The sequence below is a fragment of the Macaca fascicularis genome, chromosome 3 (genome assembly GCF_037993035.2).
Source record: "Macaca fascicularis isolate 582-1 chromosome 3, T2T-MFA8v1.1".
NCBI classification, from domain to species: Eukaryota; Metazoa; Chordata; class Mammalia; order Primates; family Cercopithecidae; genus Macaca; species Macaca fascicularis.
This window is the reverse complement of record NC_088377.1, coordinates 54,626,738-54,698,826: the sequence shown is the minus strand read 5'-3', so window position 1 is coordinate 54,698,826 and position 72,089 is coordinate 54,626,738. Positions and strand designations below refer to the sequence as shown.

The following is a 72,089-nucleotide window of genomic DNA, read 5'->3' as shown; positions in this document are numbered from 1 at the left end:
CCTCTTGCCCCCCTCTGGTAGTCACCAGTGTCTACTGGTTCCATCTTTATGTCCTTGTGTACGCAATGTTTAGCTCCCACTTATAAGTGGCAACATGTGATATTTGGTTTTCTGTTTCTGCACTAATTTGCTTAGGATAATGGCCTTCAGCTGCATCCATGTTGCTGCAAAGGACATAATATAGCTACTTGTGGCAATAGCAAGCAGTTTCAAGGGGTGAATATACATAGATCAAAGAAGAAAGTAGGGCATGATTGCGGTCTCTTTTTTTTTTTTTTTGAGATGGAGTCTTGCTCTGTCGCCCAGGCTGGAGTGCAGTAGCGCGATCTTGGCTCACTGCAAGCTCGGCCTCCCAGGTTCAAGCAATTCTCCTGCCTCAGCCCCCCAAGTAGCTGGGATTATAGGCATGTGCCACCACACCAAGCTAATTTTTGTATTTTTAGTAGAGATGGGGTTTCACCATGTTGGCCAGGCTGGTCTCAAACTCCTGACCTTGCGATCCGCCTGCTTCAGCCTCCCAAAGTGCCGGGAATACAGGCATGAGCCACTGCACCTGGGCTGCTGTCTCATTTTAATGCCTTTCTGGGCCTAATAATTTGAAGGGTCTCACATTCCTCAAATGAAAGTTATTTTCTTTCCCCATCTTTCTGCTTACCCTTTATGCCCCCGGGTCTGGGCTGGGAGACACATCACAGAGAGATGCTGATTAATTTCAGAAAATAATGATTGGAATGAAGAGATGCTCTAGAAATTAAGCCACATGAAAAACATTTGAGGTCCTGACTGTTGTTCTTAGATTTTTTCGTTTCACTTTATTTTATTTTTTTGTACAGACAGGGTCTTGCTGTGTGATCCAGGCTGGTCTCCAACTCCTGGCCTCCAGTGATCCTCCCACCTTGACCTCACAAAGTGCTGGGATTACAGGCGTGAGACACCGTGCCAAGCTCCTTAAAAAATGTTTTAAGTTAAAAATAGTTAAAGGACCTGGGGTGAGAAATCTGAGAAATGGTCAAGCTGACTGAATGTAGAAGTCTTCTCTGGGTACCGTACCAACGCACTGCAAACTGGGGGGGTTAAAGCAACATTAGCTTATCCTCTCACAGTTCTGGAGTCCAGAGACCCAAAACTAAGGGGCCGATGGTATAGGCGTTAAAAAGAACTTATTTAGGCAGATAGTGAAGGTAAGGAAGTCCTTGGTAAGAGTTTCCTTTTAATAAAAAGGAGCCACCAAATAATTTTCTTTTAACAAAGAGCAGCCTGTGAAATCGAGCTGCAGACATAGCCAAGAAAGCCAGAAGCTTGCAGGGATGAATGCCGGCAGCCATGCTAATAGGAAAAGGCTACCTGGGACTAGGCATGTTCAACATGGCCACTCCATCTTCCCTTCTCTTTGCCAGCCATGTGTACAGTAAGGAGCAGGCAACATGGTACTGGCCAGGAAAAGACCCCATTTGCATAATAAGATTAGGGCGGGGCAGCCAGCTTCCTCATGCATTATGTAAATGTCACACCTGATCTAACCAATCTTTGGGCCCTATGTAAATCAGACCTGCCTCCTCAAGCCTGTCTATAAAATCTGGTGCATTCCACCGTGGGCCGGAAATCCCATTTGGGCACCCCTCCCTCTCACAAAAGAGAAAGCTGTTCTTTTTTCTTTTTCTTCTGCCTGTTAAACCTCCACTCTTAAACCCCCTTCTTGTGTCCACGTCTTTGCTTCCCTTGGCGTGAGATGATGAATCCCAGGTATTTATTCTAGACAACGATGTCAATTCATCAGCAGGGTCCTGTCCCTCCAAAGCTTCCAGAGAGATTGTCCTTCATCTCTCGTAGCTCTGGAAGCCCAGGTCTTCTTTGGTTTTTAGATAGATCCCTCCACTCTCTGCCTCCATCCTCACAGGGTGACTCCTCTGTGTCTCTCTTCACTTTTTCTTTCCTCTTCTATGAGGACACAAGTCACAGTGAACTGGGTACCCTCCCTACTCCGAGTATGACCTCATCTTAACTAATTACATCTACAACTCCATTTCCAAGTAAGGTCATATTCTGAGGTCCTGGAGGTTAGGACTTCATTATATCTTGAAGAGCCATCATTCCGCCTGTAACACCGAGTCATGTTAGGTTTCTTCAGATATCCTAAGGGATTTTTCATGAAAGAACAGCTAAGACTTCCTCTCTCTCATTCCAGAGAAAGAGCTAGGATCCAGGAGCGAGGAAGAAGGGGTCACTTTTGGCCAAGCCAGAAGGAGAAGCCAAGCGTAAGGATAGCTGTGCAGCCACTGAGTGGAATATTTTTTGTGTGTAGAACCTTTACTTACTGCATTTGTCCAGTTCGCATGGCTATAAAAGATTACCAGAGGCTGAGTAATTTATAGAAAAGAGGTTTATTTGGCTCATGGTTTTGCAGGCTATACTAGAAGCATGGCTTCAGCATCTGCTTCTGGTAAGAACCTCAGAAAGCTCCCTCTCCTGGTGGAAGGTGAAGGCAGCCAGTGTGTCACATGGCAAGAGAAGGCACGAGAGACGGGAGGGGTGCCATGCACTGAAATAACCAGCTCTCGCACAAACTAACAGAGTGGGAACTCACTTATTACTGCAGAAAGGACACCAAGCCATTCATGAGGGATCTGGCCCCATGACCCAAACATGTATCACCAGACCCTACCTTTAACATTGAAGGTCATATTTAAACATGAAACTTGGAGGGGACGAACATACAAACCGTATCACTTACCGTGGGCCAGCATGGCCTCTTTTTCATGGTTTATATGTTTGGGCCATTTTAATATTCACAACACCCTACGATGTACACATTATATTCTACTTTTTACTTATAAGTCACAGAGAGGTTAAGCAACTTACCCAAGATCACACAGCCAGTAAGTAATAGAATGGGGTTTTATACTCAGTGTACTTGCCTTCCAAATCTGTCTCCCAACCACCATGCTATACTGCCTCTCCCGAAGGCTTCATGCTATACCAGGGATGTTACAGGGTAGTACAGGCTGTTGCAGAAGTGGAAGACTGAAGATCCATTTAGTCATTCAAATAATATGTGGCAGGCACTGTGCTAGATCCCAGGAATACAATATTGATGAAGATATACATAGTTTCTGTACCAAGGCTTTCAACATATTTATTGAACAACTACATCGTGTCTGGCACCATCCTAAAGCTAAGCAAAGAAGAACTAGCTTGATTGTTCTAGATGGCCTTTCAATAGGTTTTGTTCAAAATATTTCAGTTTGCTGGGCATGTTGTCTCATGCCTGTAATCCCAGCACTTTGGGAGGCCGAGGGGGGTGGATCACCTGAAGTCAGGAATTCAAGACCAGCCTGGCCAACCTGGTGAGACCCTGTCTCTACTAAACATACAAAAATTAGCCAGGCGTGGTGGTCCACACCTGTAATCCCAGCTACTTGGGAGGCTGAGGCAGGAGAATTGCTTGAAACTGGGAGGCGGAGGTTGCAGTAAACCGAGATCGTGCCACTGCACTCCAGCCTGGGCAACAGAGTGAGACTCTGTCTCAAAAAAAAAAAAAAAAAAGAAAAAGAAAAGAGAAAGAAAGAAAAAATTTCAGTTTGTGTCCATGTATATTTATGTGCCTCATGAGACTGTGGGATTATAGGGCAGGCAGGCAAGGTAGAGGGAGAGAAAGGGAGGGACACAATGAAAGGAATTCACAGTAAAACAGTCACTTTTTTTTTTCAGGGCAAGAATTTAGTTGATTTTCACTTACTACAAACTATGATTAATAATAATGTTACTGCTATTTTGACAAACATAAAACATGAAGAAATTCTGGGTTAAATTTTATTTTGATCTGGGGAGACAGCTATAGCTATCTTTTGCCACGGGAGAAAACACGTCGGCTCCGCTGGAAGCTCACATTCTGTCCTCTCTAGAACTCTACGAGAGTCTCATCCTTATTAGAAGTAGATGAACTTGTTGTACAAAGAAAAAGGGGCTAGCAAGAGGGGCAGGAGAGAGAGAGGGAAAAATAAGGAAGATACGGAAGGTGGCCAGTGCCTTTCTGAAATCTGGTGAACCTGAACCTAAGGAATAACAATTAGAGAGAAAAAAAGTCCTCCACAGGGAGGTTGATATGCAGCTACAACTGCTGGCCTTGTTTTGCAAATAGCATCTGCCAGACACTTGAAATTTATACCACATTTAGGAAGGATGTCAAAAAAAAAAAAAGTATCTGCATCTTTTTTTACCTTTAGCCTAGTGAATTTACATTTCTCTCATACCACCGTTCTAAAGACAGGGACTTGGGTGGGCCAGGGTCCACCCTTTTAAGAGCTGGCATCACCACACCAGGATCCAGTCCTTACCAGCCTCTCCAGGCTCGGGGAAGACAGCTAGAAGGCAAGGGGTGCTACATTGGGAAGGGTGAGAAAAGCAATACTCTCTTTGTCACTGAAAAGAGATGAATTAGCATTAAATCCCCAGCAAAAGCCCTGCAAGTTTCCAGCTTCCCTCTGAGCCTGCTGTCCTACCTGAGTTCTCTGCCCATCCCTATGGGAGAGAACACAAAAGCTGAGATGAGGCTCTATCAAAGTTTGTGCTGCAGACAACACACTTGAAAGATGTGGCTACCTGTCATAGCTGTCTCCAGCACACCTCGATTATTCCGGAGCAAACAGCAATCCAGGATGAACAAATAAGCACAGTGCATTCAACGCGAATCTCCAAAATGAATAAATAAATCGAGAAAAAGAAAGGCACTTAATGAATAAAAGGACAATGAAGACTAGCTATATCAAGAAACAAGACATTTTCAGAAACATTTCTCTGGACTCTGTTAGAAATTACAGAGAACGGGCTGAGCACGGTGGCTCACGCCTGTAATCCCAGCACTTTGGGAGGCCGAGGCGGGCGGATCATGAGGTCAGGAGATCGAGACCATCCTGGCTAACACAGTGAAACCCTCTCTCTACTAAAAATACAAAAAATTAGCCAGGTGTGGTGGCGGGTGTCTGTAGTCCCAGCTATTCGGGAGGCTGAGGCAGGAGAATAGCGTGAACCCGGGAAGCGGAGTTTGCAGTGAGCCTAGATAGCGCCACTGCACTCCAGCCTGGGTGACAGAGGGAGACTCCATCTCAAAAAAAAAAAAAAAAAAAAAAAAAAAAAAAAAAAAAAAAAAGAAAGAAAGAAATTACAGAGAATATGTATTTTTTTTTTCTTTTTGTTGAGACAGAGTTTCACTCTTGTTGCCCAGGCTGGAGTGCAATGGCATGATCTCAGCTCACCGCAACCTCTGCCTCCCAGTGATTCTCCTGCCTCAGCCTCCTTAGTAGCTGGGATTACAGGCATGCACCATTACGTCCAGTTAATTTTGTATTTTTATTAGAGATGGGATTTCTCCATGTTGGTCAGGATGGTTTCGAACTCCCAGCCTCAGGTGATCTGCCCACCTCGGCCTCCCAAAGTGCTGGGATTACAGGTGTGAACCACTGCACCTGGCCCAGAAATTACAGAGAATATATATTTCCTAAGAAGGGAAATGGATATTCTTTTAGCACTGAGCTGGTGGGGTGGCTCTGCCATGTGTCAATTGGATAGGTACCAACATGAACTCAGTAGGAGCCTTTTAAACATGCTCCATGGCCCAGCCAATTCTTATTCCCTGAATTCCATCATTAGGGATATGTTTTCTAAACAGTAGATGCTGCCTCTGATAACAGTCAGCATTAGAAGAGGTTGCAACCATTTACTGACCACTTTTCACATGTCATCTCATATGCAACTCATATTTAACAGGAGGCAATATCATCTGCATTTTACAAAAGAAGAAGGGGAGTTGGCAGAGAAGCAACATGACTTGGCTATCTATCATCGAGTGTTTGCAGGTGGCAGAATCCAGATGTTTCAGTTATCTCTTGCTGTGTAACAAATAACCCCAAACCTTAGTGGCATAAAACAATGACAATCATTTTATCATGATCTCCTGGGGTTGATGGGTTCAGCTAGGTTCTCACCTAGGTCTCTCCTCCTGAAGGCTGGCTTACTAGCATGTCTGTTACCTGAGCTCAGGGAAGACTCAAAGAGTTGGTCTCCCCAGCCCGGCGTCTTCCACAGCAGTTCAGGGCTTAGAGCAAACACCCCTAGAAAATAGTGCAGAAGGTAATTGACCCTTCTCTCATTCAGCCTGATGTTGATAAATCAGCATCACTCTGCCATATTCTATTAATTCCTGTGATCACAAATGCCTGCTCAAGTTCAACACAAGGAGGGGAGACGGAAACCCCTCCTCTTGATAAGAAGCATGGAATAGAATTTGCAGACCTGGTTTCCAAACAACTACACCAAATGTTTTGATCCCAGATACCAGTGTGGTCTACTGGGTCATTTTCTCCAGGAGTTAGAGTTAGCTCTTATGGTCTTATGGAAAGGAAGTTCCTGTTTGATGCCATGACAGGTTTGTTTTTTTGTTTGTTTGTTTGGTTTTGTTTTGTTTTGTTTTTTTTGAGACAGAGTCTCTCTCTGTCACCCAGGCTGGAGTGCAGTGGTGTAATCTCAGCTCACTGCAACCTCTGCCTCCTGAGTTCAAGTGATTCTCCTGCCTCAGCCTCCCGAGTAGCTGGAATTATAGGAGTCCAGCACCGTGGCCAGCTAATTTTTGTGTTTTGGGTAGAGACAGGGTTTTGCCATGTTGGCCAGGCTGGTTTCGAACTCCTGACCTCAGGTGATCCACCTGCCTCAGCCTTTGAAAGTGCTGAAATTACAGGCATGAGTCACTGTGCCGGGACCAGGCTTTTATTTATTCCATTAGCAAAGCCCTTATGAGGGCTTATGTCTCCCTTTTGTGGGGACACAGTGATACAAGTTCAGGACAGAGTTGAACATAGAGAAAATGCAGCTGGAAGGTACTGTGGTTCAGGGTGGAGATAAAAAAGAGAGACAAAGCCCAGCCTGGCCAACGTGGTGAAACCCCGTCTTTACTGAAAATACAAAAAAATTAGCTGGGCGTGGTGGTGTGTGCCTGTAGCCCCCATGACTTGGGAGGCTGAGGTGGGAGAATTGCTGGAACCTGGGAGGCAGAGGATGCTGTGAGCCAAGATGGCCCCACTGCACTCCAATCTGGGTGACAGAGTGAGGCTCTGTCTCAAAAATAAAAAAAAAATTAAAAAAAGAAAGAGAGAGGAGAGTGACGAGAGAATAATGACAGGTGGAATGGTTGAGGCACAAGAAGAAATGATAAATGCCTTCTCCATTTCCTCCTTTATTTTTTCCATCTGTTCCAACATTCCCCAACACCCAAAGTGGCAGGAAAACTGGATTTCGCAGGTGTACAGGATTCCATCACACTACCGTGTCTCTGGCCACAGCTGAGCTTCAGCTGCATTTTTACAGTTGAACCAGCAGGAGAGTAAAGGTTTAAATTGATGCCTGCTTTACAAAGCATGAGTGAAATCGATGCTTCCAAGTTCATGTGTGTCTGTGAGACTAGGCTTTAAACACTTTGTTTATGTCCAGCAGTAAAATTTTCATCAAACCGTCTCTTCTTTTTAATTGAGCTAATAATTTCACTCTTATCCACTAGGTTGAGTCATACCAGCTGTAACCTGACCAAGTCTGTCTGAACAAATACCTGAATAGAACGTGGTGCAGTAGTCGTGGAAAAGGCACCAAAATTAGCATGAAAGGGTCTAGTTCCTGCTCTGTCGCCTACCTGCTGGGAGTCTCTGAGCCACTGACTCAACCTCTCTGAACCCGTCTTTGTTATACATAATATGGGGGGAAACCGTCCTGGCAGGTCAGTATATGAAATGGCTATGTTAGAACACAGACCCTAGGCTGGGTGCGGTGGCTCACGCCTGTAATCCCAGCACTTTGGGAGGCCGACGTGGGCGGATCACGAGGTCAGGAGATCGAGATCATCCTGGCTAACATGTGAAACCCCGTCTCTACTAAAAATACAAAAAATTACCGGGCATGGTGGCGGGAGCCTGTAGTCCCAGCTACTCAGGAGGCTGAGTCAGGAGAATGGCGTGAACCCGGGAGGCGGAGCTTGCAGTGAGCCGAGATGGCGCCACTGCACTCCAGCCTGGGCGACAGAGCGAGACTCCGTCTCAAAAAAAAAAAAAAAGAAAGAAAGAAAGAAAAGAAAACAGACCCTAGCCTAGGATCTGGTATTCATGGAATGATCCATAAATGTAGTTTGAATTTATTTTTAATTAATTTTGTTCTAAATCTGACGCATCAATCTTGCCATTTTCCTTGGTCACTTGATTGCTTGCTTCTCTTTCTTATCGGGAAGGTAATTATTCTTGTTGGACAATATTAGTAAAATACTTAAAAGGGCAAAGACGAAATTAATAGCCACTGCCACAGAGGAACAGCCTCACTCTAAATAGTCTGACATCTTTTTATAAAGCTTTATGCACGTAATTGTATGTGTGTCTGTACATATGAGTGTATGTGTCTTGGTCCATCTGTGCTGCTAAAATACCTTAGACTGGGTCATTTTCAGGTCATTTTCAATCAATAGAAATGTATTGCTCACAGCTGTGGAAGCTGAGAAGTCCTAGATCAAGACACCAGCAGGTTCAGTGTCTAGTGAGGGTCTGCTCTCTGCTTCATAGATGGCACCCTCTCCCTGGATTTTTTTTTTTTTTTTTTTTTTTTTTTTTTGAGACAGAGTCTTGCTCTGTCTCCCAGGCTGGAGTGCAATGGTGTAATCTTGGCTCACTGCAACCTCTGCCTCCCAGGTTCAAGCGATTCTCCTGTCTCAGCCTCCCAAGTAGCTGGGATTACAGGTGTGTGCCACCATATCTGGCTAATTTTTGTATTTTTAGTAGAGATGGGGTTTTGCCATGTTGGCCAGGCTGGTCTCGAACTGCTGACCTCAGGTGATACGCCCACCTCGGCCTCCCAAAATGCTGGGATTACTGGCTTGAGCCACCATGCCTGGCCTCTTCCTGGATTCTTACATAGCAGAAGGAATGAACAAAAAATCCTTTGGGCTTCTTTTATAAGGGCACTAACCCCATTCCTGATAGTAGAGCCCTTGTGATCTAATCATCTCCCAAAGACCCCAGCTCTTCATACCATTGCATTGGGATCTAATCATCTTCCAAAGACCCCACCTCTTAATACCATTGCATTGGGAATTCTATTTCATCATATGAATTTAAGGAGACACAGACATTCAGGCCATAGCAGCATGTATGTATGCATGTGCTGGTACATAGCTTTGCATGTATCTTCATTTGCCATTTTATATTGTTTCCATCATGCACGTATCATCAGCTTTCTGTAACTTTGAATAGAAAGTATTCCAAAAAATAAATATAGAGTAACAATACTACCATGACATATGACATACATTTAAACATTCAGTATAATAACTACTTGCATGGCACTTACATTATATTAAGTGTTATAAGTAATCTAGAGTGATTTACAGCAGGCATCACCAGGCCAGGCGCCACTGCTCATGCCTGTAATCCTAACACTTTAGGAGACCAAGGTGGATGGATCACTTCAGGTCAGGAGTTTGAGACCAGCCTGGCCAACATGATGAAACACATCTCCACTAAAAATATAAAAATTAGCCGGTTGTGGTGGTGTGTGCCTGTAATCCCAGTTACTCAGCAGTCTGAGGCAGGAGAATCACTTGAACCCTAGAGGTGGAGGTTGCAGTGAGCCAAGATTGCACCACTGCACTCCAGCCTGGGGGACAAGAGCGAAAAAACAAAACAAAAACAAACAAACAAACAAACAAAAACAGGAGAGTCACCAACCTTCATGTTGCTGACTGGTACTAGTCCACAGCCTATTAGGATATTAGGAACAGGGCCACACAGCAAGAAGTGAGCAACAAGTGAGCGAGCATTACCCTCTGAGCTCTGCCTCCTGTGACATCAGCAGTGGCACTGAATTTTCATGGGAGCGCAAATCCTACTGTGAACTGCGCATGAATGGAATCTGGGTTGTGCACTCCTCATGAGAATTAATACCTGATGATTTGAGGTGGAACAGTTTCATCCCGAACCCATGCCCCCCACCCACCAATGGAAAAATTGTCTTTTGTGAAATGGGTCCCTGGCGCCAAACATTGGGGACCACTGATTTAAAGTGTACAGGAGGGCGTATGTATGTTATATGCAAATACTATGTCACTTTATGTAAAGGACTTGAGCATCCATGGATTTAGATGTCCTCAAGGGATCCTGGAATCAATCCCTTACAGATACCTAATGATGACTGTATTGTTCACCAGGAACATTTTCCCAAGTCACTCCATGGTCATTAAAAGCTTGATTTTTTGATGGGCGCAGTGGCTCACACTTGTAATCCCAGCACTTTGGGAGGCCGAGGCGGGTGGATCACCTGAGGTCAGGAATTTGAGACCAGCCTGGCCAACATGATGAAACCTCAGCTCTACTAAAAATACAAAAAATTAGCCGGATGTGGTGGCAGGCGCCTGTAATCGCAGCTACTTGGGAGGCTGAGGCAGAAGAATCACTTGAACCTGGGAGGTGGAGGTTGCAGTGAACCGAGATCACGCCACTGCATTCCAGCCTGGGCAACAAGAGTGAACCTCTGTCTCAAAACAAATAAACAAACAAAACAAAACAAAACAAAAACAAGAAAATTAGATATTTAGAGGCTGGGTGATAATCCATTGTTTGAATATGTTCAATTTAGCCAACCGTTCTTCTACTGTTGAACATTTAGTTTACCTCTAATTTTCTCTACTGGCTTATAAGTAATAGAGAAATACGAATAGTCTTGTTCATACATCTTTGTCCACCTCTCTGATTATTTTCTTGAGACAGATTCCTCAGCATTAAGTCACTGTGTAAAGGGCATAAACAATTTAAAAGATCATCATACATATTGCCAGAAAGCTTTTCAGAATTGATATTAATTTATATTCTCATCAGCTGTTTGGAGAACTATACTCTCACCGTAAACTGCCCAACACTATTGTCTGTGTTTTATTTCTTCATATATTCGATAAGGAAAAATCATCTTTTGTGTTTCATTAATTTTTTATGTCTCTGTTTCCTCATTAGGTTGAACAATTTTAATTGTTTCTTATTTGTTATTTGTCTATTTATGTTCTTTTTACATTTCTCCATTGAGATGTTCTGTTTCTTATAAATTTAAATGCCATTTTAAAGTAATGATAATAGCCCTTTCCCCTTAATATTTTTGTTATTTTTAATGATTTTTGCACAGATATAAGTTTGAGATATTTATATAATACTGTTTTGGCTGGGCACAGTGGCTCACGCCTGTAATCCCAGCACTTTGGGAGGCTGAGGTAAGTGGATCTCCTGAGGTCAGGAGTTCGAGACCAGCCTGGCCAACATGGCGAAACCCTGTCTCTGCTAAAAATACAAAAATTAGCCAGCATGGTGGCAGGTGCCTGTAATCCCAGCTACTTAGGAAGCTGAGGCAGGAGAATTGCTTGAACCTGGGAGGTGGAGGTTGCCGTGAGCCGAGATTGCACCACTGCACTCCAGCCTGGGTGATGAGAGTGAAACCCCATTTCAAAAAAAAGAAAAATACTGTTTTGTATACAGAAGGCTACAGTCTGAGTGTTTGACCTATAGATTTATATGATTATAATAGTAAGTTTTTTCTCTCTATAGCAATCATTTAACTTATTCAAATTTATTGTGAACTTGCTTTTTTCTTTGACACTTTAATACATCTGGGATTTAGTGGGGAGCATATTATAAGGTAAAAACTTAAGAAAATTTTGTTTCCAAGGAGTTTAACAAATTTCTTTTTCTTTCATCATTATCTTATGTATAGAAAGAGTTTCCTGGCTGGGCACAGAGGCTCACACCTGGAGTCCCAGTACTTTGGGAGGCCGAGGCAGGCGGATCACCTGAGGCTAGGAGTTGGAGACCAGCCTGGCCAACATGGAGAAGCCCTGTCTCTACTAAAAATACAAAATTAGCCGGGCATGGTGGTGGGCGCCTGTAATCCCAGCTACTCAGAAGGCTGAGGCAGGAGAATCGCTTGAACTCGGGAGGTGGAGATTGCAGTGAGTCAGGATTGCGCCATTGCACTTCAGTCTGATAAACAAGAGTGAAACTCTGTCTCAGAAGGAAAGAAAGAAAGAAAGAAAGAAAGAAAGAAAGAAAGAAAGAAAGAAAGAAAGAAAGAAAGAAAGAAAGAAAGAAAGAAAGAAAGAAAGAAAGAAAGAAAGAAAGAAAGAACGAACGGAAGGAAGGAAGGAAGGAAGGAAGGAAGGAAGGAAGGAAGGAAGGAAGGAAGAAGGGAGGGAGGGAGGAAGAAGGGAGGGAGGGAGGGAGGGAGGGATTTAGGGAGGGAGGGAGGAAGGAAGGAAGGAAGGAAGGAAGGAAGGAAGGAAGGAAGGAAGGAAGGAAGGAAGGATTTCCTAAATTTCTATCATCAGTTGTTGAGTCATGACCTCCCTTCACCATTGATTGCGGTTGTTTCTTTATCATTCGTGCAGGTGCCTGATTCAATTCTATCTGCTCTATCTCCCTGATCTGTGTGCTGATTCATAACTCCATAATACATTTGCATTATGTGACTTGATGGTATGGTCTGTATGTGCCAGGGTGCATCAGATCACGCCAATCTTCTTATTTTAAACTTCATAATTTTTTTGAATCTCATAATTCTTCGTAATTCTTACCCCCATTTTTGTTTGTTTGTTTGTTTGTTTTTTTGTTTAGATAGTCTTGCTCTGTCTCCCAGGCTGGACTGCCGTGGCATGATCATAGCTCACTGCAGCCTCGACCTCCTTGGCTCAAGTGATCCTTCCATCTCTGCCTCCCAAGTAGCTAGGACTACAGGGGCATGCCACGACACTCAGCTATTTTTTTGTTTAGTGTTTGTAGAGATGAGGTCTCCCTGTGTTACCCAGGCTAGTCTCAGATTTCTGGGCTCAAGAGATCCTCCTGCTTCAAAGTGCTGAGATTACAGCCGGGAGCCATTGGGCCCAACCTAATTCTTACCTTTGTAAACTTTTCTCTTTTCTTTTTTTTTTTTTTTTTTTTTTCTTTTTTCCTTAGAGACAGGGTCTTGCTCTGTCACACAGGCTGGAGTGCAGTGGTGTCATCATAGCTTACTGCAGACTGAAACTTCACACTCCTGGGGTCAAGCAATCCTCCCACTTCAGCCTTCCAAGTAGCTGGGACTATGGGTGTGCACCATCATGCCCACTTAATTATTTTTTTGGGGGGGAGCACAGACAGAGTCTTGCTCTGTTGCCCATGCTGGAGTGCAGTGGTGCTATGCTATTATAGCTCAATGTAATCTCAAACTCTTGGAATCAAACAGTCCTCCCATACTGGTTTCCCAAAGCACTGGGATTACAGGCAAGAGCCAACACAACTGGCCCAAAACTTTTTACTTTATAATAGTTGTATGGTAGATACACAGGAAGTTACATATTTAGTAACTTTTATCCATCCAATAGTGACATTTTATATAATGTAGGACAATCTTAAACCAGAAAATTGGCGTTGGTATAATACTGCTAAGTAGAGAACCAACGTGATTCTGTTTCACCATTTTTACACGCATTCACTCGTGTGTGCTTGTGTGTTTGTGATGTTCTATGCAGTTTTATCCCAGGCACAGATTCATGAGACATAACCACACTCAAGACACAGAGCTGGCTGGGTGCGGTGGCTCACTCCTGTAATCCCAGCACTTTGGGAGACCAAGGCAGGTGGATCACCTGAGATCAGGAGTTCGAGACCAACCTGGCCAACATGGCAAAAACCTATCTATTAAAAATACAAAAATTACCCGTGTGTGATGGCAGGTGCCTGTAATCTCAGCTACTTGTAAGGTTGAGGCAGGAGAATGGCTTGAACCTGGGAGATGGACGTTGCAGTGAGCCGAGATCATGCCACTGCACGCTAGCCTGGGAGACAGAAGGTGACTCTGTCTCAAAAAAAAAAAAAAAAAAAGACACAGACCTGCTCCATCCCACAAAGGAGCTCTCTCCCCTGTCTTACCATTTATGTTTGTACCACCTCCACCAGAGTCCCCTGGCAACCACTAATCTTTTCTATACTTTTGACATTAAAAAAAATTCTATAAATTAAATCATAAATTAAATCATAGACTATATAACCATGTAAGACTGACTTTTTTTGTTTGTTTTTGTTTTTGTTTTTGAGACGGAGTCTGGCTCTGTCACCCAGGCTGGAGTGCAGTGGCCGGATCTCAGCTCACTGCAAGCTCCGCCTCCCGGGTTTACGCCATTCTCCTGCCTCAGCCTCCCGAGTAGCTGGGACTACAGGCGCCCGCCACCTTGCCCGGCTAGTTTTTTGTATTCTTTAGTAGAGACGGTGTTTCACCATGTTAGCCAGGATGGTCTCGATCTCCTGACCTCATGATCCGCCCGTCTCGGCCTCCCAAAGTGCTGGGATTACAGGCTTGAGCCACCGCGCCCGGCCTTTTTTCTGAGCATAATGCCCTTGAGATGCCTTCAGGTTTTTGTGTGTATTGGCAGCTGATTCCTTTTTAAAACTGAACAGTATTCCATTGTATCAGTTTGTTTAGCCACTCATTTATGAAACGACATTGTTTCCACTTTGGGACTGTTACAAACGAAGCTGCTATGAACATTCGTGTTCAAGTTTTTGTGTGAACGTTAAGTTTTTATTTATCTGGGATAAATGCCCAAGGGTGCAATTGCTGGGTAGTATGGTGAATGTATGTCTAGTTGTATTAAAAAACTGCCTGTAATCCCAGCCACTCTGGGAGGCCGAGGCGAGTAGATCACCTGAGGTCAGGAGTTCAAGGCCAACCTGACCAACATGGTGAAGTCCTGTCTCTACTAAAAATACAAAAAGTAGCTGGATGTGTGGTGGCGGGCGCCTGTAGTCCCAGCTGCTCAGGAGGCTGAGGCAGGAGAATTGCTTGAACCCGGCAGGTGGAGGTTGCAGTGAGCTGAGATCACGCCACTGCACTCCAACCTGGGCAATAGAGTGAGACTCCGTCTCAAAAAAACAAAAAACAGAGAACAAAAACAAAAACAAAAACCTGCCGAACAGCTTTTCATAGTGGCTATACCATTTTTTGTCGCCACCAGCAATGTATGAGAGATACAGTTCCTTTGCCTCCTCTCAGCATTTGCCATAATTATTTTTTATTTTAATTGTTCTGATAGCTGTGCCATAACATTGTGATTTTTGCTCACACCTGTAATCTCAGCACTTTGGGTGGCTGAAGCGGGTGGATGGCTGGAGTCCAGGAGTTTGAGACCAGCCTGGGCAACAGAGTGAGACTCTGTCTCTACATCATAATTTTTTAAAAATTAGCTAGCCATGGTGGCAGGTGCTGATAGTCCCAGCTACCAGGGACGTTGATGTGGGAGTATTGCTTGAGCCCAAGAGGTCAAGGCTGCATAAAGGAATGATCACTCCACTACAGTCCAGCCTGGATGACAAAGGGCGTTAGTCCATTTTCATGCTGCTAATAAAGGCATACCTGAGACTGGGCAATTTATAAAAGAAAGAGGTTTATTGGACTTACAGTTCCACATGGCTAGGGAGGCCTCACAGTCATGGCAGAAGGTGAAAGGCACACCTCGCTTGGTGGCAGACAAGAGAAGAGAACATGTGCAGGGAAACTCCCATTTTTAAAACCAGATCTTGTGTGATCTCAGATCTTGTGAGACTTAGTCTCTATCACGAGAACAGCATGGGAAAGACCCGCCCCCGTGAGTCAATCACCCCTGCCGGGTTCTTCCCAGCATGCATGGGTGTTATGGGAGTTACAATTCAAGATGAGATTTGGGTAGGAACACAGCTAAACCATATCACAGAGTGAGACCCTAAAAAGTAGTGTCTAAAAAGTAAAAACTGACATTGTAGTTTTAATTTGTATTTTCTTAATTACCAATGATATTGAATAATCTTATCTTTTAATTTTTTCCAGGTGAATGTGATCCAAAGATTTCCCCCAAAAACTTCCATTAATATTTTTATTGGATTATGTTAAAATATACCTTTAGTTGTGAATAATCTACAGTTTTAAGATACGAAGTCTTCTAACCAAAGAATCTCTCCATTTATTCATTAGTATTTTTCTCCATAAGGTTTTATATTTCCTTTCATATAGATCATGCATATTATAAATATTATTATATGTATTACTCTTTTTTGCTTTTTCTCTATTTTGTTTTGCTTCATTTTTTTAAAACTTTCCTAGGCAGAATTTTCTCACTACATCTTTGAACATATTGAAAGAACACAGTAAATATATTTATTTTAGTTCATTTGCCTTTCATTCAGACACTTAACTGAGCTCCATTATTAGTTCTAATAGCTTTATAATTTTCCTATGTGCACAAATATATGTAATGAAGTAAAATGATCTAATAGTTAATGTGTATTGAGCTCTTGAAATGTACCAGCTAAGCACTACACTTCACATGCATTAGTTCACTTGAATCCATTTATCATCTTAAAAAAATCTCATTGCCCAGATGTCCCTCTGTGCTTGAATTAATTGTGCCATGAATTGGTATCTGCTACTAATTGTAATTATAGGTTGTTCTATAAACATGGGGCAGTTAGATTTGAAACCCCCTTTGAATAATCATACCTTAGGTTACCCTTGTGAATGGGTGCAGGAAGGGAGGCAAAAAGGTATAAAGTCCCAGTTGAATAAAGAAGTAAAGGGAAAGCCAGGGTTTGGTTGGGCAAACATGAAGAACTGGGGATTTTACAGAAATAGCCTACACTTCCCCACCCCTCCTTCTATCCCCATCTTTGCAGACAGATCAAACTAATTACAGAAGAAGCAGGCAAAGTCCATCCCTGCCCTCCATCCCTTTCCTCCTCCCCTTCTCCAGGCACTGTTTCTGAGAAAAGGAATTTTTTTTTTTTTTTTTTTTTTTTTTGAGACAGGGTCTTGCTCTGTCACCCAGGCTTTAGTGCAGTGGCATGATCATAGCTCACTGTAGCCTGGACCTCCAGTGCTCAAGCCATCCTCCCACCTCAGCTTCCCAAATAGCTGGGACTATAGGAGCACACTACCATACCTGGCTAATTTTTTAAAAATTTTTGTGTAGAGACAGAGTCCCACTGTGTTGCCCAGGCTAGTCTCCAACTCCTGGACTCAAGTGATCCTCCTGCCTCGGCCTCCCAAACTGCTGGGATTAGAGTTTCTGATTTCTTGGGTTGAATGTATAGTTTGTTTATTTACCTCCTTACTTATAAGTGCTGGGATTAGAGTTTCTAATTTCTTGGGCTGAATGCGAAGTTTGTTTATTTACTTCCTTTCTTGTAAGTGCTGGGATTGGAGTTTCTGATTTCTTGGGTTGAATGTGCAGTTTGTTTATTTATTTTCTCTCTTGTTTAAAAATTTAAGTGTTCACAAGTGCACATTTATCTCTCGCTTCTACTTTAACAGCATTCCGTAAGAGTCGATAGACACTGTTTCATTGTCATTATTTTTTAAAATGGCCTATAATTATGGCTCTGATTTCCTCTTGGACTAAAAAACTTATTATAGTTTTTGTTTTAATTTCTAAGCAAGTGAGTATTTTAAGCATTTATAATCATTATTATTATTTGCTTTGTGATCAGAAAATCTGAAACGTACAATTTCTGCTTTTCCAAACTTATTACGTTTTCCTCAAGGCCTGGTATACAGCCAACTCTTTCATGAACGCTTAATCAGAAATTAATTCTCTGTAGATTGGAAAGGTTTATAATACTACAGTTACTTAGAGAGGTGACAGAAGTAGATAGATAGACAAAGATGTCAATGAATCCAATCTTAATTATTTTAGTATTTGAATACTATATTTAATCATTAAACCACGGAAATGCTTAAGGAGTTGTATCTTCTCTCACAGTGTTTTTCTGATAATTTTTTTTCTATTTCCTTCTTTTTATTTTTTTTGTTTTGGAGAGGGAGTTTCACTCTTGTTGCCCAGGCTGGAGTACAATACAATGGCATGATCTCAGCTCACTGCAACCTCTGCCTCCCGGGTTCAAGCAATTCTCTGCCTCAGCCTCCCGAGTAGCTAGGACTATGCCCACCACCACGTCCGGCTAATTTTTTGTCTCTTTTAGTAGAGACGGGGTTTCACCATGTTAGCCAGGATGGTCTCGATCTCCTGACCTCATGATTGGCCCCCCTCAGCCTCCCAAAGTGCTGGGATTACAGGCGTGAGCCACCGTGCCCGGCCCCACTGACTCTACTTTATGGCAAGTTGTATAATTATTTCATTAGATACTACAATATAATAATAATGGAAATAAAGTGCACAATAATTGTAATGTACTTGAATCATTCCAAAACCATTTCCCCACCTGTCCATGGAAAAATCATCTTCCATAAAACTGGTTCCTGGTACCAAAACGGCTGGGGAGTGCCGCTTTATATTATTTAATGTATTTGCCTTGAACTTGACTGTTTCTAAAGCCTTTTACCTTGAGTTCTGCTTTTTCAAATGAGTTTTCTCATTCTTGCTTTTGTTTGGTTTGCACTTTTCCCATAATGTCCAATATGTTTTTGCTCATTCTTCAAAAGATAGGATAGGGCTGGGAGCGGTGGCTCACGCCTGTAATCCCAACACTTTGGAGGCCGAGGCAGGTGGATCATGAGGTCAGGAGTTCGAGACCAGTCTGGCCAACATAGTGAAACCCTGTCTCTACTAAGATACAAAAAATTAGCCGGGTGTGGTGGTGTGCGCCTATAATCCCAGCTCAGGAGGCTGAGGCAGGAGAATGGCGTGAACCTGGGAGGCAGAGGTTGCAGTGAGCCCAGATCGTGCCACTGCACCCCAGCCTGGGTGACAGAATGAGACTCCATCTCAAAACAACAGCAACAACAACAACAACAACAAGATAGGATAGAAAAAATAGGTAGTGATGAAAATGAGTCTTGCATTCTCAGGCAGATAGTTAGAAAACTCCAACCTCATACCTTCCCTTGTATTCTGGCAAATCTACCTTTTGGCACAGATGTGACTAATACATCCTTTAATATTTTACAGAAAGCAAAAAGAGATATTCACACCGTTCCTTGACACCTAATCCAATGTGGCAGAGTTTATCTTTCTTTAGTTTTTGTGGGAGCAAATGATGCTGGGTTTCCACAATAGCCTCTTGCTTCTGGTTAAATACCAACTCGGTGGCTGTATGAGTCCGGGTTCTCTAGAGGGACGGAACTAATAAGATAGATGTATCTATAAAGGGAGTTTATTAAGGAGAGTTGACTCACACGATTACAAGGTAAAGTCCCACAGCAGGCTGTCTGAAAGTTGAGGAGCAAGGAAGTCATTAGTGGATCGGTCTAAGTCCTGAAACCTCAAAAGTGGGGAAGCCCACGGTGCAGCCTTCAGTCTGTGGCCAAAGGCCCGAGAGCCCCTGGCAAACCAGTGGTGTAAGTCCAAGAGTCCAAAAGCTAAACAACTTGGAGTCTGATGTTCAAGGGCAGGAAGCATCCAGCACAGGAGAAAGATAAAGGCTGGGAGATTCAGCAAGTCAAGTCCTTCCACGTTCTCCTGCTGCCTGCTTTATTCTAGCTGTGCTGGCAGCTGATTAGATGATTCCCACCCAGATTGAGGGTGGGTCTGCCTCTCCCAGTCCACTGACTCAAATGTTAATCTCATTTGGCAACACCCTCATAGACACACCCAGGAACAACACTTTGCATCCTTCAATCCAATCAAGTTGATCTTCAGTATGAACCATCACAGTGGCCCAAAGGAAAGAAGGTAGCATTAAGGTACCGCTAGATGGAGACGGGCTGCCTAATTCTGATTTATCTTTCAAGACCTTTCTCACCTTCTGATTGAGGTCACGCAGACCCTTGACCCAGCTGGACATCATACTTGACATAGAAGGAGAAATCAGATCAAGGCTTTCCACACTAGACTTGCAGTCCTTTTACTGGCATGCATTTACCATCCCACCAATCAAAGCTAAACAAACAGCAGGGTGGCAGTAATTTATACATGGGAAGAAGAACAATTTAGAATTTCTAGAAATGTAACTATGGCAACAAATTTAAAAAGTTAGCTACAATTTGTCATTCCTTAAAGTCATGCATATTACATTATCCTAATAATTTACGTAGTAATTACTTAATAAGCCCAAATGAGAGGAATGAGTAATTGTGTGAGCCTAAGGCTGGATTAATGTGTGGTTTAAGAGTGGATGGCCTTGTCTTTTCCATTCAACCTTGCTAACTTCTGTGCATTGCATATTCAGCAGAACGGACGACCTCTGCTTCAAAGACAAAAATCGTCTCTACAAAGACGGCCACAGGACTTTAGTGCTATATGCTTGTATTAGGCAGGGTTCCCTAGAGGGACAGAGCTAATAGGATAGATGTATATATAAAGGGGAGTTTATTAAGGAGTACTGACTCACACGATCACAAGGTCCCACAATAGGCTGTCTGCAAACTGAAGATCAAGGAAGCCAATCTGAGTACCAGGCTGAAGAACTTGAAGCCTGATGTTCGAGGGCAGGAAGCACCCAGCGCAGCAGAAAGACATAGGCTGGGAGGCTAAGCCAGTCTATTCTTTCCACATTCTTCTGCCTGCTTTTTATTCTGGCCATGTTAGCAGCTGATTAGAAGGTGCCCACCCAGATTGAGGGTATGTCTGCCTTTCCTGGTCTACTGACTCAATTATTTTTTTGAGACAGAGTCTTGCTCTGTTGCCCAGGCTGGAGTGCAGTGGCGCAATCTCAGTTCACTGCAACCTCCATCTCACCTCCTGGGTTCAAGCAATTCTCCTGCCTCAGCCTCCCAAGTAACTGGGACTACAGGTACGTGCCACTGCACCCAGCTAATTATTTGTATTTTCTTTTTTTAGTAGAGATGGAGTTTCACCATGTTAGCCAGGATGATCCCGATCTCCTGACCTCGTGATCCACCCACCTCAGCCTCCCAAAGTGCTGGGATTACAGGTGTGAGCCACCGTGTCTGGCCAAACTCAAATGTTATTCTTTTTTGGCAACACCCTCACAGACACACCTAGGAATAATACTCTGCATCCTTCAATCCAGTCAAGCAGGCAGACACTCAATATTCACCATTACAATGCTTAACTTTTGCATGTACATAGAGGAATTCACCAGATGACAAGTGGAATATTTTGGTTAAACAGTCGTATTTCAGGGTATCTTTGGTTCCAATCTTTAATGGAACTACATACTGGCCACTTTGTGATGACAGAATTATCCACTGCCTTAAAACAGTTGTTTGGGTATGGGGGGGCCAAGTTTATTGATTAAAAATGAGCATTCGAAAGACCAAATCTAGAGTCAAGTCATCGGTTGCCTGGAGAGGAGGTTCCCAGGGGAACCATTGTTGATTAGGACCTGGGGCAGCTAAGGGAATTTGGCCAATTCAAGCAATTTGGCAAAACTCACTTTTCGAACTTTTAAAGTCAGCACATAACATAATCTGGTCCTTCTGGCTTTTGGGAAAAGGGTGTTTCTCTTGGTCCTTCCGGGTTTACTGGCAGAGATGAGCATAAAACAAAAGCAAAGCAGTTAATTCCACGCCTTGTTCTACTCACACAGTGATCGGAACATTCCTCCCCAGCGAATTCCTTCCTCTGACGTTTTCTCACTCTTTTCACATTTGTTCCAAGTTCCCAGATCCCTGGGTGATTTTCTACTTCAATTCACCAATGTTGATTGCACACTTACCAGGCGCTGGCACTGTGGGAGGCATTAGGAAGCAATAGTGACCCAGGCCATCTCACCTTCCACCCTCTTGGGGTCTACAGTCTACATAAAGTTGGGGGGGTGTTGCTGATTCATGTGGATGCCATTTCCAGAGCATTCTACCCATGTCTGCTTCCCAAGACTTCATTCATTGCTGGAGCCACCACTATCCTGGCAGGTATCATTGTCCGCAGTGATAACAGAGATGCTTCTTTCTTGCTCAGAAAAAGTACTGCAGCCATAAAGTCCAGTCCCGTTGTTATTTCCAATTTCTGCTTATCCTTCTGTTCCTTGGGGCATGAGCAAAAAAGTCAGTCACCTGGAGTTTTGTTCACCTGTTAATCCCTGGGCCCATCCCTAAACCAGAGGATCAGAATTCATGGGGCGGTAAAAAAAATGTACCAGGTGATTCTTTGGCCGGATCTCAGCTCACTGCAAGCTCCACCTCCCGGGTTTATGCCATTCTCCTGCCTCAGCCTCTGGAGTAGCTGGGACTACAGGCGCCCGCCACCTCGCCCGGCTAGTTTTTTGTATTTTTTTTTAGTAGAGACGGGATTTCACCGCGTTAGCCAGGATGGTCTCGATCTCCTGACCTCGTGATCCGCCCGTCTCGGCCTCCCAAAGTGCTGAGATTACAGGCTTGAGCCACCGCGCCCGGCCCAGGTGATTCTTAAATACATTATACCAGGGTAGTAAAGGCCCTTGGATCTAGTCCCTAGGCAAGGTCAAGACTCTTGCAAGCCAGGAGCTTGTTACTGCCACACTGACCAGCTTGTCCTGACAAATACACCGTTACCAGGCAGTACACAGCAATGACCATATGCTTATTTAGAGGACCCTTCTCGCCCTCCACCTGCCTCCACTTCTCATTCATTCATCTTCCTCTATTTGAAAGAAGTAAACTCCCTTCTCCTGGCAACCACCTCACCTCTCTTTTCCTAATGGCAGCTTTGATTTCTCCTCTTCCAGACAAATCTCATTACCCTTAATAAACTAAAGTCTAGGCATCCCTTTTCTTCTCCTATATTTTCATTTGTTTGTTTTGCTATAATTATATTTCGTAAAACTGGTTTCAGAGATCAGGAAACTCCTTCTCCAAACAGACTTGCAGTCAACACCTTGGCAAAGTAAGCAACAATAAGCGTTTTTTAAAGGAGGATAAGTGAAATCTGTGTGTGTGTGTGTGTGTGTGTGTGTGTGAGAGAGAGAGAGAGAGAGAGAGAGAGAGACAGAGAGTCTCACTCTGTCACCCAGGCTGGAGTGCAGTGGCGTGATCTCAGCTTACTACAACCTCCACCTCCCGAGTTCAAGCGATTCTCCTGTGTCAGACTCCCGAGTAACTGGGATTACAGGCATGCGCCACCACACCCAGCTGATTTTTGTATTTTTAGTAGAGACAAGGTTTCACCATGTTGACCAGACCAAACTCCTGACCTCAAGTGATCTGCCCACCTCAGCCTCCCAAATTGCTGGGATTACAGGCATGAGCCACCGTGCCTGGCCTTAAATCTCATTTTTAAAGATACCTAGAAAAGTTTGCTTTTTGAAATAATCACATATTGGCTGGGTGCAGTTTTAGGTGTTCCTGCCTGCAACCCCAGCACTTTGAGAGGCTGAGCCAGGAGGGTTGCTTGAGGCAAAGAGTTCAAGACCAGCCTGGACATCATAGGAAAATCCCATCTCTACAAAAAAATAAAAATTAGCCTGGTGAAATAGTGCACAACTACAGTCCTAGCTACTTGCGAAGCTCAGGCGGGAGAATTGCTTGAGCCCAGGAGTTCAAGGCTGCAGTCGGCTATGATCACACCACTGTACTCTAGTCTGGGTGAAGGACTGGGATCCTGTCTCTATAAGAAAAAAAGGAAAAGACAAAATAATCACATTAAACCTTTTGTGAAATAAATAATCTCCTCTTTTTCTTGCTTATACAGACTGCTAATCTATCTCACACACACACACACACACACACACACACACACACACACATCCCTGTGCTGGTGTGTGTTTGTGTGTAAATCTGATTTTGTTTAATATGGAAGCATTTGCAAAGTGTCTAACAGAATGCCATGTGTGATTAGCTTTTATTTAAGGGGCTTTTTGTTGTTGTTTTTTTTTTTTCTTTTTTTCCTTCGACTGATGACGGTAAGAGGACACAGGAAATGATTAACAGGTTAGAAGCAGACTGTGAGGAAAGACTAAAGGAATTATGGATATTTGCCTGGAGCCAGAGGCTGATATGTAGTTAATTACAGTCTTCAAGTTAATGAAGCAATATTTTATGGGTGATCGTGAGCAACTGTATTTTTTATTCTAAGAACAAGAAGACCTTATGTTAGAACAAGACAGACTGGAAGATCATGGAATTACTGTCTACATTTTTTTTTTTTTTTTTTTGAAACTGAGTCTCACTCTATCACCCAGGCTGGAGTGCAGTGATGCCACCAGGACTGGCTAAATTTTTTAAATTTTTTTTTTTTTAAGAGATGGGGCCTTGCTCTTTCCCAGGCTGGTCTCAAACTCCTGAGCTCCAGCAATCTTCCTGCCTCGGCCTCCAAAATTGCTGGAATGACAGGTATAAGTCACCATACCCGGCCCTCTCTAGATTTTTAATAAGAGATAAACAACTGCATGGGATGGTTTATGATACGTGTCTGTAGTGGCAGCCTGGTACCCCACAGGAAACACTGAGTTATGTCACAACTTCTGTACCTCTTTTCCCATTATCCTTCTAATTGAATCTCCCTCCTTCTTATTTGTATAAACCTTCTCATCTTTTTAATTCTCTAGCTCATTATAAAGTTTTCCCTCTCTACTCCTGATTATTCTTCCACCTCTCGGCGTTCATCATCCATTGTATTGTTACAGTGCATTAGTCCATAAAGCTAACCTTTGTTGCAGTAACAAACAAACCTCCAAGTTCCAGTGGTTAAAATATAAGCGTTCATTTTTTTTATTCACACAAAGTTTACTGAGGTCTCATCAACTCTCCAAGGCAGCCCAGTGACTAAGCAGTGACTCAGGGTTTTCTTTTTGTGGCTCCACCAACTCAGGGTTCTATGATATGTGAGGTGTCTTCAAAAAGTTCACAGAAAATACATATTATGGAAAAACTAGGCACAGATTTTATTTTTGGTTTTTTTTTTTTTGCATCAAAATAAACTCATACTAACTTGTTATAACATATCTGAACAGGATCTAGTTTGAGGCACTAAAGATAAGAAATCAGTTTGAAAAGCGCCTCTATCAGAGCAACATTAGTTCTGTTAAAATCAAGGCAAGAGCAAATACAAAGTTTCTGGTGAAGCTTGGGTGGAAGAATGGTAAAATCATTGATGTTTTTTACAAAACGTTTATGGGGAAAATGCCCCAAAGAAATCATCAGTCTACAAATAGACACTCATTATAAGAAAAGATGAGATGATGAAAATGAAGCCTGCAATGGCAGATCATCCACATTGATTTTCAAAAAAAGATTAATCTTGTTTGTGCCTTCATTGAAAAGGAGCCACACATACCAGCAGAAACAATAGCTGATACCGTGAACATCTCAACTGGTTCAGTTACACAATTCTGATTGAAAAATTAAAGTTAAGCAAACTTTCCACTGGACGGGTGTCGAAGTAATTGCACCTAGATAAGCTGGAGACAAGGGCAGTGATTTCAATAGAAATTTCAAACAAGTGTGATCAAGATCCTGAAATATTTCTTCAAAGAATTGTAACAAGAGCTGAAACATGGCTTTACCAGTACAATCCTGAAGACAAAGCAAAATCAAAGCAATAGCTACCAAGAGGTGGAAGTGGTGAGAGTTTCTCCACCACAACAATGCTTCTGCTCACTCCTCTCATCAAACAAGGGCAATTTTGCAAAAGTCTCAATAGAAAATCATTAGGCGTAGGGCTAATATCCAGAATCTACAAAGAACTCAAACAAACTTAAAAAAAAAAACCATCAAAAAGTGGGCAAAGGATATGAACAGACACTTCTCAATAGAAGACATTTATGCAGCCAACAGACACATGAAAAAATGCTCACCATCACTAGCCATCAGAGAAATGCAAATCAAAACCACAATGAGATATCATCGCACACCAGTTAGAATGGCGATCATTAAACAGTCAGGAAACAACAGGTGCTGGAGAGGATGTGGAGAAATAAGAATACTTTTACACTGTTGGTGGGACTGTAAACTAGTTCAACCAACCATTGTGGAAGACAGTGTGATGATTCCTCAAGGATCTAGAACTAGAAATACCTTTTGACCCAGTCATCCCATTACTGGGTATATACCCAAAGGATTATAAATCATGCTGTTATAAAGACACATGCACACGTATGTTTATTGTGGCACTATTCACAATAGCAATATTTGGAACCAACCCAAAGGCCCATCAATTATAGACTGGATTAAGAAAATGTGGCACATATACACCATGGAATACTAGGCAGCCATAAAAAAAAGAATGAGTACATGTCCTTGTAGGGACATGGTGGAAGCTGGACACCATCATTCTTTGCAAACTATCACAAGGACAAAAAAACCAAACACTGCATGTTCTCACTCATAGGTGGGAATTGAACAGTGAGAACACTTGGACACAGGAAGGAAAACATCACACGCTGGGGCCTGTTGTGGGGTTGGGGGAGGGAGGAGGGATAACATTAGGAAATATACCTAATGTAAATGATGAGTTAATGGGTGCAGCACACCAACATGGCACATGGCACGTGTATACATATGTAACAAACCTGCTCATTGTGCACATGTACCCTAGAACTTAAAGTATAATTTTAAAAAAAATGAAAATCATTAGGCATCATGTAACTGTCCTGACTTGGCCCCTTCTGACTTCTTTTTGTTTCCCACTCTTAAAAAATTCTATGAAGGGCACCCATTTTTCTTCAGTTAATAATGTAAAAAAGATCACATTGACATGTTTAGTTCTCAAGACTCTTGGTTCTTTAGAGATGAACTAAAGTATTGGTCTCAACACTTACAAAAGTGTCTTGAACTTGATGGTGCTTATGTGGAAAAATGAAGTTTCTATTTTTACACTTTTAATTCCATTTAATTTAATTTTCATTTTTCCAGATTTTGAAGTCCTCTCATATGTGGCAGGGGAAGAGGCTCTTGGACAGTTCTGTGCCAACTCTTAAACACATTAGCCTGGAAGTGATGACATAACTCCCCCTCAAAGCCCATTTGCCAAAACCACTCTTATGCCAATCTATCTAACTGCAAGGAAATTAGGAAGATGTAGGGGATGGTGAGGGGTTGCCTAAGGGTATGAAGACAACTATAACTTTCTCTACCACGTGAAATCTCTCTACCGAAGGATCAGTCTCAAAGAGTGGATAACTGGCCTTATACTTTTTTTGATCTGGAAGCTTGATCTTGGTACGTGCCTATTGATCATATGACGGGATCTCTTGTTCCACTTATGAATTTCATTTAGATTTAAGGCGCCGATTACTGGAACTACAAGTGAGTGGAGGAGAGAGAAAAAAGGATACCAAGAGACTTCCAACATGTATGTCTAATTTCTTAGTATTTACCCTGTATCCGTCCTTGCTAATTATGACCTCAGATTCCCAGGAACTCTGGGTCTTAGTCTGTTTTTGTTACTCTTCCTCTTCAATTCATTTTAAACATAGGTCTTGTCTATAACCATCCTTGACTTAGAAGATAAGCCTATTTCCAGCCTAGAATCAAACCTAATCCTGTAACTGGTTTGGGGTTTTGCGACCTGATAATGCCAAGTAATGCTGTCCAACATTTGACATAAGTTTTATTGTGTTTATTGAACGATGACTTGAGAGTCACGCAGACCTGGGTTCAAACAACATCTGCCCAATGGAGATAAGAGACAAATGAAGATCATGTTAGCTTTGTGGATTATTGTGAGAAGGAAATGAAGTAATAAAGTACAAAGTGTCTATCTCAGTACCTGAAATATAGTAAGCGCTCAAGAAAGTTATCAATTCTTATTATTAGGTTATTAAAATCAGAAAGCTTGAAGTATTTAGGCAGAAGTATTCTAATATCTGCAATTTATATTGTACAAAATGATAAGCTAGATTGATGAACAAATAGATGGGTAGAGATGTGAAAATGCAAATACAGTAAAATGTTAACAGTTGAATCCAGATGGTGGGTATATGGATATTCACTGCACAATTATTTCAGCTTCTCTGTATGTCTAAGTATTTTCTTAAGAAAAACATTGAAGGGTATCAGTAGGTTTATACCTTTCACCTGCCCTCTCCAGACATACATAAGACTAAAGCTTAAAAACCTGCCTTGGACTGGATCCTACGAATTTAAAAAGCTTATAGAGCACCTCCCCACCCCCTTAACTTCCAGAATTGGCAAGAGGATACTGTGAAATTATTAGCATACAATACAAACTTCTCTTGTCTTATACATTATTTGCCAGGGAAAAATATGGATGAAATATTATCACAATGGGTCATGTACATTCTATGTGGCAACCACTCTTAGTCCATTTTCTGTTGCCTATAAGAGAATATCTGAAACTGAGTAATTTATATGAAAATAAATTTCGTTCTTATACTGATGGAGGCTGAGAAGACCAAGATTGAGCGTCTATATCTGGCGAGTGCCTTGTTGACAGTGGGGACTCTGCAGAGTCCCAAGGCATCACAGGGCACGTAGAGAGGGGGCTTAGTGTGCAAACATCCTAGCTCAGGTCTCCCTTCCTCCTCTTCTTATAAAGCCATCAGTTCCTCTCCCGTGATAACCCATTAATCTATTGACCCATTAAACCATTAATCCAATAATTGATTGATCTGTTCATAAGGGCAGAACCCTCATGATTTAATCATCTCTTAAAGGCCCCCCTTCCCTCAATACTGCCACACTGGGATTAAATGTCTCCACTTTACATGAGTTTTGGAAAGGAAAAATATTCAAACCATAGCGGATTATAATTTAATTTGGAATATAAAACAGACTATGTATTCCACAGAGACACCAGGAATTTTAGGGAAACAGAAGAAATTCTGGGTAAATAGAGGTTATGGAAGCACAGCCCAGCAAGTTATGCTTAGAAAATCTACCTCAAAGAGGCCAGGTGGGGTGCTCACGTCTGTAATCCCAGCACTTTGGGAGACCGAGGCAGGTGGATCATGAGGTCAGGAGATCAAGATCATCCTGGCTAACATGGTGAAACCCCATCTCTACTAAAAACATAAAAAATTAGCTGGGCTTAGTGGCACGCACCGGTAGTCCCAGCTATTCGGGAGGCCGAGGCAGGAGAATTGCTTGAATCCGGGAGGCGGAGGTTGCAGTGAGCCGAGGTCACACCACTGCACTCCGTCCTGGGCAAGAGAGTGAGACTCCATCTGAAAAGAAAAGAAAAGAAAAGAAAAGAGGCCGGGCGTGGTGGTTCACGCCTATAATCCCAGCACTTTGGGAGGCCAAGGCGGGCAGATCACGAGGTCAGGAGACCGAGACCATCCTGGCTAACACGGTGAAACCCCATTTCTACTAAAAATACAAAAAAATTAGCCGGGCTTGGTGGCGGGCACCTGTAGTCCCAGCTACTTGGGAGGCTGAGGCAGGAGAATGGTGTGATCCTGGGAGGCAGAGCTTGCAGTGAGCCGAGATCACGCCACTGCACTCCAGCCTGGGTGACAGAGCAAGACTCCATCTCAAAAAAAAAAAAAAAAAAGAAAGAAGAAAAGAAAAGAAAAGAAAAATCACCTCAAAGCTACAGCAACAACCGTCCCCTGGCTTCCTGAAACCTCTGGTAGCAACCATGCAAACCACAGAAATTGGCAAGATCTATTCTTACCAATCAAACCACAGAGTTGACAGACTCTCAAGGGGTACAAGTATGAAATCCGTGGACTCATAATGTTTAAAGTAACATTGCATAAAATCCATTCAATTCTTCTCGTTTTACAAGGGAAGAAAGAGAAGTCAGAAAGCTAATTAAGACATTGAAGGTGATAATGATTTTGATTTTAAACTCATCTCCACCCTCTTTTCTAGTAAAAGTGCTAAAAGTGTATCTTGGGGATGATTTACTCTACCCTCATTATCTCTCCATGAGCACTTCCCGCCATACACATACACAGCTTCTGTAAATGACCAAGATGTAGTCTAAGAGTCCTGATGTGGCTCCGCACACCCATTTCAAGCCAAGTCTTCTAGGCATCCCTCCAAGCCAACTGCCAGCCCCAAGTGCCTCCTACATGCAAGTTCTACAGCCACTATTTCACCCCTCCAAGTTCCTTGCCTACAGCCCTAGTAGAAGATGTAATGACTCCTGACCTGAACTTTCTCAATGTCCTCCTTACACTTTCCCAACCCTCAGTCTCTCCCCTCAATAGCTCTTATAGATCCTGCAGGCCAGTCTTTCTAGGTATGCAGTTGTGATCTCATCATGACTCTAATTGGATGGTTAGGGCTCGCCATGTCTCATTCTTTCACCTCTTAAGATAAAAGGCCACCCAGGAACGCCTCAGTCCTTGGAATGCATTGACTTCCACTTTCCCTGACATACCCAGGCAGTGTAAAATATCAGTTGGCTCTGGTTGAAACCCCTACTTTATGTTTATAGTCTAGAACATCCTACTCACATCCATACATATGGAAATTTTACCTTTTCTTCAACACCTAGAGCAAATATAAACTTGGCCATGAGGAGAATCTCTGATGCACAGGTAACCTGTGATATGGTTTGGCTGTGTCCCCACCCAAATCTCACCTTGAATTGTAGCTCCCATAATTCCCACATGTCGTGGGAGGGACCCAGTGGGACGTAATTGAATCATGGGGCAGATCGTTCCTGTGCTGTTCTCATGATAGTGAATAAGTCTGATGAGATCTGATGGTTCTATAAAGGGGAGTTCCCCTGCACATGCGCTCTCGCCCGCCACCATGTAAGAAGCACCTTTGCTCTTTGTTCGTCTTCTGCCATGATGGCGAGGCCTTCCCAGACATGTGGAACTGTGAGTCCATTAAGCTTCTTTCCTTTATAAATTACCCAGTCTCAGGTGTGTCTTTATTAGCAGTGTGAGAACAGATTAGTACAACCTCCCTTACCTTTGCCCTCCCATAAGGCAAGGTTTGACCTCAGACAAAAGACATACGGCATTTTCCATATTTTGTCTTAAGGCAAAATGTGTTTTTCTTAGGACAGAACGTTTGTTGTCGTTTTGCTTTGTTTTGCCACTTTGCGAGATTGGAATCTACCTGAAGCTCCAAGTGGGGACAACCTGGACTATTCCTGAGCCCTTATCCTGCACCAGGCACTTCCTCCTTGTCATCTGCTTAAGCCTCTCTCCAACCAGGCAAGTGCCATTATGAACTCTCCACTGCTGAGCAAGACAAGAGCAAGACAGGGTCTGACCCTTCATAGGGTCACAATAAATGTCTAAGGAATTAATTAATGTGTGCTCCTTTCCAAGGGCTTTGGGCTGTTTATTCAAATGTATCTTCTCAAAGTTTCCCCAAGAACTCAAAGATAAAAATGTGTGTTCGATTTTTAACTGGCATTCATTAATGATGCCTTATTATATATCCCTCCGATGGCCTTTCTTAACCCCGTTCTCTAATACATCTCTATGTTTTTGAAGTAGAAAGGTTCTTAAGAGAGGTCAACCTAGTAATGATGAAATGCTGACAGGGAAGCAATTGACACACAGTTGGTTAAAAAATACTGACCCCCTCTGACAGAGGGAAGTGAAAAGTCAAGTGGCAAATGATTGTTCTTCTTAAGCAGAAGAGACTATTCCTGAGGTTGGGTGCTCTTGTGCTGAGAAGAGAACACAATGAGAATTTACCACCCTCTTGATCTTAAGAAAACAGCTGGTGTAGAGAAAGGGGAAATTATCTCTAATTCACTCAACTGAACCACAAATATAGCTGTCATCTTTTTCAGAGTAAGAAGAGTACATGCTATTGGGAGATGAGGATGAAGGACCCAGATGGATACAGTCTGGATGGAAAGCTGATGTGACTTATTATTCTGCCCGTGAGAAGCCCTGCACAATTTTCATTCATGTTTACAGCACAAAATGGTACTGTGAGCTGCCACTGGAATGAAAAATACAGTGCAAATATAAATCCATTTTGGCAACACTTAACTTTTTTTCTGAGGGTATATAATTTTGGGGTCTGGATCGCTTAATAAAAAAAGAGATACACAGACGGTTTTTCATTCATTTAACAAATATTAACTGAGAACCCAGAAACCGTGCCCTAGGGATGTTGAAGTGAATGTGTTATATGAGCTGAGACCTGACTTACCAGTTGTATTGATCCAGAGGGAAGAGAGATCTGAGTTAGGGCCACTGCCTAAGCTTGAGGGGGCTTGCAGTGTCTGCGGGAACCTGCATTCTCGTCTTTTCTGAAAATCATTAAAATTCTATTTCAATCTTAAAATGTTGTTACGATGAGGTACCTATGAAGATGTCAGCAGTGTGGTTATCCTGAGTGGCTTCCACACTGTTTGAGCCAGAATGCACACCCTATTCATAACCAGTCTGAGCAAGTTGTAACCCCAGATGGTCCTGCTGTCTCGTATTAGGGTTGTAGACCTCTCAGACGAATGTTAAGGATGGGATCCAAGTACCAGCTCTCGTGTAGATAGAATTATTTAAAGTGGCCAGGGATACAAACTCCTGGGGCAAAAGAAATCCATTTGTTGGCCAGGTGCAGTGGCTCACACCTGTAATCCCAGCACTTTGGGAGGCCGAGGCGGGCAGATCACAAGGTCAAGAGACTGAGACCGTCCTGACCAACATGGTGAAACCTTGTCGTTACTAAATTACAAAAATTAGCTGGGCACAGTGGTGGGCACCTGTAGTCTCAGCTACTTGGTAGGCTGAGGCAGGAGAATCACTTGAACCCGGGTGGCAGAGGTTGCAGTGAGTGGAGATTGTGTCACTGTACTGCAGTCTGGCGACAGACCAAGACTCCATCTAAAAAAAAAAAAAAGAAAAAAAAAAAAAAAGAAAGAAAGAAATCCATTTCTCAGAGACACAAAATGGAAGAACTAAGTCTGGCCCCAAGTTCAAAGGGTGGAGTAGGGCAGATCATGCATAACAAAATGGAGAGAGTCAGAAGGTGCAATGATGCATGCCTGGAGCCCAGAATAAGCTGGAAATTGAGCAAGAAGGAGCCAAGGAAGTTTCTGAAAACAGAGATGGAGCATCATCAGTTTTAAGCCTGAACGCACAGCTGGATGGATTGGCTTTTGGATGATGTCATGGGGTAAAGGTGGACACAAGTACGTTTAGGCATCACCTTGAGTGGAAAAAAGAGAGCATGATAGCTGGAGAAAGAGCATCCAAGTGTTTCAATGGGAATGAGCTCTGATATCACCTTGAGATTGGAAAGCTTTTCACATCCTTCCAAGGGAATTACCGCTCCATTCTGGAATAAAAAAAAAATCAGTATTTAATATTGCTTTGGAGAATTTCTAGTTCTTCATGTAACAAATCCTTTGAAATTGCACTGAAGTTACACTTGAATGTACTGTATTTGCCTGCCATTTACTAATTCACATGGGTTGTTCTGCCTAATCTCTACATCACAGCAAAATCATTTTCATGCTCCATTTCCTGGACACCACAGCCTCTTATTTCGTAGATAATGATCCTTTTTTCCACTATGATTACAAATGACTGGAAAAAAAATACACAAGTCTCAACCAGCCCCATGTAATAACCTGCCTACTGCCACAATGTGAGTTGCTGAGGGCTTTTTGTTTACTATTTTACTCCATGTAAGATGGTTACATGTCAAAGATTTTTACAATGTTAGAGGCTTTTAGAAGATCAAGAGTGGATAAAGAGATGTGATATGACTTTAGACTTTTTGATTTTGGCCTGGTTTGTCATTTGTCTCCACTTGTTTCTTCCAAACAATCTGCTACATTTTTCCATAATTTTATTGTACCTAAAATTTTAAACTTCTTATTAAAGTACAACATTACAGCAGGATGTATTTTTTTTTTCAAAATTTGCCACAGCAATATATCTGGTCCCCAGTAATCTTTCAGAATTTTGCCATTCCCTAGCCAGAGATAGAGTAAATTTTTTCCTCACTTTGCAATTGAATGGGTGTTTGTGGCTGTCTTGATGAACAAAATTCAGGTCTAGTGACACTATACACTTCGGAGACAAGGTCATAAAAGAAAATATGGCTTCCACCTGACTATCCATGCTCATCTTTAAAACCCTGTCGCCATGTTGTGGGGAAGCCCAGACCACATGAGGAGGCCCCATGTAGGTGTTCCAGGCAAAAGCCCCAACTAAGGTTTCACCCAAAGCTAGCACCATTTCAATTCCATTTTAGCCAGCATCAGTTGGAAGACGTGGAAGTGAGAAAGCATCACATAATCCTAGTCCCCAGCCTTCCAGCTGCCCCAGCTGATGATGAAAGTAGTGAACACAAGTTATCCCTGCCAAGCTCTGCCCAAATTGCAGATTTATGAGAAAAGTTAATGTTGCTTTAAGCCACCAAGTTTTGCAGTGATTTCTTACCCATCACTGGGTGACTAGAACCAACACTCACACAGAAGATACATGTGATAATTATACAGGTTGATGAATTTGCACAAACTGAACACAGCCATGCAACCAGCACTCAGATCAAAAAATAGCTTCTCAGAAGCCTCATCACTCTTCCGGTCCCTCCCTCCAAAAGACAGCTACCATCCTAACATTTTTTGCCTAATTAATGTTTTTGCCTATCCTAATTAAATTTCTTTTTTGCCTATTTTAGTATTGACCAAAGCTGTCACATGGCTGTTGTGACCCCATTAGCAGCAACTTGCCCAGGACAATGAGGTAAGACCCCAGCCAAGGAATTCCTGCTTTTGGGAGCAATCAAAGATGATTGCTGTGTGCTATGAACTGAACCACATCCCCCTAGAATTCATGTTTGGAAGCCCTAACCCCCGGCGTGACCGTATTTGGAAATAGGACTTTACAGGAGGTAATTAAAAATAAATGAGGTCGCCGGGCGCGGTGGCTCAAGCCTGTAATCCCAGCACTTTGGGAGGCTGAGACGGGTGGATCACGAGGTCAGGAGATCGAGACCATCCTGGCTAACACAATGAAACCCCGTCTCCACTAAAAATACAAAAAAATTAGCCGGGCGTGGTGGCGGCGCCTGTAGTCCCAGCTACTCGGGAGGCTGAGGCAGGAGAATGGCGGGAACCCGGGAGGCGGAGCTTGCAGTGAGCCGAGATCGCGCCACTGCACTCCAGCCTGGGCGACAGAGCGAGACTCGGCCTCAAAAAAAAAAAAAAATAAAAAATAAAATAAATAAATAAATGAGGTCACAAGGGTGTGGCCCTAACCAAGAGGCATAGTCCCCTTCGAAGCAGAGGAGACGCCAGTAGAACAGGCACACAGAGGGAAGGCCACAGTCAGAAGGCAGCTGTTTACAAGCCAGCAAGAGAGCCCTCACTAGAAACTAAACCTGCTGGCACCTTGATCTGAGACTTTCCGCCTCCATAACTGATAAAATGAATGTCTGTCATTGCAGCCACCTAGTCTGTAATATTTTGCTAAGGCAGCCTGAGCAGTATTATACTGGATAATCAATGAAGCCTAACATCACTGTGGTAGAGAGCTTAGTTGAAAATGGGAAAACTGTTGGGCATGGTGGCTCATGCCTGTAATCTCCGGCCGAGGTGGGTGGATCACTTGAGGTCAGGTGTTCAAGACCAGCTTGGCCAACATGGCAAAATCCCGTCTCTACTAAAAATACACAAATGAGCCAGGAATGGTGCCAGGCACCTTTAATCCCAGCTACTCAGGATGCCGAGGCACGACAATCGCTTGAACCCGAGAAGCGGAGATTGCAGTGAGCCAAGATAATGCTACTGACTCCAACCTGGGTGACAGAGTGAGACTCTGTCCCCAAAAAAAATAAAAAATAGAAAAAAGAAAGAAAAGGAAGGAAGGAAGGAAAGAAGGAAGGAAGGAAGGAAGGAAGGAAGGAAGGAAGGAAGGAAGGAAGGAAGGAAGGAAGGAAGGGAGGGAGGGAGGGAGGGAGGGAGGGAGGGAGGGAGGGAGGGAGGGAGGGAGGGAGGGAGGAAGGGAGGGAGGGAGGAAGGAATGAGAGAAAGAAGGAAGGAAGGAAGGAAGAAAGGAAGGAAGGAAGGAAGGGAGAAAAAAAGAGAGAAAGAAAGAAAGACACCTGTAATCCCAGCTACTCAGGAGGCTGAGGCACGAGAATTGCTTGAACCCAGGAAGTGGAGGTTGCAGTGAACGGAGATCATTCCACCGACTCCAGCTTGGGTGACAGAGTGAGACTCCGTCTCAAAAAAAATAGAAAAAAAGAAAGAAAGAAGGAAGAAAGGAAGAAAGGAGGGAAGGGAAGGGAAGGGAAGGGAGGGAAGAAGGAAGGAAGGAAGGAAGGAAGGAAGGAAGGAAGGAAGGAAGGAAGGAAGGAAGGAAGGAAGGAAGGAAGGAAGGAAGGAAGGAAGGGAGGGAGGGAAGGAAATGGAAGAACTGAGGCTGAATCTCCCCAAACCTGAATGACAGAGAAGAAGGCATGTTTGGGAGTTGATGATCATTAGACACGTTTAGGACACCTGCTTAAGCTGTTGACACTCCAGGACTAATGCCTCTCACAGTCACTGATGGCAGAGAAAGCCTATGGACTTTTAACTATAGTAGTTGACTACTGCCCTGACCACAGTTGTTGGGAAGAGGGGTGGGGAGCTGATCTAATTTGTGCCGAATGAATTTAACTTCTCTTTCTGAAGAATCAGAGAACCTATACATAGCCCAAACAGCTGTAGACACCAGAGCTCCATGGTCACATAATCCTAGAAGTTATAGCTGACTTGACTGGAACATATGAATGATCACAAATAAGCCACACACACAAAAAGAAAAATCAAGGCAAAGATAACAGGATCGTGAGACAGATACTCTAAGAGATGCCCATATCATATTGTGAAACTCAGGGGGAGAGAGAGCAGAGGTATAAAGACAGAGACCTGGAGGTACTTCCTGCAAAGGGTACTGTGAGACTCCCCTCTCTTCTTCTAATCCATTTTTTAAAATTTTTTATTTTATTGCATTTTATTTTGAGACAGGGTCTCACTCTGTCACCCAGGCTGGAGTGCAGTGGCACCATAACAGCTCATTGCAGCCTTGACCTCCCAGGCTCAAGCAATCCTCCCACCTCAGCCTCCCAAGTAGCTGTGACAACCGGCATGCACCACCATGCCTAGCTAATTTTTGTACTTTTTCTAGAGATGGGGTTTCACTAGGCTGCCCAGGTTGATCTCGAACTCTTGAGCTCAAGTGATCCTCCCGCCTCAGACCCCCGAAGTGCTGGGATTACAAGCATGTGCCACCGCATCTGGCCAAATTTATTTCTGTATACTGAGCTATTTGGCTGTACTGGGTGGCCAGGCATGCAGAGCACTGGACCCGGTGCTGACAGAGGCAATCCAGACCCTAAGTGCTTTGAACCTAAAACAGTTAACACATCCTCTTGCCCATTCAGAACTGATTCTGAACGTTGACAGAGTTGAGGCTGAAAATTAAAGACACTAACTCTCTTTCCAGAATGGTCTGGTGCAAATCAGGACTATCATACAAGCACAGCATTTCTACCGATTTTCTTTTCTTTCTTTCTTTCTTTCTTTTTTTTTTTTTTTTTTTTGAGACAGAGTCTTGCTCTGTTGCCAAGACTGGAGTGCAGTGGCATGATCTCAGCTCACTGTAACCTCCACCTCCTGGGTTCAAATGATTCCCCTGCCTCAGCCTCCCAAGGAGGTGGGCTTACAGGCACATGCCACCCTGCCTGGCCAATTTTTGTATTTTTAGTAGAAATGGGGTTTCACTGTGTTAGCCAGGATGGTCTCAATCTCCTGACCTCATGATCTGCCCGCCTCGCCCTCCCAAAGTGCTGGGATTAGAGGCGTGAGCCACCATGTCCAGCCACTTTTACCAATTTTCTAAGCACCTCAGGATTAGTCAGAGGCTTTCAGTACTTTGTATATATCATATCACTTAGCATTGTGAAAACGCTGTAGTCTGTCCTCTTATTATTTATTTATTTATTATTTGAGATGGAATCTCACTTTGTTGCCCAGGCTGGAGCACAGTGGCACAGTCTCAGCTCACTGCAACCTCCACTCCTGGGTTCAAGCGATTCTCCTGCCTCAGCCTCTGGGGTAGCTGGGATTGCAGGTGCGCACCACCACACCTGGCTGATTTTGTGTTTTTAGTAGAGGCATGGTTTCACCACATTGGCCAGGCTGGTCTCGAACTCCTGACCTCAGGTGATCCACCTGCCTTGGCCTCCCAGAGTGCTGGGATTACAGGCATGAGCCACCATGCCCGGCCTGTCCTCTTATTATTTGTTGATGGATCTCTTTGCTCAGTTGATTGAGAACTTACTGAAATCATGCACTGTGGCCCAGTCAACTCCACAGTCTACTGGGTTTAAACCCAGGGACCACCATTTGAAATGTTCAATGTCTATAATTTTGTGAAATTTTTTTTTAAAAAAAGACCTGATTTCTCTTCTCGTGTTGTTACTAACTTGTTGTGTCACCTTAGGCAAATCAGTAAACTATTCTGGACTTCAGTTTGCTGATAAAGAAAATAAAGACATGGGGCTATACCCTCTTTTAGATTCCTTCAAGCTTTGCCTCAATGTAGTCTATTTATATTCTGGCAAAGCTGTGAACTACTTATAGAAGAAAAATCAAAACCTCAGTGGCAGTCACCTCAAGGTAGTATCTAAATTAGGCTGTGATCTGTCCATCTGTTTATTTTGGAGATCAGTCATGTTCCTGTTTCAGAGCACTGATCCCGCGTATCGCCTCTTTCCCCCGGAGGCTGCCTGGCGTCCCATTTCAATCTTGTCTTATGTAGCTGGCTGATGTTTGATCTTCAGTTCACATTTGTTCCTGCTCTTATCACTCTTGGGAGGCTGTTATTACCCTCTTCCAATGCCATCAAAGGTCTTTAATGCCTACCTTTCAACATATTGTGTGTCATCTTGTAGACGCCGCTGAATGTTAGCTTAGCATTGCCCAGGGACATCCCAGACCTGGTGAATGACAAATGAGAAATGAACTGAAATTTCTCTCTTTTAACTGGTCTCAAAATAGAATTTCCAAATCATCAGGTTGGCTGCCCTTTTGGTGAAGGGATTCCTGAATATAATTTCTTCACATCTCTGTCTCCGGAACGAAGGGCTTGTAGGTGCAATGGAACAAAACTGATCTGAGAGCCAGGCACCTCTCCAAGTCTCAGTTCTGCCACTAACTAGCTTAAGTCTGCATTACACTGTAAGACACTCTACACCATTTATTTCTAGATACTATATGCAGATGTTCTAAGCTTGCCTCACAGAGATTGTGCCTAAATTGTGCCTACACTTGCCCAAAGTGCCTAAACTAGGTAGGCTCATGTAGTATCACAGTTTGCTATATTAGACGCTCTGGATGGATAAATACAATAAGACCCATAGCTTCCAATTAGAGATTGCTTATCTCTAAACCAGTCTTAGAGGCAGCATTCCCAAAGCATGTTCCATAGAGCACAAGAGACACAAGTGGCTTCTTTAAAGCAGGGCTCCATGGTGTAGTGGACACTGCCATGTGCTACCCAGATCTTCAGCTCCTGGACAGAGTCACCCATTCCTTCAGTTGCTCCATCTCCAGAACTTGCCCTCAGCTGAAGAGAACTGCCTTATTCAAAGCCACGCTCCCTTCCCAAAACAGCCTGCATACAATGCATCCAATGGTCAACATGGGGTGGCTCTGGGGAGGTGGCAGTGGTCTCCAAAAAGACAGAAAGAAGGAGAGTGGCTAGGGCTGAAAACCTACCTATTGCATACTATGTTCACTATTTGGGTGATGGGCTTGATAGAAACCCAAACCTCAGCAATTTGCAGCATACTCATGTAACAAGCCTGCACGTGTTTGAACTTAAAATAAAAACAAGCAAACAAAAAATTGATTGTGTATTCATAAAGACATTTTTTAGAAAAGGAATACCAACCAGGCACGGTGGCTCACACCTTTAATCCCAGCATTTTGGGAGGCCAAGGCCGGTAGATCACCTGAGGTCAGGAGTTCGAGACCAGCCTGGCCAACATGGTGAAACATTGTCTTTACTAAAAACACAAAAACTAGCTGAGGAGTGGTGGTGTCCGCCTGTAATCCCAGCTACTAGGGAGGCTGAGGCAGAAGAATCGCTTGAACCTGGGAGATGGGGGTTGCAGTGAGCCAAGACCGTGTCACTGCACTCCAGTCTGGGCAACAGAGTGAGACTCTGTCTCAAAAAATAACAATAATAATAACAAAGAAAAAGAAGACACCATTTTCATCAGATTTTCAGAGTGATCCCCCAACACTGAGAACAACTATGTCATATAGAAATGAAAAATAAATTAGCCTATTAATTAATTGCTGAGGGGATCTTCCTTGCTCACATTCCAGCTCAAACCGTTTTTTTTTTTTTTTAACTTTGAAGAACACTAGCATCCTAATTCTATTTCTCTTCACCCCCCAATGTTTGGAAATATCTGACTTATGCTTCCTTTTCTTCATGTATCTCCCTCCCACCCTCAGGCACATCTATTTGCTCAGCGATGTGGGTTGTGCTTGTCAATAATGGCACTTACAGTTCAGAGTAATGATCTCCTCTCGCCTTTCCCATCTGTTATTTCCATATGCCTGACGTCTTCATAGTAGCTTTTCAGGGAATAAGAAGACGCTGCTTTACAAACCATCCTTCTCTCTCGAAATACTTAATGTCGACATTGTTTGGGCTGCTCTTTATGAAACTCCCGAAGCATCATGACTGAAGCCATCATTCTGACTCTTTGTAATAATCACAGCTCAATTTTCCAGCCGAGGTTGATTTCTGGCTGGCCTGTGGTCAGGACCATATATTCATAGGACTGCCTGTCATCTCCACCTTTAGACTCCAGCTATGGTTGGAACAGTTAATTTCCCTCATTTGTAATGTCACTTCCACCATCCCACCTAGTATATCATCCTCACATGAGCTCAGGACTGCCCTTCCAAGAGATCCCAAAGCATCCCCAGCTCCTCTAGACTAGGGAGGAGATAGTGGGTGGTGTCATGGGGACACCGGGCCTCTGTCCATTTGAAATCTTTTTTTGTTGTTGTTGTTGAGATAGAGTCTCATTCTGTCACCCAGACTGGAGTGCAGTGGCACAACCTCGGCTCACTGCAACCTCTGCCTCCCAGGTTCAAGCAATTCTCCTGTCTCAGCTTCCCATGTAGCTGGGATTACAGGCACCCGCCACCATGCCCGGCTAATTTTTATACTTTTAGTAGAGACGGGGTTTCACCATGTTGGTCAGGCTGGTCTCGAATTCCTGACCCCAAGTGATCCGCCCACCTCAGCCTACCAAAGCACTGAAACAGGCATGAGCCACTGCGCCCCAGGCCCCATTTGAAATCTAAGTCAGCACAGCCTGGAGACCTGCAGGCACCCACCAATGATGCAAACCCATGGAGGAAAGAAAGGAACTCTAGAGGGAGAGCAGCTGGGAACAAATGGGAAATTCACTTTGACTGTTGGCTTAGATTCGGGAGAGTTGAAAGGGCCGGGCTGGAATCTGGAGAGAGCAATATCACCAATCATTGTAGTAATCATAATATCTAACATTATCAAGCACTTTCTTTTTCTTTTTTTAGACGGAGTCTCGCTCTGGTGCTCTGTTGCCCAGGCTAGAGTGCAATGGCGCCATCTTGGCTCACTGCAACCTCCACCTCCCAGGTTCAAGCGATTCTCCTGCTTCAGCCTCCCAAGTAGCTGGGACTACAGGTGCCTGCCACTACACTCGGCTAATTTTTGTATTTTTAGTAGAGATGGGGTTTCACTATGTTAGTCAGGCTGATCTCAAACTCTTGACCTCAGGTGATCCGCCTGCCTCAGCCTCCCAAAGTGCTGGGATTACAGGTATGAGCCACCATGCCTGGCCATCAAGCATTTTCTATACATCAGATACTGTATTTAGTACCCTGCAGGCTGGGCAAGGTGGCTCACAACTGTAATCCCAGCACTTTGGGAGGCTGAGGTAGGAGGTTCGCTTGAGGTCAGGAATTTGAGACCAGCCTGGGCAGCAAAGCAAAACCCCATCTCTACAAAATGATTTTTTAAAAATTAGCCAGGTGTGGTGGTGCATGCCTCTGGTCTTAGGTACTCAGGAGTCTGAGGTGGGAGGATGGCTTGAGGCCAGGAGTTCAAGGCTGAAGTGAGCTATGATTACACCACAGCACTCCAGCCTGGGTGACAAAGTGAGACCTTATCTCAACAGCAACAAAATAAGTACTTTGCAAGCATGAAGTCATTTATTCCCCATGACAATCCTATAAGACAGATACTATCATTTCTTCATTTTTCAGATGAGTAAACTGAGACATAGAGATGAATTCAGATATGATTCTGCTTGTATGTATATCCAAGGGGCATTGACCTGGTGAGTGGAGGCTGACAGATGAGTTTTAAGGCATTAACAGTAATAAAAGTTGCTGGCCGGGTGCAGTGGCTCGTGCCTATAATCCCAGCACTTTGGGAGGCCGAGGAGGGCGGATTACCCGAGGTCAGGAGTTCGAGACCAGCCTGGCCAACATGGTGAAACCTCGTCTCTACTAAAAATATAAAAATTAGCCAGGCATGGTGATACGTGCCTGTAATCCCAGCTACTCAGGAGACTGAGGCAGGAGAATTACTTGAACCTGTGAGGCGGAGGCTGCAGTGAACTGAGATCACACCATTGCACTCCAGCCTGGGCAAAAAGAGTGAAACTCTATCTCAAATAATAATAACAATAATAATAATAATGATGATAAAAGTTGCAAAGGCTCGGATTAAAGATTGGAAACCAGAAGCCAGTCAGTGGTTGGGGGTAAAGAGTTAAAACTCTGGGCTGAATGGAGAGTCAAGAGGCAAGTCATGACTTTGGCTCCAAGAAGAGATACTGGAGCCCGGACTAAGGTCTGAGAGGGCACTAATGAGGATCAGGCCCAGCCGTGGGGATGGGAGTGACATGCTTGGCTAGGCGTGGAGAGAGTGCAACTCCGTGGGTCTGTGGGTACCCAGGCTCCAGCCCAGGCAGGATGTACATGGGTTTGGGAGACACAGGAAGTTGAAATCCCACAGAAGAGCTCAAAGCCACCCTACCTGCCCAAAAATTGCACAGGACAAACCAAGACTTTGGGATAGTGAGCCCTGCAGAACAGGTGAGAGCATGCTCCTTACTCACAGATGAGAACTAAGATATCTCAGGCTTCCCACCTGAGGGGTTAGAGCTGGCCAGAGCTGCAACGTGATCCGACCACTGCCTCTGCATTTGTACTGAGAGTCACAGAGAAGTAGAGAAGGGTGTTATGGACCACCGGTCTCTAACACTCAAGGGTGTTAGAGACCCCGGCAGGTCTCTCTGGTGCTTTGGAGAGAGCTGTGATCCGGCCTGTGATGATGAATATTGAGTGCCAACTTGATTGCATTGAAGGATGCCAAGTATTGTTCCTGGGTGTGTCTGTGAGGGATTGCCAAAGGAGAGTAACATTGGAGTCGGTGGACTGGGAGAGGCAGACCCTCCCTCAATGTGGGTAGGCACCATCTAAACAACTGCCATCACAGCTAGAATAAGGCAGACTCGCTGAGTCTTCCGGCCTTCACCTTTCTTCCATGCTGGATGCTTCCTGCTCTTGAACATCAGACTCCAAGTTCTTCAGCTTTGGAACTGTTGGACTTACACCAGTGATTTCCCAGGGGCTCTTGGGCTTTTCAGCCATAGACTGAAGGCTGCGCTGTCAGCTTCCCTACTTCTGAGGTTTTGGAATTTGGACTGATCCACCACTGTCTTCCTTGATCCTCCATTTGCAAACAACCTGTCATGGGACTTTACCTTGCGATCGTGTGAGTCAATTCTTCTTAGTAAATTCCCTTTCATATATACATATGTCCTATTAGTTCTCTCCCTTTAGAGAACCCTGACTAATACAGGGCCACTGCACTCCACTCTGGATGACAGAGCAAGATCCTGTCTCTAAAAAAAAACAAAAAATGCTTTGCAAAGGTCAGTTCCTCCAACCTGCTCATTGTGCATTTGGTCCCAGGCCTTGCCCTCTTCTGGTTGAACTCCAATTTTTTCAGCTGCTGAAGGTTTAAGATGGGCCCCATTCCGGGCATGTGCCACCATGCTTGACTATTTCATATATATATATATATTATTCTGTAAAGATGGGATCTTGCTATGCTGCCCAGCCTGGTCTCAAACTCGTGGCCTCAAATGATCCTCCCACCTTGGCCTCCCAAAGCACTGGGATGATAGGTGTGAGCCACTGTGCCCAGGCTCCAGGGTATAGGCCCTATTCCAGCACTTCTTTTTGTTGTTGTTTGTTTCGTTTTTTGCTTGTTTTTTGAGATGGATTCTTGCTCTGTTGCCCAGGCTGGAGTGCAATGGTGCAATCTCAGCTCACTGCAACCTCCACCTCCCAGATTCATGCAATTCTTGTGCCTCAGTCTCCCAAGGAGCTGGGATTACAGGCACACGCCACCACGTCCAGCTAATTTTTGTATGTTTAGTAGAGACAGGATTTCACCATGTTGGCCAGGCTGGTCTTGAACTGCTGACCGCAATCAAGTGATCCGCCTGCCTCAGCCTCTGAAAGTGCTGTGATTACAGGCATGAGCCATGTCCAGTCTATTCCAGCACTTCTTTAAGAGGAGACCCTTGAATACCGAGAAGTTCTTAAAGGCAAAGGAAATGGAGCTTTAGCAGTGAAATTTCAGGCAGAGAGTAGGGCACCTTTGTGAGAAAATGTACTGAGGGTATGGGCCTGCTTTCCTGGGTGGGGTATGCTTTGAATGTTCTAAGAAAGATAAGGTGTGCACTTACAGTTTTGCCGATATATAGTAGAATATTGGATCACTACAGAGGGAGAAGACTATAGTGGCAGTGCAGCATCGTAACTGCACAGAGCAGCTGTCACCTTTCACCACCTAGAAGGGAATCAGTAACAACAATTCACTATTCAGTCAGCACGCAAAAATTCTAGAGCCTCTGGATTGTCGGTCCCTATGTGTGTGTGTTTCTTTCTTTCCTTCCATCTTTCTTTCTCTTTCCATCTTTCTTTCTTTCCATCTTTCTTTCTTTCCTTCTTTCTTTCTTTCTTTCTCTTTTCTTTCTTTCTTTCTTTCTTTCTTTCTTTCTTTCTTTCTTTCTTTCTTTCTTTCTCTCTCTCTCTCTCTCTCTCTCTCTCTCTCCCTTCCTTCCTTCCTTCCTTCCTTCTCTTTCTTGCTTTCTTGCTTTTTTCATTCACTCTTTCTTTTTTTGTGAGTGTATGTGACAAGAGTCTTGTTCTGTAGCCCAGGCTAGAGTGCAGTGGCATGATCTCAGCTCACTGCAACCTTCGCCTCCTGGGTTCAAGCGATTCTCCTGCCTCAGCCTCCCACGTAGTTCGACTACAGGCATCCACCATCAAACTCAGCTAATTTTTGTATTTATTTATTTTTTTTAGTAGAGACAGGGTTTCACCATGTTGGCAAGGCTGGTCTCGAACTCCTGACCTCAGGTGATCAGCCCACCTCAGCCTCCCAAAGTAGCTGGGATTATAGGCGTGAGCCACCGCACCCAGCATTTTTTTTTTTTTTTTTTTTTTTTTTTTTTTTTTTTTTTTAAATGACAGAGTCTTGCTCTGTCATCCAGGGTATAGTGCGGTGGTGTAATCATAGCTCATTGCAGCCTCAAACTCTGGGGTTCAAATAGTCCTCCCATCTCAGCATTCTGAATAGTTGGGACTACAGGTGCATGTCACCATGCCCAGCTAGATTTTAAAAAACGTTTTGTAGAGATGGGATCTTGCTACGTCACCCGAGTTGGTCTCAAACTCCTGGGCTCAAGTGATCTTCCTACCTTGGCCTCTCAAGAGTGCTGGGACTACAGGTGTGTGCCACCACACCTCGCTAACTAAAAAAAAAGAAAGAAAAGAAAAAAGATTGTAGACATAGAGTCTTACTATGTCACCCAGTTTGGTCTCAAACTCCTGGACTCAAGCCATCTGCCTGCCTCCACCTCCCAAAGTGCTGGGATTACAGGCGTGAGCCACTGCACTCAGCCCATGCTACTTATGTCTCCTCTGATTCTCGTGGTGACTGACTGCAAAGCCGTTCAATCAAGAAGAGACTTTGGCTCATTTTCAGGACCAGCAGGGGAGGTGATGGAGGAGCTGAATTTCCCTCTGTGCCCATGTTTGGCAGTATCAAGAGATAAACACAGAGGTACCACGGCTCCCCACTTCATGCTTGGAAACTCCCTATCATGCAGGGTCACCCAATGTAGGCAAAGACCAGTCCAGCTTGCTCTCAGCACTCACTCAGGTATCATTCTTTTTTTTTTTATTACTATTTATTTATTTTGAGATGGAGTCTTGCATTGTCACCCAGGTTGGAGTGCAATGGCATGATCTCAGCTCACTGCAACTACCACCTCCTGGGTTCAAGCAATTCTGCCTCGGTCTCCTGAGTAGCTGGGATTACAGGTGCCCGCCACCATGTTCTGCTAATTTTTTGTATTTGTAGTAGACATGGGGGCTTCACTATGTTGGCCAGGCTGGTCTCGAACTCTTAACCTCTTGATCTGCCCGCCTTAGCCTCCCAAAGTGCTGGGATTACAGGTGTTAGCCACCATGCCTGGCCTCAGGAATTATTCTTATGACTCTGATGCCCTTTGGAAACCTGGGAATAGACAATGCATCATCCTCAGCCCAAATCAGAGAAGAAACATTCACAGATTTCTACAGATCATGTTTGTGGTAGTTTTAACATATGTCTGCAAAGTGTTTAATAGTCATCTCGGCCGAGCAGAGTGGCTCAAGCCTGTAATCCCAGCACTTTGAGAGGCCGAGGCAGGCAGATCACCTGAGGTCAGGAGTTCGAGATCAGCCTGGTCAACGTGGCAAAACCCTGTCTCTACTAAAAATACAAAAATTAGCTGGGTGTGGTGGCGGGTACCTGTAATCCCAGCTACTTGGGAGGCTGAGGCAGGAGAATCGCTTGAACCTGGGAAGCCGAGGTTATAGTGACCCGAGATCGTGCCATAGAGCTCCAGCCTGGGCAACAGGAGCGAAACTCTGTCTCAAAAAAAAAGTCATCTCATCAAAAGGGATACTCACAAATGGAATATCCCTCCCCTTGAATACAGGCTGTGTATGCCTAAAAAATAAAATGCAGCAGAGGTGACTCTATGCGGCTTCTTCCCAGGCTGGATTCCAAGAAACTATACAGTTTCTACCTGGCTTTTTCTCTTTTCAGGAAAAACGTATCTTTGAAGCCCAGCCACCATGTTTGGAGGAAGCCTGGGCCATAGGTAGAGGCCAGGGTCTAGGTGTTCAGCCAACAGCCCAGATAAGACCCAGGTAAGTTCTAACAGCCATCATCAGCTATTAGCTGGTAAGAGAGGGAACTTTTGGTTGATGCCAGTCCCCAAACTTTCAGTCGCCCTGGGGGATTCCAAGTAGAGAAGGAATAAGCTGTCCCTTCTAAGCCCTGCACACATAATAGATTTGTAAGCAAAATAAATGTTATTGTTTCAACCACTAAGTTTTGGGATGGTTGGTTACATAGCAATAGACAACGGGGGGAAAAATCTATTCCTATTTTGTACCCATGTCACCATACAAGCACCACCCTATAATAAAGAGAGCAATTAACAAGCAAAGCAGCACTTAGAGGCGGGGAAGCTTTGGATGTTTCTCTTCAAGCATCTCACCCTGCATTCTGATCTTGGGTTCCTTTGGCATCGTATAATCTACAACATGACTATTCAGCTCTAAACAATCATACCAGTTTAAAAGTATATGCGTTTGCCCCTTAATGAGTGGCATCTGTATTTAGAGTTGGACCCACTCTCTCTCTCCTATTGCAACATTCTCCAATAAAGTCATTCTTGTCTAAGTCTGTCTGATACAATTTTGCTTTGACACCATCCAGGGTTTTCAGCACCACACTGGTCAGAAAATTGTGTCTTCAATGTCAGTTACAGTTCCTTCAACACTTTGCCAGCACGAGAAAGTGCCTAGCTTTAGGTTTAGAAAGTGCACTGGTGTTCTGGCCTTAGATTCAGTATGGCATCACAGAACAGAGCCCAGGAGGCCCGCAGACAGGGGTCTGATGCTCTCCTCTTTCTGTTATTGCCTATGTGATTTTGAAGGGGTTACTTAACTTCTCTGAGTTTCTATTTTCTCACCTGTAAAATAGGGACAGTGACACCTCTATGGGGCTTTTATGAGGGTAACATGAATTAGTATTTGTAAACAGCTTAGAACAATGTCTTAGATATATTAGAGCTCTATCTTTAATTAGTCATTTCTTAGCACTGGTTATCTCCAAAAGTTGGGTGGGAGATTGGGGCAGATTGTACTCCTTTGCGTTGTTTGTTGTTCTGTTGAGTACGTAGCACTTTATAATTAGCAGGGAAGGAAGGACAGAAGGAGGGAGGGAGAGTGGGAGGGAGGGAGGGAAAAATGAAGAAAGGAAGGAAAAAATGAAGAAAGGAAGGAAAAATTGGAAGGAAGGAAGGATGAATGGAGGGAAGAAAGGGGAGAGGAAGAAAGAGGAAAGGAAGAATGGAGGGAGGAAGGAAGGGAGAGAGGGAGGAAGAGGAATAGGAAGGAAGGAAGGAAAGAAGGAAGGAAGGAAGGAAAAAGGAAGGATAGATGGAGGGAGGGAAGGGGGAGAGAAAGAAAGATGAAAGGAAAGATGGAGGGAGGAAGGGAGGAAGAGAGGGAGGAAGGGGAATAGGAAGGAAGGAAGGGAGGGAGAGAGGGAGGGAGGGAAAGAAGGGAAAGGAAAGGAAGGGAAGGAAGGCAATCTAAACCTCAGTCCTTGTACAGATGTCCTAAGCTTCTCTCCAGAAACACATCACTTACCACTTGCCCTTTTGACCACAGAGGAAGTCAGTTCTATCTGAATGGATGTTCCAGTCCTTAACTGAATTTGGTTAGTGTCTGAATGATGGTCCACGGCCTTACTGCCTCATAAATCAAAGCCAGGGAATAATTTTAACAGTGCATAAACAGGAAATATGAAAATTAATGCTTGCAGGAACCTTATTTAATTTTGCTGTGAACCGATTTCCGTGACATTTATGCTGTTTGTTTTGTGTAGTTGTGTGTGGGTTTTTCTCTCCCCCTTCTTTTTATTTTGTTTTCTGTTTTCTTTTTCCTATTGGCTTAGTTTCAGAGAGGCTAGTTATCTGCACATTCATCTCTAAAATGACCTTCCTTTCTTGAAATGCATGTCCTTCTGTTTGTAACAAAAGGTCACAAACTCGCCGGGCCCATCAAAGCCATTACTATGGCAATACACTACAGGATTGCGATTATTAACCTCTGGATAAACAGGCAGGCAGGGAAGATGGATGGAGAGGAATAAGGCTTGTGTTTATACACATTTATCTTTGGTAATTAGCCATCTGGGGGAAAACCACAAATACAGGCAACAGAAATTGATTTATCTTCAAATAATAAGTTTTGCTTTACAACAAGGTCTGAAAGTGCATCTTCTCAAGTGCTAATTTTGCATGTCACTTGCATGCTTTAAGGATGAAAGTAGTAATTACCAGGCCTTTCATATGCAAAAGTAAGGTGCTAAGAAGCTGTTAGCTTCATCCACAAGAATTAAAAAAAGAAAAAAAGGATGCTTTCCCAGAAGACTTCCCAGGTCCTAAAAGGCTTGTCACTAGAGGTCTGTATCTTCCTGGAGGTCCAGGGCCATTCATAAGAAATTAGCTGCAGACAAGTGTGGTGTGAAGTGGGAAGTCACTGATACCATAAAGCAGGTGCAGTCTGAATTGGAAAATCACTGATTCCATGAGGGTTCCTGTGGTCTTGGGCTTGACCTTTCTCCACTGATGCTAAGGGTCAAGGCCAGGAAATAAACCACCTAGACACTTGCGTGGCACAGCCACATCAAAACCAAGGGGCACAGGCGCAGTGGCTCATGCCTGTAATCCCAGTACTTTGGGAGGCCGAGGTGGGTGGATCACTTGGGGTCCGGAGTTCGAGACCTGCCTGACCAACATGGAGAAACCCCATCTCTACTAAAAACATAAAATTAGTCAGGCGTGGTGGTGCGTACCTGTAATCCCAGCTACTAGGGAGGCTGAGGTAGGAGAATCGCAGGAGAATCGCTTGAACCTGGGGGGCGGATGTTGCAGTGAGCCAAGATGGCGCCATTGCACTCCAGCATGGGCAACAGAGTGAGACTCCGTCTCAAAAAAGAAAAACAAAACAAACGAACAAACAAAGAAAAAAAAACAAGGGGCAGGCCTCTTAATAACCAACATGGGGACAGTGGGATGAAGGGGCTATGTGTCTCATTTCCAACACTGGCTCGATACCTAAGGGATCAGTAGCTACATTTGCTTGTTGGCCAAAGGCCTTTCTGTTCCAGGAGGAATCAGCCTGAACTAAGAGGGAATTGTCTGGGTAATTCCACTTCCCCTTTATAGTTAAGCCTCAGGGAAGCGCCTGCTTTTAATGAGCTGTGGTTCAAAACCATCCATCCAGGCTCACACATGGCACCCTCCGAATTTATTCAAAGACAAAGGAAAACAGAGTGAGACACTCTGGAGAGGCCCCGTCGACATCCATCTGCTGCAGCTGAGTTTCTCCCATTAAACCCTTCTCATAAATAGCGCCGGATCCTGCAGTCTCTTGCCAAATGTTTTTTTAACTGTTTTTATTAATAACAAATTGGAATTAGTTGCTGTCTGCAATATGCCCTGCGTGTTTCCACCTGTGAACCCTTTAGGCAGAGGGCGGCACTGCCCAACACCTAACACCTGGCCGCAAGCTAAATGTGCTGCAAGACCCTGTTTTAAACCTTCCACCCCTTGGAGGCCTTCAGTGACCACAGTGACGCTGCCCCAGGTGGTAGCACAGCCAACAGGTGAGGGGATGAGTGCTACACCTGCCTGCCAGGTGCAAACCCCATCACTGCCACTTATTGGGAGTATGACCTTGAGCAAGTTAATTAGCCACTCGGATCCTTATTTTGCTCATGTAAAATGGAGATGTTAACAATGCCTATCCCGGCCAGCCGCGGTGGCTCACGCCTGTAATCCCAGCACTTTGGGAGGCCAAGGCAGGCGGATCACGAGGTCAGGAGATCGAGACCATCCTAGCTAACACGGTGAAACCCCGTCTCTACTAAAAATACAAAAAATTAGCCGGGCATGGGGGTGGGCACCTGCAGTCCCAGCTACTTAGGAGGCTGAGGCAGGAGAATGGCTTGAACCCGGGAGGCGAAGATTGCAGTGAGCCGAGATCGTGCCACTACACTCCAGCCTGGGCGACAGAGCAAGACTCTGTCACACACATTCACAAAAAAAGAAAGAGTGAAAAAAAAAAAAAAAAAAAGAATTCCTATGCCATAGGGCTATCGTAGGCAGTGCAGCCAGATTATGAACAGGGGTGCTCTATGGGTCCCAGTGCAGGTCCACTGAGTGCTGCAATGTACTTGCTGTGTGATCCCAAGAAGATCCTTTTGCTGAACCTCACTTATGAAAATAATAGTATGTGGCCAGGCGCGGTGGCTTACGCCAGTAATCTCAGCACTTTGGGAGGCCAAGGCGGACGAATCATTTGAGGTCAGGGGATTCAAGAACAGCCTGGCCAACATGGTGACACTCAAGAACAGCCTGGCCAACATGGTGACACTCTCTACTAAAAATTCAAAAAAATTAGCCAGATGTGGTGGTGCACACCTGTAATCCCACCTACTGGGAAGCTGAGGCAGGAAAATCACTTGAACCCAGGAGGCAGAGGTTGCAGTGAGCTGAGATGGCGCTACTGCACTCCAGCCTGGGCAACTGATCAAGACTCCGTCTCAAAAATAATAATAATAATAAAAATAAAATAATAGTATGATATTAATAAGATGTACACAAAATACTTACCTAAGCTCTCAGCCAGTGCCTTGCACACATGAGGCAATAGATACATGATAGCTTTCTAAATTGTTCGATTGCCTCTCTGCATATGAATAAGTGGATGTATTCTCACTATAGCTAGTCTCATAGCCCCCCATCTATCAAGGAATGCCTTCCCAAGGTCACTCCTGCCCTTATGCGCTATAACCTATCTTGACAAAGATAAGCAGAACTGGTTTGAATCGGAGACTAATTGTCCCCTTCCCTGTTAGTAACACAGCCCCAGGGAAGGCTGGAAAATGTGGCCTGACATTGGACAACCATGATTCCTGCTATAATATAATGTTTTAAAGTTTCTATGAGTCTCCAGGCATGGGTGGCTCATGCCTGTATTCCCAGCATTTTGGGAAGCTGAAGTGGGAGGATCGTTTGAACCCAGGAGTATAATACCAGCCTGGGCAATGTAGTCAGATGTCATGCATATTAAAAGAAAAAAAAATAGCTGGGTATAGTGGCAAGTGCCTGTGGTCCTAGCTACTAGGGAGGCTGAGGCAGGAGGATTGCTGGAGCCTGGGAGGTCGAAGCCACAGTGAGCCATGATCACAAATCATTCTTAGTCCATTCTCCCCTTCTTCTTTGAGTTAATATAAACTTTCTTTCCTTTTTTTTTTTTTTTTTTTATGATACAGGGTCTCACTCTGTTGCCCAGGCTGGAGTGCAGTGGTGTAATCATGGCTTACTGTGGCTTCAACCTCCCAGGCTCCAGCAATCCTCCTGCTTCAGCCTCCCTAGTACCTGGGACCACAGGAACCCCCTAATAGTAGTAGCTGGGACCACAGGCACTCGCCACCATACCCAGCTAATGTTTTTTTAAGTATGCATGACATCTCACTACATTGCCCAGGCTGGTATCATATTCCAGGGCTCAAGTGATCCTCCCGCCTCAACCTTTCAATGTGCTGGGATTACGATCATGAGCCACCCATGCCTGGGAAGTGAAAGAAGTTTTAAAATGTTAAATTGTAGCAGGAACCATGGTTGCCCAATGTCAGACCACATTTTCCAGCCTTCCCTGGGGCTGTGTTACTAAATTCTCATCAATGAAATGTAAGCAGAGATGCTACATCGCCACCTTAAAAAGAAACTCTTGTCCTTCACAGACTCTCCCCTTCCAGAGACTGGACCATGGTCATCTAGACTCGGTCATTCTGATGAGTATGACATTTTAGGGGACTTTAGAGCCCAGGAGAGAAGGAACCAAAGATCCTACAACTTCCTGGAGCAGAGCCCCCCACACACCTCCACCACCTGCTAACTCCTGTCTGTTGCTTGAGAGAACAATCAATTTCTGTCTTCTATGTCATGGTAATTCTGGGATTCTTTGTTACAGCAGCTTGGTGCATGTTCTGACTGATACATGAGCAAGGACATTGAGCAGAGGCAATGATCCCTATAACCCATTGTTTCTCTTCTTCCACCTCCTTTAGTCACTCTCAGATGAAATGTCCCTGCCTTATTCACTTCTCTTTTAATCAACCAGCCATCTTCACTTTTACTACATGGCTTTATTACGCCCATCACACACTCAGTTGATTTCACTCAAACATAGTTTTCTATTCTTATACAAACATTTCTGATACTTCCTCTTCCTTTTCTTTTCCTTCCTAGGTCTGCCTGCTAAGCTTACAAATCAATTTCTCTGACTCATTTGCCATTTCTTTCTTTTTCTTCCTTCTCCTACTTCACACTCACACTAATCTTCCTATCTTTTTCTCTATCATTTTGTTGCTTTCTTTGTTGCTTTCTTTCTCTCTGTTTCTTTTTTTAAATCTTAGCCATTGGAGGACCAGGTAATTTTATTTTATTTCTTTTATAAGACAAAATCAGAGCCAGTTGAAGCCAATAAGTTTAAAAGAAAGAACACACACACACACAACAACAACAAAAACAAAAACAGAACATTGGCAGTACACCTGTAACAGAAAACAGAGAGCTATCTATACTGGATTCATCAACAGTTCATGCATTGACTCATACCTCCAGATAAGACTTTTCAAATACGACATCAGAGGTCATAGGGTAATGAGAACACCAGGTTACAGAACAGACTAGACAGGTAAGAACAGGAATTAAAAATCCAGGTGTTTGTTTTTTGTTGTTGTTACTGGGGTGTTTGTTTGTTTGAGACAGGGTCTTGCTCTGTCACCCAGGCTGGAGTGCAGTGGTGTGATCCCAGCTCACTGCAGCCTCTACCTTCCAGACTCAAGTGATCCTCCCACCTCAGTCTCCCTAGTAGCTGGGACCATGGGTGCACACCATCATGCCCGGCTCTTTTCTTTTTTGTATTTTCGGTAGAGATGGGGTCTTGCCATGTTGTCCTAGGCTGGTCTCAAACTCCTGAGCTCAAGCCATCCACTCGCCTCTGCGTCCCAAAGGGCTGGGATTAAGGTGTGAGCCACCACAGCCAGCCTAAATTCCATGTTTTTTGACTTTCTCAGGTTCCGTTTCCATCAGCTTATGCTGTGTCTCCGTTAAGACAGTTCAAAGAAACAGAGATTGCATCTTCTAATTCTATATTCTCCACAGTTGAGAATCGCTTCCCCTCAAGACAGAAGGGAAACAATACTTTGTTCATTATGGCTAGAGCAGGTCTCAAAGTTAAGCTGGCTGGAGCACACAGGGACCTCATTGCCATTCAGAATATCCTCCTGTTGGGCTGGGCGCGGTGGCTCATGCATGCAATCCTAGCACTTTGGGAGGCTGAGGCGGGTGGATCACGAGGTCAGGAGATCGAGACCATCCTGGCTAACACGGTGAAACCCCATCTCTACTAAAAATACAAAAAATTAGCTGGGCATGGTGGCTGCAACCTGTAGTCCCAGCTACTCGGGAGGCTGAGGCAGGAGAATGGCATGAACCCAGGAGGCGGAGGTTGCAGTGAGTCAAGATCCCGCCACTGCACTGCACTCCAGCCTGGGTGACAGAGTGAGACTCAGTCTCAAAAAAAAAAAAAAAAAAAAAAAAAAGAATATCCTCCTGCCTCTTTTTTGCCCTAGCCTTGACTGTTTCCCCAACCAGGATGTAAATTCCTTGAAAGCTACTTAACCATCCACAGCCTTTAGCACAGTGTTGAGAACATCATATGAACTCAATAAATATGTACCAATTGATTTTCAATTCCTAGGGACAATTTTCCTTGGCTTGTTTTTATTACCTCCCCACCACCCTTGAGTTTGCCCTCTCCTCCCCTGCCAAGGCCCTTCTAACTCCCATTTCCTGCTGACCACGAGGTTTAGCAGGTTTTCTTCCTTCCTGACGTGTGTATCACTTGCCATCAATGCTGCATGATGCAGCACTTAATCATACAGGGTCAGGAATCACTGGCTGTTGTTTTAAATGTGGGCAGCCAGATCTTGCAAACAGACCATCAGCTGCTTCCTTTGGGGAACTATCTGTTGAGACATGCCCCTGAGTTGGAACGCTGACATTGTCACTAGAGTCCTTGGGTTTTCAGGTTGGCAATGTCAAAGAGTACCCACTGGCGACTGTGGCATCTTGACTTCTTGTTATTTCAGAAAAGTTCCAGAAGGAAGACCAGTCCTGGCAAAACAAAAACCAGTTTGATCCAGAGATGTGTGAGTTGGGCATTGACCAATTTCCTTCATTACTATACTAAAAACTCCACCCAGGGAGGAGCTTAAGCAGCATTTTCTCCATATGCAACATATATAGAAGTATGACCAGCCACTGCACCTGCCCTGCCTTGGCTTCACCTCTACATACAACGACTCAACCAGCCAACCCAACAAAAGCCACGTTTTCATCTTTGTTTTTTGAGATGGAGTCTCGCACTGTCTCCTGGGCTGGAGTGCAATGGCGTGATCTTGGCTCCCTGCAACCTCTGCCTCCTGGGTTCAAGCAATTCTGCTTCAGCCTCCCGAGTGGCTGGGATTACAGGCCCCCACCACCACGCCCAGCTAATTTTTTGTGTTTTTAGTAGAGACAGGGTTTCACTATGTTGGCCAGGCTGGTGTCAAACTCCTGACCTTGTGATCTGCCTGTCTCAGCCTCCCAACATGTTTTCATCTTTGTTAGGGGAGGCACTGTTTTGGGGACTATTCCCAGTATCCTCCTTACTTGTTGCAAGGAATAAAATCCTCTTGTTAAATCCTCCTTGGTTTTGGTCATTGTACCACAACCCGCAAAGCAATCAAACCCACCTACTGTGTAGGTAACAACATGAGTTACCACCTGCCCTTGGATGTGAGATTTTTCCAGTGCAGTAACTCTTCTCTCTTTCTTGTTTGAAGGAGAAGGGAGATGCATGCTCTCTATGCAGGGCACACTCCAAACCCAGCCAACTACAAGGGTTCTTACCCATCATCTGTGCCCCGCAGAGCTGAGCTGAGTGCCCTTAATGCTCCAAAAGTCACACGGTCTACTCCATGTGTGTCCTATTGGTAGCCAGAATTTTCCCTCCTTATATTAACGTTGCATTGCATATTCCCAAAGAATGTCTCAAAGGCATGTTTTTATAACTACAGGGATGCTGTTGATGACATTTTGAAGGGTAGCAGAATGTGCCCCCTCAAAATATGCCACTTTGGTATAAGGATTATTTTGAGCAGAAGGCAACTGAGAAGAAGCAGATACAGGAGTTCCCTCTTATCTGCAGTTTCACCGTCTGTGTTTTCATTTACCCATGTTCAACTGCAGCCCAAAAGTATTACAAGGAACATTTAAGAAATAAGCAATTTATACTTTTTTTTTTTCTTTGAGACAGAGTCTCGCTCTATTGCCAGGCTGGAGTGCAGTGGCACGATCTCGGCTCACTGCAACCTCCGGCTCCCCGGTTCAAGGGATTCTCCTGCCTCAGCCTCCTGAGTAGCTGGGATTGCAGGCACGCACAACCATGCCCAGCTAATTTTTATATTTTTAGTAGAGACGGGGTTTCACCATGTTGACCAGGATGGTCTCGATCTCCTGACCTCATGATCTGCATGCCTCGGCCTCCCAAAGTTGCACACCATTCTGAGTAGCATGATGAAATCTCACGCTGATCAGCTGTGCCCCACCTGGGACGTGAATGCTTTGTCTAGCATAGCTATACTGTCTATACTACTCACCTGTTAGCCACTTAGTACCTTCATCAGTTATCAGAACAGTTGTTGCAGTATCACAGTACTTATGTTCAAGTAACCCTTATCTTAATAATGGCCCCAAAGTCCATTGTGCTATATCTAATCTATAAATTAAACTTGACCACAAGTATGTATGCATAGGAATAAACATAGTATATATAGGATTTGGTACTATTCACGGTTTCAGGCATCCAGTGGGGGTTTTAGAACCTATCCCCCATGGATAAGGGGAGACAACTGTGAAAGAAAAGCCCCTTGCCCTCTTCCTGTTTACCTAAGAGTAGGATCTAACTTTGTAAAGATATTCCCCTCCCGTGGATCACCTGAGGTCAGGAGTTCGGGACAAGCCTGACCAACACGGAGAAACCCTGTCCCTACTAAAAATGCAAAAATTAGCCAGGCGTGGTGGCACATTCCTGCAATCCCAGTTATTTGGGAAGCTGAGGCAGGAGAATCACCTGAACCTGGGAGGCAGAGGTTGCAGTGAGCTGAGATCACACCATTGCACTCCAGGCTGAGCAACAAGAAAGAAACTGCATTTCGGGGAAAAAAAAAAAAAAAGATATTCCCCTCCTCACTCTACCAGGAAGGACAGAAATTGATTGCTGGTGACAACTCCAGTCCTTTCTCAGCCTAGAGACAGCACCAGAGTGGATGTGACTTTGTACTTGTATCCCATCGGCTTCTTTTCTTCCTGTTCCTGTGTGTGCGTAAGTTATTCCAGAAGCGCTTCTTCACTTTAGCAGTTCTTTTCTGTAGCAATGATTGAATCCAGTTAGTAGTTTTGTTCAACTTTTGTGGAACTAGCCTCATCACTTAATTTCCCTCCCACTCCTACTACCAAGATGGATAGCACCAGCACCAGCCGGTAGCACCCTTTCTCAGGGGTATGAGGTTCAGCTCCCCAGCTTCTACATTCAAATCACTTCAACCTTTTCCTTTTGTTCCCAGCCACAGAGGGCGGCAATATTTCTTTATTTATTCACATTGCTATTCCCCGTAATATTCTTCTTGCCATTTTAGTTGCCTAATTAACTCCTCATATTCCATTATCTCTGTTTAAATGACTGGTGTGGTTCTTTCTTTTGCCTGGACCCTGACTGATACACCAGAAGAGGCCAGTTTGGTAGCTGGACATGAGATTGGGGTGAAGGGGTTTCATGCACCAACGTTGGCATAAGCATGTGTCACAGAAAAGCTTATGTTTTTGCTGTTAGTAGACTCTGAAGCTAGCACCTGCTCTGGCCTCTATGTCATTCACAGCAATTTCTCACCTCTCCACAAACAGCTCTTCACACGGTGAAGCTGAAGCTAGGTGTTATACAGAACCCTGCCACAGGCCAGCTCGGCCACCTAGGCGGGTGCGTCATCTTACTGGAAGTCAGCAGATCCCTCACCTAACTCATCCACATTGCAGGGATGGCCTAATGACCTAGATTGCTTGCCCTCCCAGCTTTCTCTCTTCATCCCAATATCTCTTTTATGTTTCCATTTCTCTAACTTAACAAAACCATGTGAAGCACCCAGCACCTCCTTAATCCTCCAGCCTGATATACTTCCACTAGTGCCCTTTATGGGCAGAGCTTAATAAGGAGCCCATTCTGCTGGGCACAGTGGCTCATGCCTGTAATCCCAGCATTCTGGGGGACCGAGGTGGGCAGATCACCTGAGGTCAGGAGTTTGAGACCAACCTGGCTAACATGCTGAAACCCCGTTTCTACTAAAAATACAAAAAATCAGCTGAGCATGGTGGCACGTGCTTGTAATCCCAGCCACTCAGGAGGCTGAGACAGGAGAATCACTTGAACCCGGGAGGCAGAGGTTGCAGTGAGCCGAGATTGTGCCATTGCACTCCACCTTGGGCAACAAGAGCAAAACTCCGTCTCAATAAATAAATAAATAAGGAGCCCATTCATGGAGCAGAAATGTGGTTTGCAAAGCCCTGTCCCAAGCATCACAAAGCAAAGCTTAGAAGGGAGGCTTTAGAGCTAAGAGACCGCAGTTTTGTAACTGACATACTTTGAGGTGGGAGGTGGGGACAGTTCTCAGACCAGGTGTCCATCTTACAGAGGGGCTTCCCAAAGTTCCTTGGGATAAGAATACCAAATGTGTGGGCATATCCAGCCTATAGGGAACACCAATAACCAGAGATGCTGAACTTTGCCAACTCAAAGAGATGAGCAGAGAACTAGAAACAAGAAGTGCTGGACCCAAGAGTGCTTGGACTTGGACAGGAGCAAAATGCAAGCAGGCAAGACTATGGCCGTGAAGGCGACAGGGAGGCAGGGGCTCCCTGCACCTCATGGACAGACATGTAAGTTGACTTAAGACAGGGGATGAAAACAGACATTTTCTGCTAAGGCCTCAGATCATATCAATTCTCGACTTCAGTTTTTCCTGTCTCAAATAAGGGCTTTAGCCTAAAATAGGAGTACTTTTCAGCACTAGCCTACAACTCTGTTTTTCTGTTCTTTAACACCTGGTTTGGAAGGAACTGACAGGTCTATATATTTCCCTAAAATTTTCACTTTTCCCGCAAGCAGATATAAATATTAAATGAAACCTCTTTATGTATAGAGACAGACACCAGGAGGGATCTCTCCCAGCCATGCCTGGACATAATGTCAAAAATTGGAAAAAAAAAAAAAAAAGAAAATAGGGCTGGGCGCGGTGGCTCACACCTGTAATCCCAGCACTTTGGGGGGCCGAGGCGGGAGGATCACCTGAGGTCAGGAGTTTGAGACCAGCCTGGCCAACATGGTGAAACCCTGTCTCTTTTGTATTTTGTAAAAATACAAAAATTAGCCGGGCGTGGTGGCATATGCCTGTAATCCCAGCTACTCGGGAGACTGAGGCAGGAGAACAACTTGAACCCGGGAGGCAGAGGTAGCATTGAGCTGAGATGGCGCCACTGCACTCCAGCCTGGGTGACAGAGCAAGACTTCATCTCAAAAAAAAAAAAAGAAAAGAAAAGAAAAGAAAGTAGATTTCTTGTCACGAAAGTTGAAAAGCTCCCAGAGATTTCAGGACTTTTGAAGTAAAATTATATGATCTTCGGAACAAGGAGGCAATCAGAGGGTGTGAAAACAGGGATTCACATTGCTTTATTTTATTCAAGACCCTGTCTCTGAAGAAAAAATTTAAAAATTAGCCAGACATGGTAGCTCGTACCTGTAGTCCCAGCTACTGGGGAAGCTGAGGTCGGGGATCACTTGAGCCCAGGAATCGGAGGCTGCGGTAAGCTAGGATCATGCCACAGTGCTCCAGCCTGGGCAAAAAGGTAAGACTCTGTCTCTAATAAATAATAATAATAGTGATAATGGTTATTATATTATATTATATAGTTATATAAAATATGTATAATTAATTATATATATATTTTACATATCTATCTATAAAAATATGTATATGTTTGTTTATATATTATAAATATATGTAACTATATATGTTATATATGTTGTAAAACATACGTATTTGTATATAAATATAGAATATATAAATATTTTAATATTATATAATGCATAAATTATAAAATATATCTTTTATTATATACTATAAAATATCTTTTTATAAAATTATAAAATATCTTTACATATAATATATAATTAATATTTCATAAGATAATATATATTATAAGTATCATCATATTAATTATATTACATAGTTATATAATTAATATAATATGTTAATAACAACATATTAATTATATATTATTATAACTATATTATTTATATTAGTATAAATATATTATTATTATATAAGATATATAATTATAAGTAATATAATTATAATGTGTAATGAGAAAATATAATTGTTATTTTTATTTTACTAAAAGGCCAATAAACTAGCATCTCTGCAATATTTCCAATATACAAGGCAGGTGAAGTCATCAAAGAATTTTACGGCACAACTTCTGACCTTCAGAGCATTATTCATCTAGCCCATTCACTCATTTAACAAATGTTTGCTGCACACCTGCTGTCACCTGGGAGCTGTCTGAATTCTGCACAAAGGGCTCAGGGGTCAGCACGACTGGCAATGTGTCTGTCCCCCGAAGCTTGGGACTAGAGGAACAACAGGGGAGGTTCAGTGCAAGTAAATACAGAGGCTCATGAATTCATCACAAATGAAAAACCAAGATATGTGTTTATAAGAAACAAGCAGGAGTCTAAGGAAAATCTGTAGGGGAGGGAGAGGGTGGAGAGCTGCTTTCAAGAAATCAGACAGGGAAGGTCTTGCTGAGGAAGAGCTAGTTAACTGGAGATCTGTCAGGTAGAGCAGGGGTCCCCAGTTCTCAGGCCACAGACCTGTAATGGTCCACTCCATGGCCTGTTAGGAACCAGGCCACACAGCAGCAGGCGAGACAGTGAAGCTTCATCTGCCTATACAGCCGCTCCCCATCACTCACATTCCCACCTGGGCTCCACCTCCTCTCAGATTAGCAGCAGCGTTAAATTCCTACAGAAGCATAAACCCCATTGTGAACTGTGCATATGAGGGATCTAGGTTGTGTGCTCCTATGACAATCTAATGCCCGATGATCTGTCACTGTCTCCCATCACCCCACATAGGACTGTCTAGTTGCAGGAAAACAAGCTCAGGGCTCCCACAGATTCTACGTGATGGTGAGTTGTATAATTATTTCATTACGTATTATTATACAATGTGTAATAGTAATAGTGTGATGGTGAATATTGAGTGTCAACTTGTTTGGATTGAAGGATACAAAGTATTATTCCTGGGTGCGTCTGTGAGGGTGTTGCCAAAGGAGACTAACATTTGCGTCAGTGGGCTGGGAGAGGCAGACCCACCCTCAATCTGGGCGGGCACCAGCTAATCAACTGCCAGTATAGCCAGCATATAAAAGCAGGCAGAATTATGTAAAAGGCTAGACTGGTTTAGTCTTCTGGCCTCCATCTTTCTCCTGTGCTGGATGCTTCCTCCCCTTGAACACTGGACTCCAAGTTCTTCAGCTTCAGGACTTGGACTGGCCTCCTTGCTTCTCAGCTTACAGACAGTCTATTGGGAGACCCTTGTGATCGTGTGAGTCAATACTCCTTAATAAACTCCCCTTTATATATACATTTGTCCTATTAGTTCTGTCCCTCTAGAGAACCTTGACTAATACAAATAGAAATAAAGTGTACAATCAACGTAATGTGCTTGAATCATGCCAAAACCATCCCCCACCCCCTCACCCTCCACCACCAGTCTTGGAAAAATTATCTTCCAGGAAACCGGTCTGTGGTGCCAAAAAGGTTGGGGACTGCTGAGGTAGAGGGTGGAGATCTGGAAGGATTTAGGATCCAGGCAGAGAAAAAAATGCACATCCAAGAGTCCAGAGGGTAGAGAAAGTTGTTCTGCTGGAGGACCTAGTGGGGGTGGGTATGACCAGAGCGTCAGGAGCCAGAGAAGAGAAGGAAGTAAGGCAAATGAAGCTGAAGAGATGGGCCAAGCTCAGATCACTCTGCTCTGCTTTATATGTTAAGGAGATTACTTGGCCTACTGGGGCAGAACAGATGGTAGAGGCAGGGAGCTCAGGAGGGAGATTGTTCCATAAGCGATTAGAGGGGCTTAGGTTATCATGGAGATGGAGAGAAATGAACACATTCAAGATATATTTTGAAATAACTGAACTTGCCCATGGGCATGGCAGGGGAAGGGAGACATCAAAGTAAATTACTGAGGTTTCTTGGAGGACAATGTTGAGAAAGAAGCTGCATGTGCATAGATAAGGTGATTAGGAAGAGATTTATATGAGCGTTCAAGACAGCAAGGTAGATGCCGCAGGTGGATAGTGCACAGTTTATTTGCAATTGCTTGTGATTGTAGCAAACTCTATCCATCCCTAAACACCGCAGTATCCAACAATCATTTCATGGGAAATATGAGACCTGGATAGGACTTGAATGAAGAGAAAGGCAAGAAGAAATTGAGAGAAGAGAGGAAGTTATTCTAAGCATGAACAGAATATAAACAAAGGGAATGTGAGTTGAAGAAGCAGATAATGGGAATGAGGACTGGAGACGATTTTCAACATGACCTCAACTTGGAGAAACAGTTGGATGCCTCCACTTAGTACCGTTCAGGTAGCATCCCTGAGGGTGGCTCACGGTTGCTCCCCCAGCACTGTCTGTTTGGGAGGTTAAGGGTGTTCTGGGCACGGCGTCTATACAGGGCCATCTGGGTAAGCAGAGAGGCATCCAGGGGTACAGAGGCATCATTCCAGCCTGACGTCTGTGAATGAAGTGCAGGTCTTGATAGATCGTCCTACTAAGGAAAAATGAAGACAGCTAATGTAGATTTTCTGTGTGGTCAGTAATTAGAGTGCCCTTACATAAATGGGATTGGCTGGGCTCCCCTGGGCTCTCCAAGACTCAGGACAGTTGCTCCTTCCTTGGACAGACCCTGGGCCACCTTTTGCCTTGTGTCTTCTCCCCTGCATGCGATTGTTAAGAGTCCCAGCGTTGGGTGTCGGGCTTACTCTCCATCTTCTAAGGCAGGGTTGGCAGACCAATGCTGTTCATCCCATTTTGTACAGCTCATGAGCTAAGATTTCTTCTTTTTGTAGAGACAGGGTCTGGCTCTGTTGCCCAGGCTGGAGTGCCATGGTGCAATCATAGCTCATTGCAGCCTCAACCTCCTGGGCTCAAGCAATCCTCCCACCTCAGCCTCCCAAATACGTGGGACTATAGACAGGCACCACCACATCCAGTGAATTTTGTTTATTTTTTGTGGAGACTGAGGGATGTCTCACTAAGTTGCCAGGTTGGTCTCGAACCCTTGGCCTCAAGTGATTCTCCCACCTCAGTCTCCCAAAATGCTGGGATTACAGGCATGAGCCACTGCACCTAGTCAGATTGTTGGCAGTGGTTTTTTGTAATATTTAAATTGTTGAATACATAATCGAAGGAAAAACATTTCACAACACATGACAATCACAGTTGGCCCTTGAAGTACACTGGTTTGATTTGCAACGGGTCCTCTTATACATGGCTTCTTTTTTTTTTTCAGTAAAAGCTACACTGAGTATAACTGCCTCTTCTGCCTCTCCTTCCACCTCTTCTGCCTCTGCCACCCGTGAGACAGCAAGACCAACCTCTGCCCTTCCTCAGCCTCCTCAGCCTCCTCAACATGAAGATCACGAGGATAAAGACCTTTATGATGATCCACTTCCCCTTAATAAACAGTAAATGTATTTTCTCTTCCCTATGATTTTCTTAATAGCATTTTCTTTTCTCTAGCTTACTTTATTGTAAGAATACAGTATATAATATGTGTAAGATACAAAATGTGTGTTAATTGACTATCTATGTTATCAATAAGGCTTCCAGTCAACAGTAACCAATTAGTAGTTAAGTTTTGGGGTAAATCAAAAGTTATACAGAATTTTTCTTTCTTTCTTTTTTTTTTTTTTTTTTTTTGAGATGGAGTTTCGCTCTTATTGCCCAGGCTGGAGTGCAGTGGCACGATGACCTTGGCTCACTGCAACCTTCACCCCCTGGGTTCAAGCAATTCTCCTGCCTCAGCTTCCCCAGTAGCTGAGATTACAGGCACCCGCCACCACGCCTGGCTAATTTTTGTATTTTTAGTAGAGACGGGGTTTTACCATGTTAGCCAGGCTGGTCTCAAACTCCTGACCTGAAGTAATCCACCCGTCTTGGCCTCCCAAAGTGCTGAGATTCCAGGCATGAGCCACCGCTCAGATTTTTTACTGTATCAGGGGTCAGTGCCCCTAACCTCATGTTGCTCAAGGGTCAAATTCAAATTTCAGAGTCAGTAAATAAAATTTTGTTGGAACAAGCCACATTCGCTCATATAAGAATTACCTATAGCTGTTTTCACATTACAATGGGATAAGTGAGTACTTGTAACAGAGACCATGGGGCCTACAAACCCGAAAATATTTACTGCCTGGCTCTTCACAGAAAAAAATGTACCCACTGCTATTTTAAGGCAATAAATAGCCCTGATTGTATAATAAGAAGTACAGGAAATGCACAAAAATACATCAATTGATATTTAAAATACTTTTCTTCGTACATGTGAAAGGCCTTGAAAACCATGCTAAGGAGTTTGGATTTGATTTTATATTCACTAAGAAACAATACAAAGTTTTGAGCTGTTCAGTGGCATCACAAAATGCTACTTAAAATGCTAACTTGGGTTTATGCACAATTAATTTAACATGGTATCAGCAGGAGAAAAATTTCTAAAGTCATCTATTGGATTCAGAAGGATATGTTTCAGATAATAAACACTAAAAATAAATATATGAAGTTAAAAATAAGTATCACTAGGAAGAGAGAAAATTTGACTTAGAAGGTATACATGGGAACCTTCTGGGTGCTGAAAGTATTCTATATCTTGACCTCAATGGTGATTGCACTTGTGTTACTCTCAAGATGACCCACAAATTGAAAGGATGACCTTAATGACTTGCTCATGCGAAAGAATTGGGTGCAATTGACATTCTGGCACTTTGGAGACTTTATCACTTCTACCCGGGTTTCTTCAAATGTCTGTTTGAGAGAAAAATCCATGCCGATGCAGTCTGACTATTCTGAGACTGCCATGTTGTGAGGAAGCCCAAGCTAGCCTCATGGAAAGCACAACAGGAGACAGAGATGTATGATAGCCTCCAGTTTTTCCACTATCCCAACCCAAGCATCATATATGTAAGTAAATAAGTGTTCAGATGCCACTAGCCCAGCCACTACTTGATTGCAGCTCAGTGGAAGATCACAAGAGAGAACCACTTGGCTACATCCAATCAACCCACAGAACTTGAAAGAAGTTGTTATTTAGCCACTAAGTTTTGGAGATTTTTGTTACTTACCAGCAGATAATCAGATAACCAGAACAGGTATATACATATGTACATTAGTCACTTTCTAAATGTTTGTTTTACTTCAATTAAAAATAAGTAGATTTTTAATTACTTATTTAGTAGATTTTAAATCTACTTATTTAATATCTAGTAAATAAGTAGATAAATAGGAATCATACAAATTCAGAGACAGAGATACACACAATCCCTACTATTCTTTAATTTGTTATAACAAGGAACTACTGAATGATTAGCAATAGGTATAGATTTTCCTATCAGGAAGGAGATAAATGAACAGATGTGAATACTAGTGCATATAACACCTATAATAACATTTGATTTTTAATGTTAGGCCAGTGAAATGGGCATTATTACTTTTATTTGACAAATGGGGCCACTGAGGCAAACCTAAGTTACAAGATTTGCCCGAGGTCATATAGCAGGGAAGGGACAGAATTCAGATTTGAACCTAAGTTGGTGATTCAAAAGTCCTTGAGTCCTTGCTCTTTTCATAGTATTGTCTGGCTACCTGGGACTTTCCTTGAGGATATAGCAAGTTTTTATCATTTCAAGTAGTTTTTGTTTCTGATCAATCCAAAGGACTGATCACACCAGTATGAGCATAGAGACACAATCCAGTTTAGAGGGCAGCCGGATTCAGGAAATTAGAAAAAGGAAACGCTTCATTGTTTTCTCCAATCATTATCTGTATTCATAATCATGAGGTGTCCTTTCTACAATTACTGTCAACATGAAAGGCCAATTTTATTGCTTTTTAGTTATCTTCAGGCCTTAAAAGTCCTGTTGAGTCATATTTAAAACCTCATTCTTAGCCAAGAGTGATGGTGCAGGCCTGTCATCCCAGTTACTTGGAAGGTTGAGGCGAGAGGATTGCTTGAGCTCAGGTTCAAGACTGCAGTGAGCCATGATGGCGCCACTGCACTGCAGTCTGGATGACAGAGGCCGTGTCTGAAAAAGCAACAACACCTTCATTCTTGCATCCAGTGCAAAGCTTTTCACCATTCACCTGTAGCCTGATCTGCTATTTCCCTCTTCCTGTCTGTCTTCCCCTCCATCTTTGGACACTTCTATGGTTTGATTGGGATTGGAGTGGAGTAGGTGGAGATGTGTGGAAAAAAGGAGGAGCTTTTTTACCTGCCTTATTTAGCTGTGAATGAGCACAGTTGGGATGATGGTCGAGCCTCCATCTGAGCCACTTTTCCAACTTCTCTTTCCTTTTTATGTGCTGTGACTTAGCTCCTGCCAGCCCATGGCCTCCTTCTGGAGTTTCTCTTATCACACTGAAGCCTTGGCTTGACTCAGACTCCAGCTCTGAACTGAACCTGGGCATTCCCCCAACACTTGCGTGCCATAATTTCAGTGCTGTGCTCCTCCAAGGGAGGGGTACGCCACATCCACTCCATTATCCTGGTGTGCAAGAGTCCAGGATCATCACAGGTAAATAAAGGCCCACAGGTGGCCAATCAGGATGCAGAGAGAGACACACATTTAGTCCAAGTATACTCCGCTTAGATGGTCTACTAAAATACCAGTTATTAGATCAAGAGAGGAAGGAAGGAAGGAAGGAAGGAAGGAAGGAAGGAAGGAAGGAAGGAAGGAAGGAAGGAAGGAAGGAAGGAAGGAGAGAAAGAAAGAGACAAAGAAAGAAGGAATGGAGGGAGAGAGGGAGGAAGGAAGGAAGGAAGGAAGGAAGGAAGGAAGGAAGGAAGGAAGGAAGGAAGGAGGAAGGGAGGAAGGAAGGAGAGAGAAAGAGAGAGAAAGAGAAAGAAAGAAAAAGAAAGAAAGAAAGAAAGAAAGAAAGAAAGAAAGAAAGAAAGAAAGAAAAAGAAAGAAAGGAAGGAAGGAAGAGAAAGAAAAAAAGTTGAATTGTGATCTGCAAACTCCATTGAAGAAGCTGATGAAATGCATAACATATTTTAGGAAGATTTATATTCAAATTTTTTTTTTAATTTACACTTTAGTTATCTAATTCAGTTGGGTGGAGTATGTCTCCCCATGGCCACCTAAAATAAATGACATGCCTCTATAGTTTGGGGAAAAAATGTACACAGGTAGCAAACATTTGAACAATTTGTAAAGTCACTGGCTTTGCCCATGTAGAGGACATTTATTTTCTCTAGGCATTTCTGCTGAGTTTAACCCAAGTGCAAAGAATGACTTAATTTGCAACTAAAAGATGGAAAAAGCTTTAGTCAAAAAACCTCTCTATGTAGCAAAAACAAAACAAAACAAAACAAAATGTATTAAGAATATTAATATATCCTCTTCAGGGGCCCTCTAAAAATCTTTAGTAGTATTTTCCAATTGCTGTCAAATAATTATTAACCAGACTTTTTATTTAAGGGCTGTTCTTGGATATGATTATCACCAATCATTTTAAGAAGAGTCCCAGATTTGCCTGTCTCTTAGTACCTTTTTCCCTGAGTGGAGATTAAGGGCTGTATGGGGAAATAATATTGATTTATCCAAATGGATTTGTTTTGCAAGGTGAAAATAATCCTGTAATATCACTGTGTAAATATGGATGAGCAATTGACCATGTAATTAACTCCCCATTCTTTCTGCTATATCTAGTTTGTTACTTAGTGCGTCTGTCAGTAAATCCGTATTATAACGCAGTACATTGTATGATAAGCAAGGAATTTTTAGGATGATCCTTTAACAACTTTTTCAAATTCAAAAGATCATCAGGACATGAACATGATGGAAGAGGGCATCTCCATACCCAAGGTGCTAGGACACCATCACGCCACCTCTCAAACCATGTGGCAGCTAACTTCCTTCCCGGGCATTTCAGTGACTTCTTTTTTTTTTTTTTTTTTTTTTTTTTGAGATGCAGTCTTGCTCTCATTGCCCAGGCTGAAGTGTAGTGGCACGATCTCAGCTCATTGCAACCTCCACCTCCCAGGTTCAAGTGATTCTCCTGCCTCAGCCTCCCAAGTAGCTGGGATTACAGGCACCCGCCATCACACATGGCTAATTTTTGTATTTTTAGTAGAGACAGGGTTCCACCATGTTGACCAGGCTGGTCTTTTGAACTCCTGACCTCGTGATCCATCCGCCTAAGCCTTCCAAAGTGCTGGAATTCCAGATGTGAGCCACCGAACCTGGCCAGTGACTTCTAACTATATCTGTCTTTGCTTCCTGGTCTGTCGCTCCACCAACATGAGTCCCTCTACCAAGATGAGTCAGTTATGGGCCAGCAAGACCCTTTGGATCCAGGGTAGAGGGGAAATCACAAAGCAGAAATGACTTCTGCTTTGAAGCTAGACAGATCTGAATTAAAATCTTATATTACTATCTGCTAGCCACGTGACCTTGGGCAATTGTAAGTATCCCCCAAAGAAGAGTCTAGTTCCCCTAGTAGATTTGTGTTCCCTCATCCCACTGGAGAGGCCAGGTTCTCCTTTATTTGTAATGTGAACTTGAAGCACTTGGTTTAAGATGGCATCCTTCAGGTTTCCCCACTGATTATAAAGTTATTTTTTCATTGTAATAAACAGAGACTTGGTGAAGCGATACTTTGACACTATGTAAATATCTCATTCTTCCTTAAATGTTCAGCCTAGTTTTAGCATCTATTGTTACTTTGTAACTAAGCCAGTTATTACTCTGATGATTTTCTAGCTTAATTCTCTCTCCGTTTGTTAGTGGCTTTCTACTATAAGAAAGAGTTTTTTTGTTTTTTCTTTTTTTTTTGAGACTGAGTCTCGCTCTGTCGCCCAGGCTGGAGTGCATGGCGCCATCTTGGCTCATTGCAAGCTCTGCCTCCCAGGTTCACGCCATTCTCCTGCCTCAGCCTCCCAAGTAGCTGGGACTACAGGTGCCCACCACCACGCCCGGCTACATTTTTTGTGTTTTTAGTAAAGAAGGGGTTTCACCTTGTTAGCCAGGATGGTCTTGATCTCCTGACCTCGTGATCCAACTGCCTCAGCTTCCCAAAGCTGGGACTACAGGCGTGAGCCACTGCACCGGGCCAAGAAAGAGTTTTATCATCTTGTTTGTTTGTTTGCTCATATTTTTTGTTTTGCTTTGGTTTTTGAGACAGGGTCTCACTCTGTCACCCATGCTGGAGTACCGTGTCACAATCATAGTTCACTGCAGTTTCAACCTCCCAGGCTCTCAACCTCCCAGGCTCAAGCAATCATCCCACATCAGCCTCCTGAGTAGCTGAGACTATAGGCGTGCACCACCATGCCTACCTTTTTTTTTTTTTTTTTTTTTTGTAGAGATGGGGTTTCCCCATGTTGTCCAGGCTGGTCTCAAACTCCTGGCCTCAAGCAATCCTCCCACCTCAGCCTCCCAAATTGCTGGGATTATACCCCTGTAAGGGGTAAGCCACTGTGCCCAGCCTGTTTGCTTGTATATTGTCATTGTGGATGCATGAATTCTGATTTTACTCAATTTGTTGCTCACATTGTTCCAGATTTGGCCGGTGGGAATTCCTTTAAGCTGGCACTTATGTCTTTTTATGTGTCCTCCTGGCTTTTTGAAAAATTTTGTATTCTCTTGTACAACATGATGTTGTAAGTTTCTCTTGTAAGTTTCTTGCTCCAGCCCTGGAATCAGCCACTTCCCTCAAGGTCTAGCTGTATTTATATTACTAAACAGTGTGCCTGGTAGACTCAGCTGATCACTTGCCTCCAGCGACCCAGTCCTGAGTCCCCCTTCTTTTAGGAACTCACCTCTCCCCTAAGCCCCATGCCTCCCTAACATGCTCCTTTCAAAAACAGGCAGCTTTTCGGTGAGCCAAGATCATACTGCTAGACCCCAGACTGGGGGTGATAGAATGAGACTCCATCTCAACAAAGACAACAACAAAAAAGGCAGCTTAACTCAGTCCACTGTGGATTAGACAACTTACGTTTCATCAGAACTTTGCCACTTACTAGCTGCAGAACTTTAGGCAAGTCCTTTAAAGTCCTGAGAAATGGAGGCAAGGATAACTTTACGGCACTGTTGCAGGTAACAGAGATAATGTTTTTGAAGCACTGGGACACCGTATTTTCCTTAAAGGAGGCTTTGACGATTTCAGTACACTGCTCCCAAGGAGGGAAATCCATGAAATTAGATTCTAAAACATACATAAAGCCATGAATTTCAATGAACTTTTCATAATCTAGCCATTTACAAATATGATATTTTATTAAAACTTTTAAAGTGGGCCGGGTGAGGTGGCTCACGCCTGTAATCCCAGTGCTTTGGGAGGTCCAGGTGGGCAGATCACGAGGACAGGAGATTGAGACCATCCTGGCCAACATGGTGAAACCCTGTCTCTACTAAAAATGCAAAAATTAGCTGGGTTTGGTGACCCGCACCTTAGTCCCAGCTACTCAGGAGGCTGAGGCAGGAGAATCGCTTGAACCCAGGAGGTGGAGGTTGCAGTGAGCCGAAACTGCGTCACTAGACTTCAGCCTGGGTGACAGAGAGAGACTCTGTCTCAGAGGACAGAGAGAGAGAGAGAGAAAGAGAGAGAGAGAGAGAGAAAGAGAGAGAGAGACAGAAAGAGAGAGAGAGAGAGAGAGAGAAAGAAGGAAAGAAAGAAACTTTTAAAGTTGATTCCCTACAGAAGACACTTTCTTACATACAAAGCAGGAGTCAGCTGACTTTGACACATGAGCCAAAAAATGGCTCAGGGTCAATGAGGACACACACTCTCTCTCTCTCTTTTGTCACTTGTTGCCTGATGCTACACAAGGATAAGCTAAAACCGTGTTTTCCTGCTCAAGAACACTGGCATATTTATTCCCCAAGCATCCCTAACCCTTTGGCCTAACAAAAGAAACAGGTGCAACAAGCTTTACTTATAAAGGCTGCCATCAGAAAAACCAATACCTACTTCAAGTGACATGCTGAGTCAGAGATGCCTGCTTATCTTATTTCATCTTTGTTATCTGAAATACATGAAGTATATATTTTCTCCAGGAAATGAAACTACAGCTTACGGTAGAGAAGGATTTTTCCAAAATTACCCATTTCATAAGTGGCAAAACAAAGATTTAAACCCTATCTGGCCAGGTGCAGTGGCTCACACCTGTAATCCCAGCACTTTGGGAGGTCAAGGCGGATGGATCACTTGAGGTCAGGAGTTCGAGATCAGCCTGGTCAACATGGTGAAACCCCATCTCTACTAAAAATACAAAAAGTAGCCAGGCAAAAAGTAGATGGCAGGTGCCTGTAGTCCCAGCTACTTGGGAAGCTGAGGCAGAAGAATTGCTTGAACCTAGGAAGCAAAGGTTGCAGTGAGCTGAGATTGCTCCACTGTACTCCAGTCTGGGTGACAGAGCTGGATTAATTAAATTAATTAGGATTAATTAATTAATTTAAATAAACTATTAATCCTAATTAATTTAATTAGATAAACTATTAATCCTAATTAATTAATTAATTTAAATAAACTATTTCTAACTCTGATGCCTGTGAAAAGTTTCCTAGTTTTAAATATATATCTATAATTTTTATATTATATAAATTTTTCCTTTAGAATAACCCTTAAAGTAAAC

General features: G+C 43.6%; 2 long non-coding RNA genes across 2 annotated transcripts; one reads left to right on the top strand and one right to left on the bottom strand.

Annotated features, from left to right (window-relative positions):
- Positions 1 to 31,935: 31,935 nt before the first annotated feature.
- On the bottom strand, positions 31,936 to 44,647 carry LOC123572270 (uncharacterized). Its single transcript, XR_006696643.2, has 6 exons — positions 44,560 to 44,647; positions 41,220 to 41,268; positions 40,303 to 40,372; positions 38,648 to 38,721; positions 32,935 to 33,063; positions 31,936 to 32,035 (listed from the first exon to the last, which is right to left on the bottom strand). It is a non-coding gene; the product is annotated as an uncharacterized lncRNA (long non-coding RNA).
- Positions 44,648 to 62,687: 18,040 nt separating this feature from the next.
- On the top strand, positions 62,688 to 64,027 carry LOC135969876 (uncharacterized). The gene is made up of 2 exons (XR_010585238.1): positions 62,688 to 62,824; positions 63,750 to 64,027. It is a non-coding gene; the product is annotated as an uncharacterized lncRNA (long non-coding RNA).
- The last annotated feature ends 8,062 nt before the right edge of the window (positions 64,028 to 72,089 follow it).